General features: G+C 39.7%; 1 protein-coding gene across 4 annotated transcripts; it reads left to right on the top strand.

Moving 5' to 3' along the window:
* Positions 1-27,347: 27,347 nt before the first annotated feature.
* RHOBTB1 (Rho related BTB domain containing 1) lies at positions 27,348-64,900 on the top strand. 4 transcript variants are annotated; one of them, XM_062579891.1, is made up of 10 exons: positions 27,348-27,545; positions 38,873-39,074; positions 39,438-39,541; positions 52,737-52,922; positions 54,716-55,683; positions 56,118-56,236; positions 58,679-58,829; positions 60,529-60,617; positions 61,950-62,055; positions 62,591-64,900. In XM_062579891.1, the coding sequence occupies exons 2-10, from the start codon at positions 38,883-38,885 to the stop codon at positions 62,758-62,760; spliced, it is 2,085 nt and encodes a 694-aa protein (XP_062435875.1). In that variant the 5' UTR covers positions 27,348-27,545; positions 38,873-38,882; the 3' UTR covers positions 62,761-64,900. The 4 variants fall into 4 exon arrangements, with proteins under 4 accessions (XP_062435875.1, XP_062435876.1, XP_062435878.1 ...); XM_062579892.1 differs by lacking the exon at positions 27,348-27,545 and adding an exon at positions 28,046-28,091; XM_062579894.1 differs by lacking the exons at positions 27,348-27,545; positions 38,873-39,074 and having other exon boundaries at positions 39,457-39,541; positions 52,814-52,922.
* Positions 64,901-72,089: the final 7,189 nt, after the last annotated feature.

The following is a 72,089-nucleotide window of genomic DNA, read 5'->3' as shown; positions in this document are numbered from 1 at the left end:
TCAGAAATACAGCCTAAAATGTTAAATGTTTTCAGATGGATGTATGTACTTTATTAATTAATATTATAGATGCCAAACACAAACTATTTCTCAGTTCTCCTTCTAATTACCCCAAATTAATACCAAAATACAAATGCCCTTGCAGAATATGTTAAGACTACAGCTTTTTTAGCTCAGTGACCATCTTGAGCCTACAAAAACGAAAAAAAAAATATTTTTTCCACAAAATATAATATTTTTAAAGACCCTGGCTCTTCAGTCTGGATTTTGTTAAGTTTTGCACTGTATTTTCCAGTTTCAGGAGCCACAGCATGCAGCAAAACAAGTAATGTGATAAAAACATATTTCAGGAAAGAATGCCACATTACCTTTCAAACAGCCAAAACAGACTCAAAGGCAGAAAGGAAGGAAACTTTCTATACCTGGAAGTACTGACAATGATTTGCTACCTACCACTTACTTGCAAAATAGGCCTCTGCAAATAATTTACTACTGGTAATGTGATCTGTGACCTGCTGATCAGAACAGTCATCTCAAAATAAGACCCCACTTACAGAAGTGTTCCTTCTCTGTACTAGACAAGGAATGTGCATGTCACTGAACAGCTGCAAGTTTAAATTCCTTTTGGTGGTACAGAATAGGCTTTGCTGGCAGTAGTAGTGCCATGGGTTGCCACACAGAATAGGCTTTGCTGGCAGTAGTAGTGCCATGGGTTGCCACACCTTCATCAATGAAGCCTGGAGTCTGACTGTCTATCTGAAGATTCACTGACAGCCTGAAAACCTCTCTGGCGTATTATCTTTAAGTCCTATCTAGGGAAACTGGGAGTAACCCAGGTTTATTTAGATAACTAAAAACTTCACTTGGTAACTCTTGCTCACTGCTATCTAAATTGGCAATGCTCTTCTTCAGCTTACTTCGTGGTTTCAGAATTTGTGGACAGAGTTTAATTCTCCAATTTCTTCTGTATCTTTAAGGAATTGACTAGTAGGTATGTGCACAGTCGCAGCTGAATGGAATGGTGTGCACTTGTGTTGAAAGAAAAAGTGACAACTGATCATTATTTTGTGGTGGGGGTTCCATTAACTAATCACGGACATGTTCCAGAATACCAGTAGCCTCATAAATGTTATTCTGCATTTTCACAACATGCAAATACTTTCAAGACCTTCCCCCCTCCTTACAAGTGTCAAGAGGTTTTCAGAACTCAGGCTAGTAAGACATTAAAAAATATTTCTAAATTATGTATGTCAGTCAAATGGCAACATTTATGTTTGGAGGCTTACCAAACAAGACACGGGGAAATTAAAGGCATTGTTCTTTATAGCAAACTACAATTAAAGAGGCAAAAATATTTCAGCTAATTTATCACTAAATCTCTAGAATCTTTAAAAGCAAATCAAAATAGTTCATACTTTCTGAACTATATAGAAATATGATCTTAACATTCAAAAGTTCAGTGAATGCTCAAAACATGTTTTAAACAAGTTATGGACATAAAAGCAGTATCATAGATAGCTATAATTACAGTGGCTGAACCAAAAAGACTAAATACTCATGAAAACATGTATTAACTTTTTACAAATGTTGAAAGTGTACTTCAGTACCTGGTTTCACACCAGAAGAGTCCATAGTCAAACAAGTAACAATATCACCCAGGCCAATCAGTCTGTGCCTTTCTCGGATTTTAAAGCATCTGAATTTTCCTATTTCAAAATACCATTCTTCCATTGCACTGGTGCTTCCTAAAAGTTCTAGTAGAGAGTAATCAGTATCTAGAAATGCTGATGGAGCTTTAACAGTGACTGATCTCATTAGGGACAACAGAAAATTTTCTTGAATTTAACAATATATGCACTCAATTTGGAAAGACTGGTAACAGAATGCAGGAGGGTATCAAAATTTTCCATCTATATTAAAATAATTCATGCTTTTTCTTTTTTAATCAAGAAGTATATCATGCAATGTTTATAGAAGCTAATTAATATATTCAGAAAACAAACTCTCTGTGGCTACCAAAACTCCAGCCCTCCAGTCCAAGTGAAGCTCTTTGCAGTTCAAATACTCATTTTCCATTATTTGCTTAATTATTTCCACTAAAAATGTAAATTTAAAAATTTGAAAGTCAAACTCAGTTTTCCATTTCATTTTCTCCTTTTTTAAATTTTCTCATATTTTAAATAGGTTCATTTAAATACATCTGGCATCTTTTCAAAATCTCTCTCTTCAAAAACATACCTAGAAAATCTGAAAATTTTCTCATGCAATATACCACAATCTTCAAATCTAGGGATAATACAAAACCATAATTCTCTTTTTGGATCATCCTTTGCCCTCCAGTTCCACAACCAAACGAATACCAGTCCATCTGCAAGCATTCATCTGATCCAACATCCTGCCAAAACAAAGAGATCAGAAACGTCAGTCCAGACACAAGGACTGCCCACTGAAACAGCCATTTTAACAGACATCTCCTATTTACAGTGAAACAATTCTGGTCTCCACTGGCCACAGTTTGGTGATACAGGGTGAGCTGATTTCCCAACCCAACACAGCTCTTAAGAGTCTCCTAAGCTAAGCGCAGTGCTGAGATTTCAAATGCACATACAGTACAGGACAAGGCCTACTGAACTCTCAGACCACTTGCCTTCTAAAACAGAGATGGCTTCATGCTGTGCAGTCTTTGATTTCTGAATAGCCACAATACTCACAACCCAAGGCAGACATCAACCTGAGGTTTGTTGTTAGGTTTTTTTTAAAAAAAAAAAAAACAAGAACTTTCATTTAAAAGTTTTCCCCGAACACCTACATTTTATTTGAACTGATGAATGGAAAGCAAACAAAAACAAAAACAAAAAAAAAAAGAGAAAACAGACAGTAAAAAGATTAAATGGCATCACTGAATACCATTTACATTTCCTTTTATGGACAGTAACCTTCTATCGGGTCTGGGACAGGATGTTTATATGAGCTTCAGAGACTTGACAACTAAGTATTATTACAATAATTTATTGTATCCACTTGAGAAATACCAAGAATTGCCAATGTTGCCCTTTCAGTTAAGTGTTTATTCATTTTTACATGCGTATCTTAGTCTGAGATATCAGAAGGCACTGCTCTTCCTGTAATTATACAGACAGGCTTGTTTTGGCCAAATGCCTTTCAACTTGTGAGCTGTGTTTGTCAGGATAGAAACAATGCCATATATCATATTCTTAATTTTAAAAAGAAGGTGCTGTGTGAGGACACTTTGAGTAATGCTGGATAAACAAAAACTGTCTGTCCATAATAGAGTTAATAGAAGTTTATTCACTGTAACTATGGGGCATCAGGAATTCTGTTGTCATTTCACTCCTGACATTTATGAACCCTAAAGCAAAGGAATATTCAGGTAGGTTTGCCAAAATTAGGGATGGATTCCTTCTGCAAGACTTTGTGTATTACAGATCTGGCATTTCCACAACCTGACTGGTGATTCTGCTCAAGCTAAAAAAATCGACTACTACAATGAAGTGCCAGTGAAATTGTTTCCGTCTCGTGCAGTTTCCAAGCCAGTATCTTTACACAGCCAAACCTCTCCTAATCTTACGTAAAAGATTTTTCTATTACATTTACAGAATGACTCACAGTGGTCATTATTTCAGTGTTTAGAATACTGTGTTTATAATGGCCTATAAAGATGATATAAGCCTTGAGCAAAATGTTAGCATGCCTTAAGGTGTTTTATTCAGCTGTTGCTCAGCTCATAACTCCCACTGAACTATGTATACTCTTTTAGGTGTGGGCTTACCAAAACCTTGTAGGGAAGAACTAAAACCTCTCAGCTCTCGGGCATGATTTGTCAGATTACAGCTTAAAAACATTTTAAGGGCTTCTGAGAAAGACTTTGGAAGTCCCGAGTGGCTAAATCACTGAGATTCTGATGTCCCTTGAGACAAAGAAGCAGACAAAAGTCCAGCACAATCTTTGCCAAACAATTATGTAGAAAACAGGAGTTCTACCTGCCCTAATGTTTACAGCACCAAATGACAGGAGATAGGAATGGTAGCCAGAGCTTGGCACAGCTGGTGAGAAGCCATAGGTAGAGTTAGAGAACACTCAGTGATGCGATGCCATTGTCTGAAGCCTATTCCTGTCCTCTACTGCAATAAAGGGCCAAGAGCCATAATGCTGAGATGACATTTCTGGCAACAGAGGGTAAAATATTTAAAGTATCTCAATAAATTGCAATGTAATTAACCATCAGCTTCCAGACCTAGGTAGAAAGACCGGAGATATTTCTCCCTTCCACCTGCTCATTGTCTCTCTCTTATGAGCTCAGTTGCTGTCATCCCAGCTCAGCTAGCAGAACTGAATATATCAACACTCTCAATCCCACCACAGTGCAAATGTCTATGCTCTTTTAAATTTCACTGTGCTCCCACGCACTGCTCAAAAACAGGCGTTAGGAGTTTCAGAAAGTTCAGGAGGTCCAGCTCCAAGCTATACATGTAGTGCACACTAAAGAAGAGGACAAATGCATGAAGCATTATAGAACAGATCTTACATTACTTCTTTACAGAAGAAAAAGCTTCCTCAAATCTATTAACCTTTAAGAACTCAGATTTTAATGAAAGATATGAGTCATCTGGGGCTACTGAAGCCAGAATAATCTAACTGTAGCTCATCTACAATGGCACAGCAATGAAAAGACTCACAACCATAAGTATTTTTGTCACCACAGTATCTTCTGTGAATGGCGAGCAATGTAATCATAGTCTTAACATCATGACTGGTCTCAGTCTGCCTTGTGACTCAGTTCAAGAGATACTGTCAGCCAGCAATTATCTCTAACAGCAAATTTAATGAAAAGCTTTGGCATCTAGTCCTGAAAGCCTAGAACTTACACAGCTCCTGCTCATCTACTGCATGTCCAGAGGGTAATATTACATGTGTTTGCTTACAGCTTCAGTATTATAATTTTGTATACAAAAATGCATCTTAAAAGTAGAAATGAATTTTTGTTTGCAAAATATAAATATAATAGAGCAAATTTGGTGAAAACAGCACAAGCATTATGTAAAGACCATCAGTTTTCCATGCTATTGCTTAACAGCAGTTTAAGGCTGAAATAAGATAATCATACTTTAAAAAGCAGCTGAGTCACTAAATAGTTACTATTTCTGAATTAAACTTACATAGTCATACATATCCCAGGCATAGTTTTCATGAAAAAAAAAATATCCTAGACCGTAACTATAGGGCAGTGAAAAAATAACTTGACTGTTTGGACCTGTTTGGACAGTTTCTGATAACTTATAGAACACATTCCATTAACTAACAGACAAATAAAAATCCCCAGGCTTAAACTTCCTTTACATACTCTTTGCTTTCCTCTATTCGCTAGAAAAAAAGATCTAACAAACTTCAGGCATCTTGATATTGCTTTATAAAATAGCTTTTCCTTGTAATAAAGCAACAATTAGCCTAATATTTAAGCAGATTATGGAAAACCATCCAATTATATTTCTTCTAAAATCCACAAAAAGTCTGTGTGCCTGCAAAAACAGTACCTATTACTATTTATATTATATCTTGATCTGTCTTGTAAATATAATTTTGTAGAAATCAGTGATTAATCATTATAATGAAGCCTTTAAGTATTATTTGTAAGGACTGCTCACACTGTGCAGTTTCCTATTTCATCACTCTGATCTAAAGGTTTTCGTAGAGATGGACAGCTTATGCAGCAGCTGATGGACAGATCAAGTCATATTTTCTTTGTTGTTTTCTAAAGATAATTTACAGTGCTTTTGAAAAACTCATCAAACCCTATCTGGCCTAGCCATATGTACCCATGTTTTAAGTCTTAGTGATTTTTCTCCAGCTTGAAGTGAACTGTCAGTCACAGTCCCTAGGAAGTACCACCTTTGCTGGCATGAGCAAGTAAGTGAATAGACTGCTCTCAACCTAGCAACGTTTCGTCCATGGTAGCACAGAGAAGCTTGCTTGTGCTAGAACCAATCTGCAGCTGAACATGGGAGTTCAATTTCCACAACTGTCAATCAAGCACCTTTCACACACTCAATTCATTTTGAAGTGCTAAAGGAAATACATGGAATAGAACTAAGTCATTCAGCGTTCACAAAAAGCAGCTGATTTAAAGCAAAACATATGACCTGTTATGTGGGTTGATTTTTATCTGACAAGGAGTTCTCTTAGGAGAGCCAATGTTAGCCAATACAAAGTGTGAAGCCATCTTTTCAGCAGATGCAGATGATAAGCTTGTGAGCTCAGCTGCCTGCTCAAATTGCCTTGCTAACAATAATTTGGGACATGTTTCTAGCACACATTACAGGAATTTAAACAAAGTTTGTTTATACTAATTGAAATTGCACAACTGTACACTTCTGCATACAAATGCTGTGGAAGCACTGTGGAAGCTTCCTCAGTACGGCTCTAAACACAAGTTACAAGAGCACTGAATAAACTCTTCCCAAACAAAATAATCCTTCCATTACTGGGGAGTAACAATAACAACAATATTTCTTTTTTCCTTGATACAATACACCCAACCAAGGTGATTCTCAGGATTTATCCAAAATCTTAAAATTCAGCCAAGTCGTTAACACTTTTCTTTCCTTTAATGAGGGGCTCACAATACCAGGTTTCATTTACTTTTAAGACCCAGCTTCTGGAATCCTGTGATTATCCTCCCACATTTCTCTTATAAAGCACAGGATATGCCAGTGCTTGGCAATTCCCTAAAGCAACAATATACATGCTGAAAGGAGTATAGTGGAGACAGCAAGAAGTTCCACACAAGATCTTTTACCCTGCTACACATTTCAGGCATGTTACTATAGCAGGGAGGCAGGCACTTATGTTCCTGGTATTCATGACTCCACAGGAAAGACTGAGCCCATGAAATATAAAGGATCAAAACAGAATGTGTATTCCAGTAAACCCCATTCCTGTTCTGAATTTCATTCTTGAGGGGCTAGATTCATTTCCCCTGAAGAGAAAGATTCCTGACACGGTATAACAAAAGTTCCTCTCTGCCATGCAAACGGAAGAGCAATTTGACAGCAAGTCGAGCCTGCATCTACTTGTAATATTGCCAGCTCTTTGCTGTCTCTAGGCCCTGTATCACATTTTTAGCCTAGAAGAGCTGTGCTGTTAGTAACACTCCATCATCGACCTGAAAAGTCACTGCAAAGCATTAGCAGCTGTAGACAGGCTGAGTACATAGCTTCCATAGTCCTCCAAACTCTTCCAGATCCCACAAACAGAAAGACCCATGACTATCAAATCGAAGACACCAAAAAGGCATATAAGGTTACTTTAATACCAGGCTATTGGGCTATTTCCTGAACTTTATCTAAGCATTTCAACAATATGTTCTACAGCCCTCTTAAGTACTGTACAGAGCTAGATTGCTTATGACTTCCCGCTATTGTTCCTTCAAAGAGTGCTGTTAGTGTATTACTGACACAGAGATGTCAGATACCTTGGGGAGAGTGTAAATGGGAAGCATTTTAGAAGGCAAACAGACTTAGCATTGTTTTTTAGCTACAAAACAGCAGTAAAATTCTTTGAGGGAGAAACCGAGGTGAACAGCACAGGGAAATTTATTCAGGAGACAAGAATAGAAAAATACAGACCCTGAACCTGCAATTAGATTCAGTACTTCCTCTTTTCTCTACTTAGGTAGAGTGCAGGTTTCCTTGGTAGGCATATTCAAGAGGGACAGAGGGAATTTCCCTTTTGGTAAGTATTTAGAAGCTTCAACTGTTTTATATCAAGTGAATTGTGAAGATAAGTGTAATTTATCCTGGCTACTTTTAATAACAGAAGTCTAGGCCTTGGTCCACACTAGCCACCACAGTGTATACTGAGGTCAATTCACAGCCTGTATGACAGTGGCTAGGTGCTGACCCCAGGCCACCCACCAGTGCTATACCTGCAGCAGCAAGGCTCACAGCCAGTGCACACCTGTGCCATGCAGCCACATCTTGAGTCTACCTCTCCTTGGGGCGCTAATTCTCCAAGCACCCACACAAGCCCTCCACGTTCAAGAACACAAAAAACGGAGCACAGGCAGTGACAAGGTGCAAAGAAAGCAGGCAGCGTTGGGGCCACACTCCTGCTGCGGCCAGCTCTCACCTGGGGCAGCGCCGCCCGGGCCCTGGGGCTCCCTGCCACTGCCACTGCCACCGCCCGCTCCTCCAAAGCTGGCCCGGGGGGCCTGCTCTGCTCACGCCGCGGCCGGCCACCTCGCAGCGCAGTGCAGCGCACAAGGCTTCCTGCCTCGGAAGCGCCTCAACTCCTGGACACGACTCTTCCCGCGGGCAGGAAGCGCCGCACGCCGCCGCCCGAGGCCTGAGGGGGCGGCTGACCCCGCGGGGACCGGGCTACACCCGCGCCGGAGCCACCACCGCGCCTCACCTGGGCTGAGGAAGGCGGGAGGCACCACAGGGCAACGCCCCGCCCCCGCCCCCGCCGCGCGCCGGCAACGGCCGTAACGGCTGTAACGGCCGCAACGGCACCGCGTGCCCCGCGTGCCCCGCCGCGCCCACGTGACGCCCCGCCGCAGCCCTCCCTCCCCCGCAGGGGGCTGGCTGGGGCGCGCCGCGCCGCGCCGGGCAGAGCCGCGCCGAGCCGAGCCTGAGGCGGCGGCGGGCGCTTCCCCTGCGGGTGCCGCTCCACGCTGAGGTGAGGCGCGGGCGCCCGGTCGCGCCGCGCCGCCGCGGGGCGGGGAGGGGCGGGGAGGGCGGCAGCGACCTCGGCAGGCAGCGGGGCGCCCTGAGGCGGCGGCGGCGGCGGGAGGCCCGCGGCTGCCCGGCTCGCCCCGGTGTCCCGTCCCCGGTGAGGCTGGAAGTGCTGACACCGCCGGTGGGCGAGCAGGCGGTGCCGCCGCGAAGCTCCTGAGGCGGCAGGTATTTGTAACTCCTCCTGTTAATGCGGTTCAAAGCGACGCGTTGAGGTCTTTGACGCTAGCTGCTGATGCAGTTTTTATTTCTCTGTGAAGAGGGCGTCTTCGTGCACTATGTTCTGCATAGATGGGTTGCTCCATCTTCTTAAAAACCTGCTCTTACTTCTCTTTCTGGATATTGATCTGGCGCATTCGTCATAAAAATTAAAGTTTCCTCTTGTATACATTCTCCAGGCACTTTCTGAATGCGCTTTGTTTGAAAAGCAATTTACTGAATTAACGTAGCATGCACAAAGATAACTTGAGTTGACGCACTAGCAAAGTAGCATCTATCGCGTAAGCAAAAATGGAATTTTCCTGCCCTTGGGTTTCTTTTTTATCTTAAATTATTAATGAGTCTTTGCATTACGTGAATGAAATTTGCAATTGGTACATAATGCAAATGCATGTAGAAAACCAGATGCAAGAAGTTAGGAAGGAGGGCATATCTCCAAAAAGCCTGGCAGAAGGATGAAGACAGAACCTTTTCTATTCCTTACAGTTGCTGATGAGCTCTGAGGGAGAAGCAGTGAGATAAACCTTGCCCTTCTGCAGTTACTGGAGAGAGGAATGAGAAAAGGCAAAACTTTTCCCTGCTCTGTGAGCATAGGAAGTTAGAACTTCAGCACATAAAGTTTTTGTTAGCAGCTGTTTAACTGAGTCCTTGTGGATACTCCTGAGGTAGCGTGTTAATGGAAATCATAGTAATCCATCTTCTTTTACAACCTGGTTGTCAGCTCCTCGCCAAGCACCGTCCCTTGTACTTGCACATCACATATGATCAATTACTTTTATCTGTGTAATCAAAATGAAAGAAAAGATCCTAGATCTCTAAGGGAGACATCAGGTAAAGATACCTGCTTTGAATCTGAAGCAGGAAGGGTTAAGCACTTGTGTTTAGCACAGCACAGGTTGTGGAATATCAAGGGCTGCAGAATTTGTTCAGAGGAAGTGCTGGCTAAGGTGTCAGTGGGAAATAAAATTTCTACTGTCCGTTCAACCATGTACAGCAAGTGAGGCATGTCATAGTAATGATTATGGTAACAGAGGTGTATGGTTCTGTTCTTTGTTTTATTTCTTCCCATATTTGAACTTTTAAATACAAAGGCTTAAAGTAAGACTATATTAAACAAAAGAGAACTATCATGTCTATAAGCATTCACTTTTCTTCCACATAAGCCCTTGAAGCATGTTGAAGAGATTTTGAGCAAACATACTGAGAACAGGTAATGTTATAGAAACCTTAAACCGCATGTGGAGATGACAGGCTAGTCTGGTGTAGAAGAAAGCTCTTAAATACACCGGGACTGTAAAATTCTGCAATATATAAATTCTGCAATATATAAATTCTGCAAGTTTAGTAATAATCCTTACAAAAAAAGGAGGCAGGAGGAGAAAAATAGATTGGACCAACGCAGGCTATCAGATTATTTAAAGGTGAAGTTGGGGTAGGTTTGAGGAGAAAATCAGGCTGAGTTTTCCACAAGTTTTCTCTACTGTCATTGCATTAGAGGAATAACTTGTCCAAAGCAGAAGAGGCTCCTGTGCTAGGTCACACATCCTGAGTTATGTGTTGGTCCTGAGGAGCTGTCCAGAGAGGCCAGCGTTTCACATGGTCTCATCTGTGTTCCTTCTGGGCCTCCTTTCTATTGCAATTAAATCACCTGCCAATGCACTACAAGAGCCATCCGCCGCTCCTTCTCCCCAGTTAAAAGGAGTTCCCCCTCTGGAGAGGTAGATCCTTGCTGATCCCCTGCTGAATTACTCTTGCTGCAGCTGTCTTTAGTTTTCTAAAGCTTACTGTGGTCTACAGGCAGCACCATAGTACACATGCACAGAACAGCTGTCACAGACAAGCTATAAATCCAGCATATTTCTGAAGCCCTTGACCTGTTGTGCATGAGCATTAGTTCAAATGGCAGCCTGTTTCCTTCCTGGGTGAAGAACACGTGTCAGAGGGAAGGCATGGTGCTGCCGCTGCCGGAACTGATGCTCTCCAGGGCAGGCATGCAGGGTGAGTGCTGCATACAGCAGGCTGACTTTTCAGCTACAAGCTCCTTGACGTGGATAGGGAAGTTGCATGTCTGGTTCAGCTGCAGTGTTCTCTAGAGTACGGGTTGTCATTACAGAAATAGAAGGTTTGCCACATGGTAGGGGCAATCTTTGTAAGTTGGAGTTGTAATCGGGTAATGCAGTGCTAATTAAGATTAGAACTTGTCTTTTACAGTTCAAACTCTCTTCAGAACCAGAAAATGGAAATAAGGTGAGGGGGGACAGAATCCTTTTCTATGAAGTTGAACTTTTAGGCTTATGCTTTAGTAATGATCAAAATTGGGTTTAACTACATTTCTGTCTGTTTACACTCTTTAAACAATGGCTTTGAGTTTACAGCATAACAATTTAGAATCTCTGCAAGCAGGAGAGTCTGAATGTGGCCTTTAACAGGACAATAATGTAAATAATTAATGACTTCTGAACAAGAATCATGAATGAGCTAGTGGAAGGACTTTGCATATCTGTTTGAGAATGAGAAGGATCTTAGTGTATCCATGGGGGCCATGTCTGTGGATTTTGATGAGAAAGAACAAAGCCAAGAAAAGCTGCTTGAAATGGACGAGATCTCAATGATTTAAAAACAGAAAGTGCCGTGTTTATGGTCAGATAAATCAGATCCTTTTTTTTTTTTTTTTTAAAAAGGAATATTCTGAAAGAAGCTGCAAATGAATTCTAATCCGGCATCAGTACTGAGGAAACAAAATCCGAGTGGCATAGTATCCCATAAATAGGTATTTAAACAGCTCGAGATTCTTGTATGTGGTAAATACCACTATTTTATTCATTGATTTGGGTTTTGTTTCACTGTGGATAGTCCGTGATTTATGGGGCTCACAGAGCGATCTACCTCTGGAGGCTTTAAGGGCCTATCTTAGAGAAGGATAGGGTGAAGACAGACAAGATGATGATAAGATTCTCAACAACTGAAGTTGCATGAGACATGGTAGTTAAGGGAGAGGGATACCATCTTTGCCACCTAAATGCTTAGGGCTAAGTGACACAGCTGTTTGGTCAAGAGGGAGGTGGAATCCCTACTTCTGGAGGGATATAAGCATCATGTGTAGAAAATCAGTGAAGAGATTAAATGCAAGACAAATGTGCCCTTCGTATTTGCTGCTGTGAGTGAGAACAAGCTTTTCTTGTGTTGGGAAAGAGGTAAAAGTGTTAGCAGATTGTAATTATAATGCAAGAACTGCAGAATCACCTAGGTTGGAAGAGATAGCCAGAGGTCATCTAGTTCAGCTTCCTGCTCAAAGTAGGTCCATTTGCTCACGGCCCTGTCCACTGTCCAGATATCCAGATATCCTGTCCAGATATTCAGGATTTGAATATCTGCAAGGATGGAGTTTCTATAAAGTCTCTCTGGGCCTTGCTTCAAGAGTTTGACGATTATGCTCAAAAAAACAAGACAATTTCCTTTCTTTCCACCTTGTGCCTGTTTTTTCTTGTCCTTCTGCTGTGCATCTCTGAAAAGTATAGTTCCATCTTTTATTAATTTATTCTTTTATTGGGAAGTCCAAAACTGGAGCCCATGCTCTGATTGCATTCTCAGAAGTACCAAATAGAGGAGAACGATCACTTTTCTCAAGGTGCTGGCTATGCTCTTGCTAGTACACCCCAGTATGCAGCTGACTTCTTTGCTGCACTGCTGACTCACGCTTGTCTTTTTTTCTAAAAATCCAAGATCTTTCCCTGCAAAGCTGCTTTCTAGCCAGGTGACCCCCAGCTCTTGCATGAGGTTATTTCATCCCAGGTGCAGGACTTTGCATTTGCATTTGAAAAGCAAAGATAAGCCATTCTGTATGGCTGTCTATATAAAAGCATCTGGAGGGACAATGAAGGGTACCTCTAGCATCAATTTTAGTGGACTGCATATTCCACAAAGGTGGATTGTGGTGTTACCTCATTTTCTATGCCTCATCTTGAGGGTAAGGAGGGCTGTTTACAGCAGGCAGGGATTTCTGTGATAAACTGACTTCAGTCCTAAATTCAAATCTAAAATGATGCTGTTCAGAAAGGAGAAACGCCAGAAAAACTTAGCAGGTCATTAGTCTCTTCAATTGAAGAATCTGCCTTTCACTTCTAAATGCTGTTTGGATTATTGAGCAGCCAAGGCAGCATCAAGAGGTGAAATAACTCTGCTCGCACCTTAGGTTCTTGGAAAACCTCAGCCTTGCTCCTGGATGAGAACCAAGCCACAATAATGTAGACATTTACCAAACCAGTACAGCGCTTCAATAATTCATTTCATTTGAGGCTAAAGGTGGAAGCAACACAGAAGTCCCAATTCACATGTCAGGAGGCTGTCAGCTCATATTTTAGACAGTCTTCTTGCCTGTTAGAAGATGAGGAAAAAACCCTCCTCACAGTCTGTTAGCTAACCTATGAAGAACTAGTTCACTCTGGTATAGCAGTGTATAGTTGTGACGTGTGGTTATTTTTATATCTATATTCAGAGGAAAAGTATTCAAAAACAAGGTTTCTTTGACAGAGCAGTATCGATTTCCAGTTATACTCAGAAGCCAATTTGTGTACCCGTGACTTCTTCATTGGAGCCAAAGGTTTGTATTTTAGTTCAGATATGGGTTTACCTGTATCTTAATATGTTTGAGAGACTCTTCTGTTGACTGTTTTTGTTGCAGGCCTGTTTTACCATATAAATAGACTACGAGAGATGTCTTTCGTATTGCATGTGGTTGTGCTTTTAGACAGAAAATAGTAGGAGTTACTCTTTTTTTTTTTTCCTTTTTTCCCCCTCTCTCTCTTCTTCCTCCTTTCCAGGAGAACTGCGGTAAGGGAGGACATGGAACATCTTTAATGGAATTTGCTTTTGATCAAGCTGGTAAAATGGATACAAACATTATTTTCTCCTGTAATGTAAGTATTTTTTAGGGGGAAAGAAAAAAAAATTCAACTGATTTAACGTAAGGTTGCCTGTCGCCACTGCTATTCAGTCTAGCAGTTTTTGTTATTTTAAAGTTATAGCATCTCTGACTTGGAGTACTTTATACTGAAAAGCTTATCTGGAAAGTTCTATAATTAATCCTTTCACTTACAGGATTAGTCAGCTTTGCTCTGATATCTGATAGATAAAAACAAATATATAATGAGTCTGTGTTATTGTGAAGTTAGGGTAAGGGGTGACTTCTGCATATAGTAGCTTTTGACCGACTGTCAAGCATTTTTTCAAAGCATCAAAGAAATGGAAGCTGCTAAGTATAATTTTCAAGAGTGAATGCTTATCCAGAGTAATTGCAGATGGAGGAAACGAGCGGGTTTGTGGGGGGAAGACAGGGTTTGTACCACAAATATGCAACTTCTTTATGCAACCAGGCATCCCTCTCCATTCCTGCTTTGAGCAGTCCACATAGAAAGTGGGGCTGTTGCCAGTCTGAATCACAGGTATGTATTATTAATGCTTTTGCCAGATCTCGTACCCAGCTTTGAAATATTTATATACTGAGCCAGATTTTGGCTTGTTCATAAATTAAGAGTTAGTAAACAAAATACATCTCCTTAATTTAGGATCATAAGAAAATTCAATTTGTAAGGAACCTCAGGAGGTCATGTAGTACAGCACCCTGCTAAAATTTTACACTAGTCAATGAAATAGTCATTTTCATCTGTGGGCTTTTTCAGTCTGTTTTATGTTCAAAAAGAATAGGAAAGGTGGATTTATATCTTTCTATGTGTACTAAATGTACATATAATACTGCACATGGGAACAGACCATTCTACTAAAACTTGTCAGAAAGAAAATACTTTATTTTAGAGAAGGTTTGTAAATGAATGGTCTGTTCTACTGAAAAAAGGAAATAATAAATCTGTTACATACTGGTTTCTTGCAATTACAAACAAAACCTCCACAGGTCATCTAACAAAGTGGCATGCTGCCATTATTTTCAAGACGGGGTCCTCACAAGAATGACCCACTTCCCAGGCGTCTCTAGGGAGTCTATTTGTTTACTTTCTCATGTAAGCAAAATTGCTTTCTCATAACAAAGGAAAGGGAAGTGGCCATGTTGCTATCCTGATACGTATTACTAAAACATTTCCTCTGAAGTATAAATATTTGTTCATGGGAAAACATAGTGACAATGCGAATAAAAACAAGCATCTTGTCAGGAAGCTTAGGGAGCAATCTCTTCCTGGGCTTTCAAGATAAACACATAATCAGTGCTCCCTGCAAGTGTTGCATATGACCAGATAGAACATCTAATGAGTCCTAGGAATAACTGTTTCAGTGTTTTGGCCAGGAAGGGTAGTCCAAAGAAGGGGTTAACACTGCTAGAAGGAAGCAAGTTCAGCATTCAGAGTCTGATAGGCGGGTTGCTGAAGTGAAGAAATGCTAGGTTTGTTTTGGATCTCTGGCTATCTTAATGTGCTTTGAATTGATCCCTTAAAATTGTAATTTGATAGCTTGAATAGTTACATCTGTAATTTAATGAGCCCCCTCCAGCAATCACGGCAAGCATATACTTTAGTGAAAAAAAAAAAAGTAGTAGTCATTTTATAGGTAATGCAGTTCTTGAAAAACAGTATATAATATACATATACAAGTTGTGATGCCATGAATTATTTAATATACAATAAAAGTGATCTCAGCATCATGGAAGTACTCATTAAGGCAAATGGTATATCTAAGAACCCCAGTATCTCTCTCTACCTTCCTCCCAGTATCAAGTCTTATTGCCCAGCCTGATTTTCTGTATCTAGAGGAATTTCTGGGTAATTATGTTATGGAAGAAAGTTGTTCTCATGGAATATACTCTGTGAACTGATCGTTTGCAATTCTGTTTCTGTAGATTCTGTGACTAGGTCTCACTCTTTGAAGAGAACATATCTGCAATTCTAGTAGAAAATTTAACTTCTTTATTACAAGGTCACATACCTGAGTCAGAAAATGCTACTATCTTTGGAAGGCATCTCTTTGCAGAGGTGTTGTTATTTGCTCCTTAACATCCCGGTCACAGCTTATTTGCTTATGGGCTTCTGTGTCACTTTAGGCATTATGAGATGAGTAGTAGTAAATTTAGCTCTCTGGTTTAAGAAGCTACTGCTTTGTCAGAGCTTATTCTCCCACACAGTCAGTGGAATATAATGAATGTTTGTGTGTTAGACACTTCAGTGCAGAGTTTGGCAATTTACCTATCTCAACCAGAAGCTATGTTAGAAACCAAGCTCTAGGTTGTGCAAAACTGGCAGAGGGGGTGTGTTTGTGCACTGTGAAGACAGTAACCTCCAGTAGAATTGAATGTAGCAGAGGAAATCTAAAATCTTAAAACTACTTGAGCTATTTCTGTTGTAATTGCTTGTGACTAGAGAATAGTAAAATTGGGAGACTGCTTTGCATGTCTGTGATCAGGGTGCGGAAAGGGACGGTGTTGCCCTGTTTCTTGATTTTAATCATCTTGATTAAAATTTATGTTCTCTGGCAGTATTTATCACAGACTGTTCAAACCCTGTCCTAAGCAGATTTCTGTTTCTTCACAGGCTTTTCTGTGATTTTGATAAAGCAGAATGAATGTTTCTCACAACCTGTGTGGAGCCAGGAAACAATTCTAATATGAATTTATAGATGGAGAATCAAGACAGCAATGCTGATGTTGTGAAGTGTCCATTGATTCAGGGAGCTTAAGCAACAAGGTACCCAACAAAAGAAATCCAAGTTGTGATAGGAAAGTGCTCTCCCTCCAGTGCATCCTCTTACTACCTGAAATAGCCTTTCTTCCATACTTTTGGGAACAATAGTCTTAACACTTTCAAGATCAGGATTTGCGAGGGACGGGGGGGAGGGGGAGGGAACCAAAAAACAAAAATGTAGTAATAGAAACATAAATGCAGGCTTCCAATTACCTGGGCTTTAGTTGCTTGGTTGTTTTTGCTGCTTTATCAGAGGCAGATGGGCAAATGATTCAATAATTATTCTGAACAACAGATGCCCTTTAGACTTCAGGTGAATATATCCCCTGCTAAAGAGAATAGAGATTTTATTTATTGTTGTGGCCTTTTGGATGTCCGTAGGTTTTAATTCTTGTGATTTATGGCTTTTAATTAATACTTGGATACCATGAATTTGACTGTTCTATTTCAGATATTTGTTTTCCACTGTTATACATGCATAGAAATATTTGTGGAATTATTGGTCACTAAATAAGGGGGAATCCATAGTAACATTTCAACAAATACTTTCCAGTCTTCTAAGGAAAACTGTGATGGGCCCAGGCTTCTCTTGAAGCAATACAACTGGCTACACTGGAATTCCTCCAGGGGTGAATTTGATTCTTTTAATCCTCCTTTCTTTGTGTGTTTGCAATAGTGGTTCCCACTGGCAACACTGTAAGCAAGGAACTGTCAACATTTCTCTCAAAATAAGAGTACAGTAGCATTCTAGCTGTAGTTCTGAATTTCAGCTGGAAGCCTAATGTGAAAAATGAGTGCTATTCACATTTAAAATTTGAATGGTGAGAAGTTGTCCATCTTCTGTAACAGATATAGTTTAACAAAATTTTGACAGTTGCTTCTGTAAATAATTTGTATTTTTTCCTACAAAAACATTTTTATTTTGTAGATGAGTGGTGGAATCTGTTTAGTGTAATCAAGGCTTTTGAAATGCTATGAAGTGTAAGCATGGTATAGCACTTTTGCCAATAGATACAGAGGCAAAAAAAAAAAAAAAAAGAGTAATTCTTCCTTTCCACCATTTATCCTCCAAAAATGAACTCTTACCCTGACTTAGAGAAGACTGTAATGAGTTCTCAAAAATCAAAAACTACATGTCTTACTACCTTATTAAAAAAAAAAAAAAAAAGGCAGAGTTCGTGGTACTTTGCCAATGTGACTTCCAAGCAATGAGTACTAAAGAAATTTCAAGACACTGGAATACTTGTGATTTTGTTAAAGGGCCCTATACCAGTTTAAGTGCAAAATCATGCCAGTGGTTCTAGTTTGTTTTCAATTGCGTGAAGCTAAATTCTAACCCTGGCATATTTAAACTCTGCAGCTATCTGTTTGTATATACATGATTGGAAAGAGATGGCTTTCTCTCCCTACTCCACAAATCATACAGTGTGCATATATATATACACACACATGTATATAGTACCTTGAATCCTTCAAGCTTTCTGTAACCTGTATTTCAGACTTTTATCAATAATACTTGGATAGCCCCTGGAGGTCATAAGTTCTGCATCCTCTGTGAAAACTTCATGTATGTGGGACAAAGATACACTTTTCATGTTTGACTCCTACATAGTAGCAGATAGTGGGAATAGAAGCTCCTCTTAAAGAAGAGGAGAGTCGTTTTTGATAACTGTTCCTGATAAATGTAATTTGGAAAAGGTCCATCAAACAGCCTACAGTGAAACAAGCAAACTGTCTTCATTTCCTGCTTCTGAGGCTTCTTTCTCAAGCTACAAAGTAGGTTAGTTTTATGCATTCCTTTGCTATTTCTACAGTAACTATAATCCTTCAGCCGTATAGTTTCATTAGAATTTGTATAAACTATTTCAGGGAGAAGGAAAATATCCACTGGAACCAACCCATGTAATCTCCTCCTTTCCGCATACAGTATAAGGCCTTGACCTGTTAGGGAACAAAAAAATTTGTAACTAGATTTATTTAGATGTACTGAATAAACCATTGAAAAAGAAGAGCTGTATTTGGACAGTATAAACCTTGCACTGGTATAACCCAGCTTAACCCATTGAATTTGTCTGTGTTGGAACAATGCAGCCTTTGCATGGGAATCTGTGATAGTGTAACCAAATCATGTCATTAAACCATGTAAATGGCTAATAGATACAAGCTCTTGCATTCATGGCAAAGCCTTCTGCTTTTATAAAAGTCTGCTTCAGAAGCAGAAGATATGCCAACTGTAACAGGAGTTTCAGAATCGACTTTGAATTTGGATCTTGAATGATTAAAGCCACAGTGTTGCTACTGTGCAGAATCGTGATATACAAAATAATTGAAGAATTGTGCTGTAATGTTTGAAAAAACACATATTTCAAAGCTGTACCTTCTTTGAATAGTCTAATGAAAAAATAGTAAACTGATACATGCTTCAGTACTATTTTGTTTCAGCTACTTCAAGTTATATGCCTTTGTTTCTTTTACTCATCTTTAAGATCTGCATGTTGCAACTAATTATTTTCTAAGACTTTTTCTTCTTGAATTGTCATCTGAACTGAAGTCCGTAGAAGTCAGTGGAAGTTTTTCCACATCTCTTTCAGTAAGATTTATATATGATTTAAAAACAGTAATTTACTTTAGTGTATAGCTAACTATGGGAAGAGTTGTAGCAGAGTAAATCTTACTTCACAAGACTGTTTCTCAAAGATTAATGATGGTGAGATTAAGCTGCCCTTGATCCCGCTGTTTAATCCAGCTCTCTTGGTTTGGCACCCAGGAAAGAACAGAAGATAGCTATTGGCCACTGTTCTTGCATATCAACAGTGATTCAAACACCAATAATGCTAGTCTCAGACAACTATGAAAGAGGGGAGAAAAAACACTTTGGTTCTCTTTCCCTCCCCATCCCTACCCTCTGCCTTCCAGTTTCTACAGTTAGAGATCTTTGTTCAAGACTTGTCCTCATGATCTCCCTGTAGCACAGACACCTGCAGAGCAGCAACCACAGAATCACAGAATGATTGAGGTTGGAAGGGACCTCTGGAGATCATCTAGTCCAATGCCCCTGCTCAAGCAGGATCACGTAGAGCATGTTAGACAGGGTCGCATCCAGGCAGATTTTGAATATCTCCAGAGAAGGAGACTCCACAGCCTCTCTCTGCAACCTGTGTCAGTGCTCTGTCACTCTCACAGTAAATGGTGTGTAGATAGAGAGATCTCTGTATTATGCCTCTGGAAGGTATGTAATCTTTGAGCAATGCTTCAGCTTCTAAAAGTTTAGACTACATTTTTGTATCTCCTGCATATAAAGCTATTAGGCTCTTAATATGTTAAGTGAATTTTACAAGCCTCAAAAGGCAGGGAGAGTGTTTGTAATGAGCAAGAGCAGTTCCATTTATATGTGGCTTTTAAAGCTCAATAGCTTGGATCAAGAGTGAGGAGCAAAGACCATTTGCCACTGAAAGCCTCCTCTTACAGTATAAAGCTGCAATATAAAGAGGTTCCAAGGTATTGACGTTTCTTTAAAATTCAGTACTCAAATAGAGGTGAATTTTGACTGATCTGAATAGAGGAGGGAAAGAGGCCAACAGCCAGAAGGTCAGGTAGACAGAAAAAATCTTTCACAACTGACTATTCTTTGCTATAACTATAATTTCATTTCTGATAGAAAAGGAATGTATAAAAAAAGTTGCTTGGAATGCCATTAACATCTGATTAAATGGCAAAAAGGTTATGATAAGCTCTTAACACAGTTATGCATATATCAGCACTACTGATGGGATAAATGGATATCATAGTACAGACATGAAGTCAGCTCTTCAAGGTGAGGCTTTGCTTCTGGTATTAGCATTTCATATATGTGTGTATGTTGTCCTGTGAAAGGGCAATAAAGAATTATTCTGGGATGAAAATGTTTCTGGTATATCCCAGTCTGTGAACAGAGGCAGTGCTTAGGGACAGAATTATCAAGAAATTAGACTAATTTTTTTCATGTTAGTCAAACTTACACTATTGAGTTAGGTGTAGCATTAGCCTTAATTTTGGTTAGTGAGGTGTAGAAAATTTAGCACTCCAATAGACTGCAATATAATGCAAACCGTTCATGCTAAAATCATACCTTGGAAAATCCCTTAAATATTGGAAATAGCTCACAAAGCAGGCATGCTCTAGATAGTTGAAAAAGTCTTACGGCATTTGATGAAATCAGTTCTAGTTTCACTCCCTTGCCAAATAGCAAACTGATAAATATTCCTGAAGAAACCTTCCTACTAGCCACTTCTTCCCATTTAGCTTCTGTTTGGAACTGGTATAATAACCAGATTATGTTTTTCTTATTCATGTTGTAATCTGAGGATCTAGAATTGGAGAGTAAGTTGCTGCAAACATGTTACTATTAAAAAAAAAAAAAAAAGAAGAAGAAGAAGAAAAAAAACTCTAATGCAAAACTACACCATGCAACAAATTCTTAATACTGCCTTACCCTGTATAGGTTTTAAATGCAGTTCGCCATAACTCTTCTGCTTTTTCCATTGGGAGGCTGCTATATAACAATTCCGCTCTTTCTCTTGCTGTTCTCTGCATTCAGCCAAAAATTTATTTCGCTTAATTGCATCCTGCTACACCTAACTTTGCAAGCTGGAACCGCATAAATGAGTCCACTCCCTCTTTCGGGCCAGACTATGTGCCCTGTACAGAAGTAAATGAGACTGAAAGATTTAAGTTAGTGAAGTACATAATATTTAGGCCCCAAATAAGTGAGACTGAATGTGGTAGGGCAGCACAGAATAGTTGCGGTTGGAAATGACCTCTTGAGATCATCTGGTCCAACCCACCCACTCAAGCAGGATCAACTGAAGCAGGTTGCCCAGGGCCATGTCCAGTCGGGTTTTGAATATCTCCAAGGGATGGGGGCTCTACAATCACTCTGGACAGGCTGTTCCAGTGTTCAACCACCCTCACTCTGAAGATGTGTTTTCTTATGTTAAGATGGAATTTCCCATGTTTCATTACGTACTGTGGTCTGAATTTAGAATTCAGTGAATAACTCCTAAAAATTAACAAATCAATAAATGCAGGGTAATCCCATTTTAGAATATCCACAAAATAGAGTGGAGATAACACTGTATACATTGCATGTCTCTGAAAACTCAGACATAGTTGTATGAGATGGTGTGAAAAAGGATACAGCTGTCCTAATCTGTTTGCTTTATTTCACAATTGGTTGAGAATGGATGCTGATGTCATTAAATAGAAGAATCCTTGCATCAAATGTTAAACTCTGTTCTTATGATACCAAAGAAAAAGACTTAGATTGCCAGAGGACTGCATACAATGCACAGTCATTTTGAAAAAAAAGCTAATTGTGAATACACAAGCATTTCCAGTGGGAAAAGTACAGTTATGAATGCAAGCCCACTAATACAAAAATTGTATTGACAGGAAATGACTCAGATTTTATTTCAGTGTTTGTAAAATATGCATTTACATGGATTTTTCAAGGCATTTATTCTTTTTATATTTTTTATGGGTAAAATCTAATGGAGTATATTCTAATCCATTACAGACATAGTTAGAAATAGTTTTGGTGTGCCCACATAATTAAAGCCTCTAAGCTTAATTGTAAGGGGAAAAATGGAAGAATTACACAGTTCCTGTCACTAAAGTCTGGTATTCCAATTCACATACTGCCAGTTGGCTCAGACTACATATATTGCATACAGTGGGTGGATGATAAAGTCCATAAATGAAGTACCACATGTCTCCTTGTTTTGGTTGTACATCATTCATTCATGTCCTACTGTACTGTTGAAAGCAGGATTCATGGATTTTAGAGAGCACCTTCTGTCCCTGTGAGACTGTCAGATGCAATATAAAGCTCATACCTACATGGGATAATTTAACCTGCTTTGATTTACTTAACTTCTTTGTCTGTTTAAATTTACTTTATTTCTACTTTAAATCTTTTAATCTTAGCATGCTCTTAAAAGCTCTGCTAATGTAGAAGGTCCCTGAATTCAGGGATAGAGGAGAGGGAGAAGCTCCAATTTGTCCTATACCTTGGCTTTTCTTTCCTGGACTGTCCCAGGCTGCTTCTGCAATGTCAGTTCTGTCCTCTCTCAATGCTTACTCAAGCCCAGTGTTGTAGCTGTCTGTGCTGGCTGCCTTTCAGTGTGTGTAACATGGCTTAGGAGACTGTGTATGTGCTTGGGTGAAGAACAGAGGGGACGCAATCTTGTTTGTTCTGAATTAAAAGCTTGAGTCTTTGGAAGGAACAAAGGGCCAAGTCAGCAGATTTTTTCTTCTTCTTTTTCTTTTCTTTTTTTCTTTCTTTCTTTCTTTTCTTTTTTTTGGGGGGGAAGCAGGCCTCTGTAATAGATCCTACCTGGAACTGCAGAAAAGGGAAGACCTCCTTGCTTCCACATGGCATAGAGCCTCAATCTGGGATGCAGGCTTTTTCAGAAAGTTGGTGCACTGTAATATAAAAAATAATCCCAAATTTAGAGTACTTAGGATAACTCTTCCTGTGGATGTGGCAGACCTAGATGATCATGGGGTGGTGAGGAGCATGGACTATGCCACTTTCTCCTGTTCCTGAAGAGATTTTACAAAGAAGCTGGAGTAAAGGCTTGTAGTACCCTCTTCCTGAACCCCTTGTTACCATTCACCAATATTTCTTCAACCTGTCTGCTCCTGAGCCTTTCTCTCATGTCTCAGGAATGCACAGGTTGGAAGGGCCTGAGGCACTGAGCTTCAGCAGTTCTGAGTTGGTAGAAAGCTCTCTAAGGAGTTCTGCTGTCAGAGCACATTGGAGCAGCTTCTGAAGTTAAACTAACTCTCCAGATCCAGGAGGCCTGATATTTTTTCATCATCTGAGAACTATATTCTCAAAACCAAAAGGTTAATTTAGTCCAAAGTAACAGATAAAATGTTGGAGCATGCGGGAATATACCTTCACATTTGCACTTTCAAATGCGTTTTGTGGTTTAGGAAACAATATATCATTGTAACAAACAACAGGTTTTGCTATAGATGTGAATGCAGATTTTATTCTCCTTTTTTATATATTTAGGTAGTCTTAAAGTTGTTAAGGTATTTATTAAAAGCACATAATGGAGATGCAGCAATGGGGCACTTGGCAGCCCATAAACATGTTTTAGAGAGCTGTAGACACTTGGTAAAACCAGACTGTGGAGTTAAATGCTAGTCATGGTCCAATATCATCTCCTTGAATTGCTTGTAAAGGTGAAACTTGTTTCCTTCTTTCCTTCCTCCTATTTGTTATCCCCTTGTAAACAAACAAACAAAAAAGAAAATTCAAATACAAGCCTACTACCTGGAACATTTAAGCATCTAATTAAGTAAAGTTTTAGCACTAGTATTTTTAAAGCTTTATGTAAACTCAGTAGGAATACTTGTGGATTTTACTGTGCTTTCATGTATCATAGTCTGAAACTGTTGGTTGCTTTACAGCCTATTAGAGCTGCATTCCAGCCACGTGTAAAAGTGTGTGGCTCAAACAAATTTTTGGTCAAAACTGTGTTGTTTGTTTAAATGTGTGGAAAATTTTAATTACTGTGCAATAAGATTATATGGCAGAGGACAGAGACATTCTAACAAACATTCCTGGGTTTTTATTTTACACTCTGCTGCAAAAGCTGTAGTCTAGATTGTGTAAGTAGTTATACATTTATGATGGAAAAGGACTGAATGGTGAAAGTTCCTGTAGATTATCATTAAAACAGAAAGTACATAGTAGCATGCAGTTCCTTCATTGCTTGGGAAGCTTTCAGGTTGTAGATACCTTTGATGGAACAGAATAAAACAAGGAAACTAGAAACTATTTCTTTATCTCTAGCAAAAGCAAAGCCCTATTTCTTTCTCCCATTTTAACCACCTGACTAATCTCTGTCATTGTTGTATTCTGTTCAATTCAACTGTTGTGCATTAAAAATAACACTTTCTCCCTTCTTCCTGCCGTCTTGCTTTCCTCCTGTAGGAAGGTTTTGTAATGAGCTTGTAGGTGAATCTAAAATTAATTTCTGTTGTAATCAGAGGCTTTATGAATCAAAAATAGAGCAAGTCTGGTTGCTTTACAGCAATGGTTTCCCATATCTTGTTAACTAATCTACTGACGGAAAATTCACTGTGGTTGCAGCAGTGATAGTCTAGGTGTGTTAATTAAAAGGTGAGGTTCTAGCTCAGTGATTTGTTTTCAAAAAGAGGTTATTTGGAATGTGAAACGATGGTACTGGTAAAGAAATTAAGATTTGCCATGCTGCAACAGTCCAGTAAGATGAACACCCTCTTTACTACTTTAATAGATGGTTGAAGCCCAGTACAGATGCACAAAGCTATATAAAAATGGGAAAATTCCATTCAAGTAAGCGATGCTTAGAAACATAGACAGGTAGGCTTTGTTGCTTATATTCCAGCTTAACAACACGTTCCCCAGAGAGACAGAGGTGTCAAATCTTACTGATACTGAGTAGTGATGACCTCCATAGGTTATGTTCTGTGTCTTCTTAAAAAAGAAAAGGTAACGTACCAATATTCAGATGAGCGTAGGTAATAGATCTAAGTCTACATCTGCAGGAAAAGAAATTACTTTTACATTCACATAAATACATTTCTAATAAATTCTTAAGCCGATGGTACTTAAAAGTTGGTATCAGTTATACCTATGCCACAAGAGAATTTGATGCAACATCCTTAAATAGAAGTGGATTGTATTTCTTTCCTGCCATTGTTAACAGACTATACTAATAGTGTGATTAGTCTTCTGTATTCTTCCATGCTCGTCTCTTCAGTAGCTGTGCAAATGGAGAAAGGAGCTGAATAGTTTTGGCAGCAAAGGATTTTTTAAGAATCTTTTGTTGAATGGATCTATATGGATCTTGTGAATGGATCATAAAATGTAGTAATTACTTTCTGTTTTTTAACGAATTGAATCAACTCTTTTTAAATCCACACCTGCAAAACACTTTCTTCTTTTCACTTTATCTCACAACCCTAGAGTTGGAAGTGTTTCCTAAATTGTGCAGAATCTCATTCAGATTTACTGTGTTGGTAGATTTCAGAATGCTGAGATGTTCAACACAGACATCCACTAAACAATTTTTAATTATTAAACCAACCAGTGAACATATCAATACTTACAATCTCTTTTGCTCCTGATTCAGTATGGTCTCTGGGGGTCCTGATTTGTCCTGCCTATTCTATAGGGAGACTGTGCTGAGTATGCTGTGACCAGCCACCTAAATTGCGGGAGTCTTAGTGTTCTCCTGGAAGTTGCACATCTTAGAGACAAGTGAATACACAGGGATTTTTGTTCTTGCATAAAACAAGTTTTTAGAACTCATTTGTAGAGAAAACATTTTTCATGTAGACCTTGAAACTTAAAAAGGGGAAGTAATTATACTGTTCATTACAAACCTGTAGGTTATAGGATTTGACGCATGATTTCTTTTTTTGTGTGTGTTTTGTGTTGACTGCATTATCAGTTTGATATTTCTTCATAGGCTTGTAGGCAGATGTCTGAGTGATAGAGTTGTTTTAAATTCTGATGCATTTGTCTTATTCATCCAAATTCTTTGCAAAACTAGGGAAGTAACGCTTAATATTTGCAATGGGTTGTTCTTTTTCATATAATAGCCTCCTGTGATATGAAGTTGCAAACTGTAATTCTTGCTGACATAAATGTACTAAATGGAAAACTGTTGCAGTCTGACCTGGTTAATGTGAGTTTGGCTCCTGGGCATTTGAAAAATGTAAGTAATTGATTATAACCAAATGCAGTTGGGTAGTATTAACCTCTTCTTGGTACTGTTAACTGTTATTGGAAGCAGTCTTTTTATAACAACTTTATAGCATGTTTTCCAAAAATTGACTATCTTATTGCCAGGAGACCTCTGTGCTACACATGAGCGCAGCTTGCTGTAAGAGACTGTCTTGTCTCTGACAGTCACAACAGCATCAGAAAAGTCGCCTCTAGCCACAGCAGTTATGCTCATGCTCATCACGACAATAACGAGTCAGTTGCATATTTGTTGGTGCCAAATGGAAGCTAGAAGAGCAGGAGAGCAGCGTTCTCGGCAGGGCACCTCTTTAGGGACTGTGAGCTCCCTTCCCGGTGACAGGGCCTCCAGCCAGTTTCACCGGTAGAAAACTCCAGGTCTGGATTAAGTCAGTTTAAGAGAAGGGGGGGTGGTAGTTTAGTTTTGTATGTGTTTGTTTTACACGTAGAATACATATGTGTGTGTATTATTTTTGACCACGAGTTTCGTGTTTGACCCTTTCAGGTGGGAGGACATGGCAAAAAGCTTCCCCAGCTTATGCTTATACTGGAACGGAGAATGCGAGTGCGCCCCGGAGCCGCCCCCCTCTTGCGGCCGCACGCTTTCTGCGCTGCTCGCGGGTGCCTTCAGGCTTGCTGGGCGCGCCCGGGCCGGGGCCCCGGGCCAGGGCGGGGAGCGGCCGGGCGGCGCCGGGGCGCTGGCCGGGCCCGGCGGCGGCGGCGCGGGCGCGCCTCCAGCCGCCGCCCCTTTACGCGCGGCCCCGGTTTCATGAATGAAATCCAATCGCGGCGCTATAAATAGAACGCGGGGCTGCAGACGTCACAATGAGAGCGGCTCCCGCTGGCCCCGCCGCCCGGCCGCTAGGCGCCCGAGTCAGCGCCGCGGGCCGCGCCGCGCCGGGCCGGGCCGGGCCGGGAGCGCGCCGCGGCCGGGCGGGCAGAGCCCCGCCGGCGGCATGGGGGAGAACGCCCGCGCCGCGCCTCCCTGCCGAGTTGGGCTGGCTCCTGGCGTTGCCCCCTCGGTGTAGGAGTAGCGGGAAGGGGGCGCGGCGGCGGCGCCTGGCACCCCCGCACCCCGGCTCACGGCTGCCAGGCATCCCGCCCTCCCGGGTAGGTCCCGCGTCGCCCGGGCGCGATCGTGCTCCGACCTGCGGGCGCAGCGTCCCCGACCGCCGCGGTGCGTGTGCAGGGCTGGGCCGGTGCCCGGCTCGGCGGGGCAGCGGGCTGCCCGGGGCTCCGCGCGGCCCCTCTCCCTGCAGGTGCGCTCCCGCCTCGTCGGGAGAGCGGAGGAGGCGTCCTCCCCTCCCCTCCCCGAGGGGAGAGAGGACTGAGCCCTTGATGAACCGGATCTCTATAGGCGCCTCTCTCCCAGCGAGGCCACAAGGGGCAACGCAAAAATAGAGGGGTACGATGCGTACGGGAAGCAGAAACCTCCTGGCACTTGGCACTTCTGAGTGCTCCTTACTAAAAACCTGATGGGTTGGAAGATTTTCTCTTTCTTTCTTTCTCTCTTCCTCTCTCTCTCTTTTTTTTGTTTGTTTTTGTTCTCTTCCCCCCCCCCCCCCCCCCCGCTGTGTCTGTGGAGTCTGTTGTGGGTTGCTGTGACAACAGCAGGAGGCTGCCCTGGGGGGCTTGCAGCATGCGGATGATTATCAGGTATCTGTCCACGGGACCTGTTTGGGAGCCATAGAAAGGGGGTGCAGAGGGAAACAGCACTAGAAATTGATTTGTTAAGTCAGTCTTAAGTGGATATTGTGGCATCCAACATCTGGAGCAACAAGAAATTAGTGATTAGATGAACTGAGGTAGATGGCCAAACAGAGCTCTGAGTTGGCTTTATTGGTCAAAGCACTACTCATGCTTCTGAAAAGTGGCAATATAGTTGTTTAAAAAATAATACAAAACCCTTGAAGCTCTACATATGGTCACAGTGAGAGCAAGGAAGTGATGCTAGAATATTCTCAATGACTTTGTTCATCCTCAGTTTGTGTGCTATGTAAGGACACACAGCTGACTCAAAGCCAAATGTTCAGCTTGAGCTGTAATATAGACGCTGAGGTGGAAATTAGTTTGTTCGGAGTGCTTGAGGGGAGATCTCAAGCTAGAGCTCTTTCTAAGTAATAAATAAAGGAGGGGGAGGAGGAGAATGCCTTTGTTAGGGCCATGTCAAAAGAGTTGCCATATGACTGTTCAGTGTAAATTGCAATTGAATGAGTATATCTATACTGAGGCTGTATTTCAGGATCAGGGATCACTGTACATGGAAGCAGAACAGCTTAGTTTCTTTTAAATAATTTTCTAAAGTCAGTTCTCATTAGATTATACTTTTTTTATATGAACATTGGATTTGTATGCCTGATATTACCTGTAAGATACAGAATGTATCTGTTAGCAGAAAAAAATAACTTGGTAGGTTAAATATTTGTATTAAGATTCTTTATCTCATAGACATAAGACTTTAGGAGTATAAGACCAGATGCATAGAAGTATTTTTGTCAAAGAAGAGATGAATATCCATTTTAGCTCCAGAAAGCTTTCTAAAGCCTTTTTAAAAACACCAAACTTCACAAATATTGGAGTGCATTAGTCTGAGAAGAGGAGCTGATCACTTGCTCAGTAAATGCTAATGTTTGAGTCTTTTCTAATACCTGTTGTTCACTGGGAGAATATTTAAGTCCGGTGCCCAGATGTTCCCCTGTACTAAAAGAGATGAAAGGATAGAGAAGCCTTGAGGTAGAAGTGAAAGGACAGCAGTTACTCAACATGCTTGCTCCCCTTTATTGTGCCAGGAGAATATACAAGTGTTGTAGAACGAAGTGTGTACTTGAGACTGTCCCTCCAGCAGGGCCAATTAGAGGGGAAAAGGAAAAGCTGAGCAGCCACTGCTGCATACAGCAGCGTTTCAGGGCTCATAGCAAGAAGCTATGTGGTGATAGTTGGGCCCTTTGTTTATACTAGTGGACTCATAAAACTGAAGTGTGGATTCCCCTTGGTTACCCTCCAACATCATTCCACTTTTCTCTTTTCCCTTCCTGTCTGCCATAAAAAACACAAGATGGTAACATCTCTATCATACTTTTATATTTTTGCAAATCAATCTCTATGTGGCAGTAGACGTTACAAGTAAAACTCCATAGTCACTCACCTCCTGCACAATTTAGTTAATGTCACTGGATTTGCATTTAAGACATAAACTCAGGACTTAACCCAGGGTCTGAAAGCAGCATTTATCTAAATTCTGCCATCTTAAAATATTTCTATTCTAGTCAGTATTTAGGTCTGTGGAGGCTTTTATCCACTGTCATTCAGATGTTTTGCTCATTTTTTAAAGTTTTCTTACACCATTCAAATGTGCGAGTGAATAAAATGCAAATAGCATCTTTCCAAAATCATCACTGATTAACAAATAGGAAAAAAAATTAGAAATGTCACGTAAAGTTCAAGAAACAAGAGTCTGATTCTGTCTTTTGAAGGAAAACAAGCACAGAAGGTGAATTCTTCAACAGCTTTCTGTGCTAGAAGGTCACCAATGTCTCTAGAATACTTTTGTTGTTGTTTGTTTGTTAGTAGTTCTAGCAAACCCTGATAAGTATGTTCCCCACAGAAAAGCACAGAAGTTGGGAGAATGCCGTATTAGTTTGTTGTTGTTTTCCTCTTGTCCTGTTGGGAGTACTACTCAGAATAAGTTTCTCCCTAAACAGAAGGCACAATGTCAATACTTCTTCTTCTTCTTTTTTTTTTTTAATGGGTAAAATTAGTAATAACCAATGCTAGAGGATCAGTAATCTAGCACTATACAAGGTTCTGATGCTCCTACTGACATAAGGGTAAAATCAGGAATTTCTTGGAGTTTGTTACCACCAAAACCAGTAGGATTGAATCATGCTCCTTCAGTGATACCACTTTATTTAATCCTGATTATTTTATATTATCCCAGATATTGTAATTTGCTCATGAGCTTTGCAGTCCCTAAGGATTCAACTGCAGCTTTGCCACAACTAAATTGATCCAAATAACAAAGCAGGTGCCTGTATGTCTGACGCTGTATCTACAGTAGTGGGTCGCGCAGTGCAGTAGCAGTGGATCTGACAATGGAAGAAGTTGGTCCTGAGGGCCCAGTAGCCATATTGTACACACTGCAGGGGCAAAAGGGTATTACTTCAACTACCTTTAGTCTGGTCTTGTGCACTGAACAGCCGTTGGTGGTGGGAGAGGTATCCTTCACTTTAGAATCATCTGAAAGGAATCTAGTTCATGCACCCTGCAGCTGCTCACAATGCAAACCAAAGCACAGTAAGTGGAGATGACTGGGAAATTTGCTTCATAAGTGTGTTCGTGATCTGAACTAAAATGCTGGTTGAGATGCACCCTTGATCTGTTCCTGCAGTATAATCATTTGTTATGGAAGGAAGAATAGTTTAAGGCTCAGTGCATGATGCCAATTCATGTTTGGCCACTTTATGAAGTAACAGCTGTTTGGTGATGGTCACCACCTGGTCCAAATGAGTTTTTTCCACTCTTCAGTTACTGCGGTTCTCAGCCACTTTTATTAATGTCAGCCACAAATGACTTCAGTTTGTGATGATATGGCAGATTATGTCCTATAGAAAAGCCAGAGGTTGGTCACTGCCTGGTCCCTTACATCTGCCGTAGTCATTTCTAATAAATGGAAAGAGCAGTCAGTTGGAGCCAGATACATCCTGAATCTTCACAAAATGCCTCACCAAAGCTGAAGTCACAATCTTAAATAAATCATGCACCTTCTACAAAGTATTCCCTCTTTCTAGGGATGGCTTCAGTGTGGTGACCCTTCCTCACATCTCTTTGCACAGCAGAAGGAAGGAGCAAAAGAAGCCGTGAGGGACCACTCTTGAGGCAGACTGTGAAGAAGGGGGTGAAGGCAGGAGTGAGAGAGTTGCAGTCTCTTTCAAAATATAGAAAATGCTCATCTCACGTTCTCATACATGGAGTTCTAAAGTGGTTAAAATATCCTTCACCTGCTGTGTAGATTCTTTTCTAGAAATTCTTTTCTAGATCTTATCACAGGGTGCTGAAATGTAAGGCACAGGTCAAAATAATACATAAGCTGCTCAATGTAATCAACTTGTTGACTTCTGCCCCTCAGGTCTTCCAGAATCTGTCAGAAAACTGACATAGTTAAAGTCTAATATGAGCTTTGCATTTGGATCTGTTTTGTCTGTTAAACTGTTTATCATGACAGATCCTTGTGGACTGCACGTTTTAGGATGCTCAAGAGAGTCAATTATTCTGCCTAAGATTGGATGTTATATATATGCAGTAATGGGGCTTTGGGTCAGTCTGTGTTAAACAGTAACACAGGAAGAATTTGTATTTTGCTAACTTGACTGATTTTTGGTTAAGGAAGTGCAGCTTAATGATCAACAAGTGTTTTGTCATCCTGGAGGTGAGTCGGGTTTAATGAAGGATCCGAATAGCTAGCCTTTAGGAGCAACCAAATCCAGAATCAAACATGCTGAGAGAGAGCAGGAAACCAACAGGCTTCTGATAACACAAGCCATGCATCATTATTCGCGCTCTTCAGTTTCTACAAAAAGGTTGTGGTGATGATTTGACTAAGAAGTTTTCTAGGTAAATAGAGAATTCTGTTCTTTGAAGGGTAATCCTTTCCTTTCTGTTTGTGGCCGTGGTCAATCTTTTATTCTTGTCTTTTAAAATTCTGGGATAGAGTAGGGATTAAGCAGCTGAATAGAGGTTTCTGGGAGCTGCTTTCTTCCAGTAGGTAGTATGAAGTGAGGGTAGCATCCAGTATCAAATCTGATGCTTGTTAGCCAAAAACTGTTAGGAAAGAAGCAAGTTCAGGCAAGCCACAAGGAGTCTGCTGTGATGAGAACCTCAGTGCTTTGCTTCTACGGCCATATCAAATTTCAGCAATGTTCTGTGGGTTTACTTCTTTGTTGATACTGGCCCTGAGCTGAAACACCACGGCTGTACCAGAACAGCTGAAAAGCGGAACGTGTTCTGCCCTTGTGGAAGATCAGGGTACTCCCACATATCTGCACACTCCTTTTGTAAGTGGCAGCAGCCAGGGATGTCTTATACAGCGCACTGAAGTGACATTTGAGACAGCTACCCCTCTCCCTACACTCATGGTAGATCTTGCATTTGAGAACAGGTTAACTTTCAAACATAAGGGATTTTCTGCACTTCCAAGCATTGGCTGTATTTGTTATCTTCTGTTGACAGCCCGGGTAGTTAGGGCAAGTAGTTGACAAATTCCAAAATTAATCTTGAATTTCTTCCTCACTTGTCCATTTCTTCCTTTCAGTCTTTTCTGCAGTTTAAGAGGGATCATCCTTTTGTGTAAATTGCCAGAACTTTTAATAATGGTGACAGGGCTATGCCTGTTCATCCTAGGTGAGAATCCAGTCTGATCTGCATCATGCCTGTCTTTGTCCCCTGGTGATCAAGTCATCTGATCTCACCTTGAGTCTTATTACCCTTTGTTTCCAGTTGATTCTTTGATGCTATCATCAAGATACATTTTTTGTTTTTTAATTACCTCCCCTTTGGCCATCATGCTATTTAATAATATTCCTAACCTCAATTTATATTCTGTGAAAAACATTTTGTAATGATCTTTTAGCAGCTGGTATTGTTTATCTGGCACTTGATACCATGCTGTGATTTCTTTCACCAATTTACTGTGTGGGGTCCTATATTCGTTGATTAAACTGAGCCAGACAACAAATCAGCCTTTTGGACCCAGCCCTTTCCTAAATCAGAACTGTCTGTGATCATTATGCCCTTGTACAGCTGAACTGTAAGTTCCCCTTCTTTTTCCCTTTGCGTATATGTGTTAATCCATTTAGATTCTGAAACAACACATGGCAGGTTATGTATTCAGAATGGATATTTCACACCCTTGTTGTAGCTCATGTGCTCTTTGGTTCTTGCCAGCATGCTGATGCCTTGGAATTCGGCAGTGTAAGGTAGTAACTCTAGTGCCTGAAGAACTTGGCATTTTGTTTTGCCTTTTCCAGTTTCCATAGTTTCAAGTAGTATAATTTTGTAACTTTGGGATGGAGGTAAGAACATTCCATACTGCTGTAAATATCTCGATGTTCCTTTTGGTATGACATTATGAAATGGTTCTTTGAGGGAGTTGCTCAAAAGTATACTCAAACATATGTCTTCAAAATATATTTTTAGGTATGGTGTACCTTTAAATGCTGTTTCACATATTTTCAACAGTTTGTTTTTCAGAGATCAGTCTTGAAGATCTTGCTACCTTTCCACTAGACTGAGTTTTTCAAATAATTCCCACTTGCATCATTCACATCAAGTGGTGGGAAATTTCATTAGATTACTTTTATAATTGCGACATTGTAATTTTGATTGGTGATTTGTTTGTTTGAAAGATTTCCTGTTTTGACAAGTTTGGTCAGGTTACTTGAGAGAAGTTGGAGTTACTGATTTCTTTTCTGCAGAGTAACTTGAGGAAAAGCTTTCCTGAGTATGGAGGGTTCTTAAATGCTGTCACTCTCAGCCTTCCACTTAAGTGTTTGCTCTTAATGCAAGAACCAAATAATGTGCTTGCTTGTTTCCCTGGTAGGCAATGCTGTCTCAGCCTATTGGACACTTAGGTAAAGATCTACAAAATAAATGCTTGTAGGCTCTCTCCATAGTCCCTGATTTGTGTAGACATTTGGTAATCTGTTTGTGATGTTTTGCTGATGAGAAAAGGGCTGATAATTAGCTATTTCTCTTTGAAAAATCTTGGCTATGTTTTGTATAAGCTAATTGAAGTTTAAAATATCTAGAAATTTCAAAGTGGGCGATTAGCAGCACCAACAGTGAAATCTGTAGAGGTGTATTCCTGATCCTACATAGGATTTTATAGGAAATGTCCACCAGGAACTCACGGTTGGGTTAGAATCTTCATCCATTTTCTTTCTAGCAGGGAAAAATGCAAATACAGGTTTAAAAATACTAAATTTGCATTTTTAAAGCAACAGAAAGTTCATGGTTAGAAGTTGGTTATATTTTGTGTATAAGTATACGTACATAAGTACATACATGCAGAGAGACAGAAAATGTTTATTCTGTTTAATCTTTGTACCAGTGGACCAGATAGTCAACTGATATGCTTTGTCTACAGATTTTTTTGGGAAAAGTTCTTTGGAAAAGCAATGTATCATTATTAAGACTGACTAGCTAGGACATGTGTGCTATAGCAACTGCAGCTGATTTTTAGTGATAACAACTAGAAAAACAACATTCAACAATGAGAAAAACTGAACAAAAAATCCAGTACTCTTCAGCAAATTGAGATGTAGCAAAATAAAGAGAAGAAATTAGTGACCATAACAAGCTATGATTCAGAACTGCACAATTCTTTGGAAATAAATCAGCTTTATTTGGAATAATTCATTCCTGCTAATCAAGTGAATTAATCAAATGACTTCATTTTAGATCTGGACTTTAATCACATCTCCTGATTTTTGTCTGCCTCTGTCTCTTCATCTGCAAACGATCAGAGGTGACAATGTAAAAATAGAAACATCCTAAGAGATTTTTGAGATCCCTTGTTACTCTTTCCGGTATCTTTCTTCATTTCCATCCATCTGCTCATCCATCCATCTGCTCATCTTTCTTTAGAACTGGATTAAGCAGTTGAATCTTTCAGGGCTTTTTTTGTGAGAACAGCTGTATTTGATCTGGTCTTTCCTGTAAACTTTTAAGCGCTCTGCTTGTTTGAGGGCCCATTTCTGTGGCTTTTTTTGCCATGTTCTCCCCAAGACTGGTCACATTTCTGATAACTTTCCTTTTGCTTTATCCCATTTTATTTTCCTGATAAACTAAACTATTGCAGGTTTTAGGTTGCTTTTGGCAAGTTTTTCATTGGTCCTGGAATTTTTAGGCCTTTTTTGGTTTTTTGTTTGTTTTATATAGACTGCATTGCTCTTGTCTAATCAATCAGTTTTGTTCTGGCTCTAGTGAGTCTTCCCAGATGTTACCAACCTTTTCAGAGCTCAAATGTAGACTTATTATTTTAGTTTTGCAAATGTAGGTTTGGCATTTTTAATCAGTGTGATTATGTAATAGATTTATCTCAAGCTTAACCTAGAGGCTTCTTTAAACCACTGCTGGAGTGATATCCTCAAGATTTTATAGATATTCTAGCTTTGATCAATTCTGCAGCCAGAAGTCTTCTGGCTACATTTATAAGCATTTAATCCTTGCATTTTACTAGTTGTTGGTACTGTTATTGATTGTTATATTCTGTTTTTATTTGAGATTTCTAAAAGTCTGTCCAGGCTTCTGTCTGTCAGTCTCTTCAGGAACTGTTTCTGTTTCAATCTCTTTCTGAAAACTACAGAACAATATAAAATGCTCTGCACTTTTAATGTATAGATACTCTATATTTACTGGAGTGGATTTAAGAGCCTTGCATAGCAAGACTACAAAGCTCTAGTTTTGTTTTTATTCTCGGTTTATTTTAATCTCTGTCCTGTGCCATACTGAGACACACTAAAAATATCTTCGTTAGACTGCCATTGATCTACAACAGAGCATTCAAGCATGCTGTTTCCAAGCTCTGTGATAACTCTATTTTAATTAAGTTAGTAAGTGTATCAGAAAATTTTTTAAAAGATTGCTCTTTTAAATTTTATTTCCATATATTCTTTTTCTAGGTTTCTGAATTAATTGTATTGATTTCTCTTGTTACTTTTATTTAGATTTTCCTAGCAATTTTAAACTTGCTTTGTTATCCTCTTGAACTTTTTTTTTTTTTTTTTTTTTAATATTCCAGATTCTGTACTTAATACATCTGTTGTGACTGCGGTATATTTTTGTAGAACTATCATTTAAAAACTTAAGAAGAATTTTAAAAACAGATTGTTATGTAAAACTGCAGCTAATCTGCATAACAGCATCTTAATGGAATATCAGTTTTGAGGAAAAATTGTTTTGGCATCTCTCTGCTTGGTAGTTTAAAACCAGTCAGAACACTGGCTAACCATGCTCCTTCATTTTTTTTCTAGTCTTGTAAACATTTCCATATTCTGTCTGTCATGCCTAGTCTGTGCATAAATAAAGTATAAAGTAATTTAATAGCACATATAATGTCAGGGGATTATTCCTTATTCTCAGACTTGAAATGAAACTTTTTTAGATCCCATTGCTTCACGTGTTGAAACCCCTTAGATTTTACTGCTCATTGAGGGCCCTTCATTTGAGGCCATGGTGTGCAGATACGTGTCATTCCCTGTGCCCTGGAGAATACTGTAATGTTTCTATTTGTATCATGGCTGTATTCCTGAAAAGGTTGGAGGGGAGAGGAGGAGTCAGTTCTCATTCTGGCTCTCATCTTGTATTTGGATGTATGGAGACTGGACAGAGCCCATGGGCCATCCCAGGGGTCAGCCTTGTGGGATCTTGCAGGCAACAGGCAGCTGTGGTTTACTGGCAGGCAGGTACCTGAAAGCCTCTGCACTGCTTTCCCCCATGACCAGTAGCCTTTCAGGATGCATATTGCAACTGTGGTGAAATGGTGGAGGCAATACCTTAACAGCTTTGTTTCCTTATCAGCTAAAATGTCTGTGCTGACATGGCAGGTTGGTATCACAGGGCTGCTAGATTTTCCTTGTAGTAGGTGCTGTACATGCATTTATGAAGCCACGTTTGTCAGATTGCAAAGCTGCAGCTGTGCGACCGTGTGGTTGTGCCAGGATGAAGAGTTCCTGGGGCCACGGTGCAGTGTAGTGCAGGACGCCTCTGTAGAATGTGAGCGTAGCATAAATATGTGCCATAGCATTTCCAGAAGTGTTCAGTGTCCATCACAACATGTCAGTTTGACACAGTAGTGGCATGCCAAGTAGAAAGAGTGAGTTAATTCACTTTTGACTAACTGATAAAGTTGACCCTAGTTTGTCCTAATGGCACATAAATACAGATTGTAGCTATACCATAGCTGTTTTAGGCTATTTCTTCTTCTGCAATCAATGCTCACAATTTTAAATGTGTGGGTCACATTTAGTCCGAATGCTGACTTTTGTTTTTCTATTTATATCACTTTAAGTAATGAAAGAATATAGTTAAAAATAGTGTTTGGCTATAGTAGTTGCCAAAACATGCTTTTTCTTAAATCAGAAAATAGTTCCTCTGATACAGGGAAAAATTAACAGTAAAAGAGCTTATATTTATTATTTTAAACAACCTGACAGTTAATACATATTCTATATTTACATGCCAATGAGCTGTGAATATTAAAAGGGGAATTAAATCATTGCATGTCTTTAGCTGTCATGTTTTCTACCCACGAAAAAGGACATTCTCACTTCAGGTGATGACCTGTGTTTAGTCAATTAAACTGCCTATAGGTTTCCTTGTTGAAATAACTGTTAGACAAATACTCCTGAAAATATTTGTGCTTTACATGTTCCCTGTTTCTCCCTTCTTGATTATATTCCCCAGCAGAGACCAATTTGTTGAGCAGACTACTAGAGATTAGGAAAACAAAATCAGAAATGTTGAACTACAATCCCACATTCACCTTATATGAAAATGACAGACTTTGTAGATACCATACAAGACTTGATTTTAGTCTTTCAAAGATGCTGGTTTTCCAACTTACATCCATATCCATGCATTTGTTTAATAAATTGCCAAAGAATATGTAAGCAAATACTTTCAATAATACCTTTCCATCAGGATAGTATCTTCAAAAAACCAGTCTCTTCACTTTCTAATGTCTTACAAAAAAGAATTTATAAGTATACATAACTGTATCTGCAAGCTTCTTCTAAATTGTTTGGTTTCAGTTTAGTCTGTGGTCTGTACAAACATCTTGGAAAATAAAGAGCTTGTAATATATACAGGATATAATGGGAACTGAGTTAACATAGGGTGTGGGTTGTAGAGAACAGAGTCTCTGGAGTCATTTTGCAAGTAAGACATTATTTCCTTGGTTTTATTGTATGCATATAATTAAAACCATCTGTGTGACTTGGTTTTGGCTATGTTGTTTGGACAGTCCTAAATCAAATCTTGAATGGTCAAGATTGAAGAAGGCAGGTTTATACTAGAATCCTGCAGGTTAAACCCACTGATGTCCAGCCTCTTCTGCTTCTTAGCATAAAAATTATTAACAAGAGGTAAGTTTGTTCTAGTTGTCCTTGTTTCACCAAGATCTATCTTCTGCAAATAGGCTTGTGTTTACAGGAACCAGAGTGAAAATAACATGTGTACAGCATAAGCTTATTGCGGTCAAAATAGTCCAGCATTTCCATAACTGAGTGGTATTTAAAGGAACAGCTAGTTTCCTTTGGTACAATTTACTGCAAGCTTTGGCTTCGGACTTTGTCCTCTTCAGGCATCCCTGAAGAAGTGGAAGTAGAAGGCTGTGGTTCTAAATACAGTAGTAGAAAACAAGTGTAACTGTCTTTTTACAGTTTTTGATAAATGGACACTGACATGGACTACGAAAGACCCAACGTTGAAACTATCAAGTGCGTGGTGGTTGGAGATAATGCAGTGGGGAAGACTCGTCTAATTTGTGCAAGAGCGTGTAATACAACCTTGACTCAGTATCAGCTGCTGGCAACTCACGTTCCAACTGTCTGGGCCATTGATCAGTACCGTGTCTGCCAAGAGGTAAGGACTGCAGGTCTACAAAAGACGGAGCACAAGCTGTGAGGCTGCGCTGTTACTGGCAAGCTCGCTCTTTGTCAGAATGCAGCAGTGACCTCTGAATATTGTATACAAGGGCTCTGTTGCAGCTATTGCCTGGCATGGAAGGAAGCCAGCATCTCCCCAGGGCTCTCACTCCAAAGTAATTGTTTACCAAAAGATAGTAGAAGATGCATATTCTGCGCGGGTTTTATGAAATGCAGCACTTGCTTAAGACTACGTGTGATAAGGTCTTTTGGTGTGGTATGCTTTAGATCGTCTTAAAAAGGGTATTAGAAACGTGCTTGTTTGATGGAGGAAAAGAGAATGTAACATGTTCTGCTTTAGGTCCTTGAACGCTCACGAGATGTTGTGGATGAAGTGAGTGTTTCCCTCAGACTGTGGGATACGTTTGGAGACCACCACAAAGACAGACGCTTTGCTTATGGAAGGTAAATTGATCCAAACTACGTTTTAAATAACACCAGTAGTAAAATTTTAGAACAGAAAAAAAATCACAAGTCTTAGTTTTGAAAAACAAGGACTTAAAAACAATCAAAGATATTCATATTCCTGCCTACTGCAAAGAGGATTATCCTACTGCAAGGATTAAAAAGATATAAATATTTAAAAAGCAGCGTAGTTTTACTACACTCCATTTACTTGAACAATGTGCTAAGCTCTATCAACAAATGCTGTTTCATTTCAAATTTTAAAGAACATTTCCAAAAATCAGATGATGGTTTTACAAAACTGAAAATCAGCATTCTCTGCCTGTATAAATGATGTACGATATAATTGCCTTTTTAATGCTGATCTAACAAGCAGCAGTGTTGGGAAACATCACTCCTACCTGATGGAATACTTACTTTATTAAAATCTACAATGTTGGATGGGTAGCTAACCTCCTGAGAGCAAAGCCTATTGCATTAAAGGGGAGGAACTTATATATTTTCTTAATTAAAACTAAGGAAAGAGTTATCTTCTACAGATATCAAGGGTCTTTTAGTGAATCGATTAACACTGGAAATGGCAAAAAATAAAAACGAAGTCTAGATTTTTCTAGCACATATAATGTAACTTCAGCTTAGTTTCAGCGAGGACTGAAACCAGTGACAGTGCTTGTATTTTGTATAATGGTAATTAGATCTGGCCTTGTCTCAGTGCAGACAGCAGAGCAGCTAACAGACATTTGAATACATTTAGAATGAGAACAGACTGCCTATATTGGGTGAATATTGAGATGAAGATGGATTTTTATAGATTATTTCATAACTACCATTTGAGCAAGGTCTCAGTCCTTGCATGTTTTTTCACCTTTTGAACTTCCTTTTTCCATATCCTATCTGTCTTACCACAGATGATCATGCTTCTATAGACAGATTTATTTTTCCAGCTGGTAATGTCCTTTGCAGTGTCCTTGCTCCAGCTTTGAATTCCATGTTGCTAAAATGTACTAGTTTAATGTTTTCCTTCTTAGTGCCACCTGATGAAATGAGTAACTTCAAAGAATGCGAGCCTTTCTATTCTCTGTTCCTCAGAATCATTGGAAGGGTTCTGTTCTGTTACATTCAGCCCTGTGTTAGTCGTGTGTTTTCACAGAGAGCTAGGAATTTACTTGAACTTTCAGGTAACAGGAAAGATGCCCTGAGTGGCTAAGTGTTTTTGTAGTCAATCAAAAGGCATCCATTCAGGTGGACATTTAAGTACACATGTACATGCTCTATTGCATCAGGAACTAAAGTAGCAGCACATTTGGGCTACACAACCTGTACAGTTTGGCAATAAGCTTGATGTGTGAGGAAAGTTATTGACTTTAAGGTAATATTGACCTTAATACTCAGTACGGCTCAAGGATGTGAATAAATACTGTTTAACATTTAGCAGCATACTGCTCCTACTGTGATAAATATGGATGTAACTTAACATTTTCTCTAACTATTCCTCTTTGATGTGGCCTCACGATACTCTGCAACAGATATTGTGTCACTGAGAAGATTACTAGAGATTAGAAGAACAACATCAGGCACATTCTGTACTCTCATCCAACATTTACTGACAGGATGGAAAAGGGGAAAACAACATAACTTAGCTTCTAATCCTGCAAACATGAAGGAGGACATGAATACCTTGAGTTATTGAGCAGAACTGAACCTACATAGAATCAGGTTTGCTCAACCCTGGTCAATTTAAAGGGACTGTTCTGGAAAGCTACTCTTTTGTTTTTGGATTTTCTCTGCAAAGATTTTTTAATGCAGGAAGTAACTGAAACTGCTGTACTCTGAAGAAATTATCTTATGAATAGAATTTGAGTTGTAAAATTTCCTCATTGTAATTATTGATCAAGTATTTTATTTTTTTCTGAAAGACATTAATGTTATTTTAAAATAAACTGTTTAGCATTTTGTCTATTTTAGCAATTTTTAAGGAGGTGTCTGATATTGCAGGTGAATTTATTGAACATGCACATTTATAGGAATTGATTTCAAATCACCCCTGTACGTAGAACTACAGTCTTCTCATAGTTAAGTCAAAACTTACAGTACAGTGAAATGTAGTTTATGCCAAACGGCTCAAGGCTAAACCTGCAGGTATCCAGTGTTTTCCGTATGCCTGCCTGAAAGATCATCTAATCAGATATTCCTTCAATTACCTTCAAAATTGTTTTATGCAAAGTAGACTGCATGCGTAGGGGGAGGTTTATTTCAGTCAAATGCTTAGCCAAGACTTCTAATTTTCCTAAACGTGGCATGACAAGAAACAGCAGGTCATTAATTCACCTGCTACTCTTTAGAAAAGATTGTTCCATACAGTTTTACAAAATATTGCTTAAATAGATTATGCTGTATATGATAGGGAGAACAGTTAGTAGGACTTACTGCAAAGATAAATCCTTCTTAATTCTTTATTTTTCACAGATAGAAGCATGAAAGGAGGTGGACAAAAGAAGTGGCTTGCTGTTGTACCTTTTTGTGCAGAGTGGCGAAAAATATTGGAATTCTGTTGAGAATAGAATAGTTAATGCTTATACTGTCATTCTTTAAAATGGGAGTGTGAACGGTGAGATTCAGATTGCATTTTACTGTGTAGTGTTGAGTTTAATAATCACAGTCCTACAAGAGCTTTGGGAAACAGACCCTGACGGGTTAAGAGAGGGGGAAGGGAGGTGGTTGGACAGACCTGTGGAAATATTTGCTTGCAGAATTTTCTAGCATGACAATTTTTTTCTTAGCTAGAATGTGTATTTTAGCTTTGGGGGTATCCAGTTCAGTTCAGCTTTGGCACTATGTGAGGTCAAATATTCATCTGTTGATACTGCCCCACAGGGTTTGATTTGGTGCAAAATCACTCCAAAATGTTTTAAGATGACAATATCTGTGTTATGATTAGTATATCAGTTTCCAGCTCCTAGTCCCCTCTTCACTTAATAGCAATCTAGTCTCAGTGCTGTTGCATTCTCTAAGCCTGCAAATTAAGTGGGGACTTTTTGTTAAGCTCAGGTTGTTATTATGTACCAGTGTCCCTGGGATACAGAAAATTGCTTATGTAAAGGCATCAAAATATTTTCGTTTACTTTTCTTTCAGTGTGGCAGGATTTATTATTCTCTATCCTCCTGTCCAGTCTGGTTTTGAATGAGATTGTCATTGTGTTCAAACTAATTCCAGAAGCAAAATGGGAAAAGAATTGGCTTGCATATTTTTTCTTTTTTTTCCTCCTCTTTTTTTTTTTTAGGTAAACATGTTTGACTAAAATTTGATTAATATCCTATAGAGTTATTTGATATGTGCAGCTCTAGTGTGTGTACACATGAGCACAAATCTGCAAAGAGTTAATTCAGTCTCAATCAAATATTATTCTCAATACTATGTGGCTTGTCAGCTAATTCAGCCAGGATGATTTATTTAGTTGTAACTTAAATATGCACTGTAGACCAAACAAAATCTGTTCATACAGCATGGACAGAAAACAGCCTTTTCCTTATGACTTAAAAATGCGAATAAGTTTTGCTGTGAGACTGCTGACAGAGCCTCTTAAAATATGTTTACAGTATTGCCTCTGTCATGAATGGATTTCATAAGTCTTGTGGGTATTGCACGTATACAGAGGAACACATGCATTCCTCTTTTTCTATGTGATTACAATTCCCTTAACCAGTTACTTCAGTGTAATCAAATTTGTAGAAATATACCTTCTGAACGCTGCTCTTATGAGTCCCTGAGAGTAGGGCTTCATCACTGATATTGGAAGACTTCTGCTCATCTGTTTAGGATTGTTTTGATTTCTGATTATTTTTCTTAAAGGACAGTGGTGAAAATATTTCTTTAAAAACAAAAAAAAAATAGCTTTGATGTAAATGGTATTTACATTCAGCAAATTTAGTGAGTTTGGGGTTAGATGAGTGTCTTCACAGGGTTGCTCTGTTTGCCTTTAGTTAGATCAGTGCCCTCTCTCACTCACTGTCCCTCAACTAAGAATGACCCAGCAGCTCCTCTCCTTTTCTCAAAGCAATACTGGGGTTTCAGAAGTGCCTTGAATGAAAGCCCATACTTCTCTTTCAGACCCGTTTTTCTTTTTTTTTCTTTCTTTTTTTTTTATTATTATTATTTTTTTATTTCTGTAACTCTCCATCTTCCATACACTTTATGAGCCATTTACTAGCATGGGTTGGGGGGAGCACCAGGTATGTCTTCACAGTAGTAGCACTTAACAGATACAAGGTAGTCTTTTGCTGTGTTGAGAAAGGGTCAGCTGATGGGGAATTCAGTTTTCAGGCATGTCTCTTCACCTTGCCTGCTTCCTTTTGCCATGTTCTGCTGCCACAAGAAAATGATATGCACTCTCTTTAAATTATGTTCAAAAACAAAACTGGTGAGCCTTTCCATCTACTTTACAGTGATTTGTAGGCTATTCAGGTTCTTCATCAAGAAATCCTGGAGAACTTCTGGAAAGAACATTTTTGATAATTGATAAGAAATATTTTATCTTCTGAATTTGACTAAGGTCAGCCTCAAGAAAGACTACAGAATAAGCAGAGAGATTCACAGAAAGAGCATCCTCAATCAGAATTTTATTCTGATACGTTGTATGTATGCACATATATCTTCTTTTATTATTTACATTACCACTGGAGGCTTTTTCACTGAGTCAATGGGAAAGTATGCACTTTATGTACTTGTCTTTTCTGCATCCTGCCATAGTTCCATATCTTGCTGTAAGTAGAAAGCGGTTGCTATGGAATCATTGTGAAGAATCCTTCCTCCTTTAAAGTTATGTGCCAAATGAATGTTTGTAGGATCTGAGGCTCAACTTGACATATGTGTAGTGTATCTAGAGTAGGAAGAAACCTGCAATGCTCAAAGCCTTCCTTGACTGGAATGAAAAAGTATATATCAAAATTTATTTGCTATGTTGCATAATTTTCTGTTTTTCCTTGCTCTCCTAAGTCATTGGTGGGGAGGGGAGACCAAAATCTTTTGGAAATGCTAAACTTGGGAATTGACCTTCCATAGGAATCTTCATCATACTGAATTATTTCTTTGTGGATAGATGCTGGGTAGATTTTTCTAGCTGCTTTTTGTTCCCACAGCTCTCAGAATCTTGTCTGGATTTCCTTGTGCACATGTCAGAATAAGGGAAACCATTCTGCACAGGACAGATATAACTTTTAAAGTGAGTTCACTTACTAAAAACTTTTTGACACCAAATAACAGGTGAAATTTCTTGACAACATTTTTTTTTCTTTCTTTTTTTTTTTCTTTTTTTTTTCTTAAAGTAACAAATAGTAGGCTGGTTTTGGTGATAGCCCAAGGAAGGTCAAAGAACAAGAAAGTCCATATTTTCTCCCCAGAATGCATCTAGCTTCTATTAATGTTCTGTTTTCATGTCCTCCAGAACTGACTTCAGAAGTCATTCTCACACTAGATGCAAAGCTGACTCCATCATTCTTTTGTCTTTAGATTTTTCTCCCTCTTCATCTTATCTCTGTTTTCCTCTCTATGTACTTCAGTGGTGCTTATGAAGAATCATACTTTTACTGAATTTTAGGGCCTAACTTTGCATCTTCTTTTTTGTTTTCCATCCACACATCTGTAACCAACCTTAAGATTTTTTTTTTCTTCTAAATACTGTTTCTTCAAATGACGTTTTATGTAAATCTCTTATCTCCTTTAAACTCAATATCTTTTTATCATGGAACATTAGTTCCTGGTATTTTTTAGAGGATGAGGATGGGAGAGAAGAAAGGGATTCATTTGTTCTTTCAGTTATTATTCTCCAGTATCTTAGGTTAAAGTTGGTTGGTTCTATATAGAGAGCTAGCATACAGTTACTCTCATCTGTAAGCTGCCTACTTACTGACAGGAAACAGACTTGAAAAGCTCATTTATTCCCTGTTTGTGATTTTTTCCCATTATTTTATGAGTTTATTTCTCATTATTTTACCCTTTTCTGGAGCTGGCAGTCAGCTCATATATATCTTGTGAGCTTTGGTGTTTGCCTTAGGTTGATCAGAGATACTCCAGTTTTTCCCGTGCCTTCTCTTTCTGACTATCATTTTGTTTACATCTTTGTCCTTTGATTTGGTGTTTGGGCTTTCTGTCCTACCTTTCTACAAACATTGATTTTTTTGTATGTGATGTACGGAATATTTCACTGTCATCAGCCTCAAATAACTATCTCTAGAATTGTATTTATCATAGAATTTTTGTTCCTACATAAGAAATGCAGTAGTCAAGGTCTCTGTCTGCGGGGGAAGAATGGATGTACTAACATGACATTGTGGATATGACTATATTGTGCAAACATATTTGATTCTAAAGAGAGTTTAACTGAATCTAGACTGGCCTGGAATCATGCTGAGGTAACTCGCAGGCAGCTTATTTCTGCTGTAAAGTTCTATTTAGCAATAAAATAGTATTTTTCATATGTAAATGCTGAACCAGAGTTACGGAAAATTTTACTTCTTATAAAATGAACCAAATTCCAAGACTGTGTCCACAGTCCTTTAAGTTAAAAATAAAATTGTTTTGCCCATACTGTATGCTTTGCCATTCTTTTTAGTCCTATTGCTGGCTAGGCATTTGTACAATAAGAGCTCTTACAGGTTTCTGCAATGGAAGATGAGGTATTTTAATCATTCTTTGTGATACCAAACCATTTTTTGTCATTCTCTGTACATGCTCCCATGGGTACTTCCAAGGAAACAGAAGAGATTTTAAATTGCATACATTTAAGAATGATGTATTGTTTGTAAGGAATATATAGGAAAACTCTTTCCACTTTGAAGAACAGCCTTGAAATACATGATTTTCTTAAAGGTAGCTTTATTTTTTTTTATTGCTGTTGTTTCTTACTAACAGTGAAGTTACAAAAATTTTGGAAATAGATCTATGTGCTACTCACCACAAAATCTGAATATATTTCAGGGCATTTTGAGTTTCGCACATTACACCAGTACTTAAGAAGCTTCACTGCTGTCGGTAAAGTATAGAACTAATTGATTCTCCTGCTCACGTCCAGGGCACTGCATGGTCTTGCCCTGCCTTACCTGGTACCTTCAGTTCCTCCCATGCCAGGCACCCCCTGCATTTAAGTTTTCCTGATCACTCATCTGTTATGAGTGCGTGCACATAAGTCCTGTGTATTCAGGTCATTTTGTTATGCTCACCAGTCACTTACGAATTTCTTCTCATTTCATGTGATGGCTGCAACCACATTTACTAAAAACTGAGTCCACTTAAAACATATTATCAGCCTTGCTTATAGCTGTCTGCACAAGTTGTTGTTTTTTTGTTTTGGGTTTTTTTTCTGTTCAGCTCTGAGATGCATGCATGAAAAATGTTATATAATTGAGTGAACATCTCTTTTCAAAATGTACACAGATTGGTGTGGAGACATAGCAAGATTTTTTTTCTGTCATAATGAGATTCTGGTTTTAATTCCTAGATGGTCTTCTATTGCCTGAGCCTGCTGTGTTTAGGAACTTTGTAGAGCTGGTATATGCACTTTGGCTGCACGATTGTTCCTTTCAGATGGCTGAAGACCTATGCAGGTGAACCCTAGATACAGTTCTGGTCAAATTCTGTTTCAAATAGGATAAATTCAGCTGTGTTTCTAAGGAAGCCCACCGCAAAATTATGGGAAGTGTGTGGAAAAAAATTGAGGACAGAAAGAACAAAGGGAAAATAACTTTTTATTGATAAATACACATCTCAGAATTAGCTGTTCTGATAAAATCCAGACAGTCTAACAGTTTGTACCAAACTGTTTGCTTCTACGAAGTGCTAAGCGTCGACTATCTTACTTCAGCCCTGCTTCTTCTCAGAGAAATCGGAAATCTAGAAATAGGAAAAAAAATAAAGATTCTAATAGGAGAAATTCCCTGGGTCCCCCCTTCCTTCCCCCGTCTATTTGTTAAGTGTGATTTAAATGAACATGTGCAACAGACTTGTAGTCAACCAAACTACAGTTTGTCTACCCTTAAACTCATTCTGTAGGATTTGACTCTTGGGTGTTGTTTAAGCTCTCAGAAAATCAAATATGTGCTTTTCACTCGTCTTCCAGAAAGACGAGAAGACAGTGTGGCCATAGAGTTCGGTCTTCCTCCTTTCCCTCCCTCCCCCTCCTGCACCGATTTCCAGGTCGGAGACATCTCCTCTTTCAGTTCTGTGGTCTCACAGCCTTATTCTCTTCCCCTTTGTGAACACAGCAGCATTATTCCTTGACTGTATGGCAAGTGATACCCTGTACACATGATGAGCGATTCTTTCAAGCAGCAGTTTTTCCCAGTACCCTGTAGATCATGAGCTAGAGGGAACACTCCTTTCTAGGTAACGTGGTGCCTGCATTTCGGAGGGCGGCCCATCTCTTTAACGAGACAAGCCCACCTTAGCTGATCTGCAACTGCCACTAAAGTTTTTAACTCCTGATTCTGATCGTGAGAGAGTCAACTGGTAAGCACAGTTGCTACAGAAGATACTAGGTGTCATTTAGTATTGCTGTTCCTTTGAATGCCTGTCTAAAATGAGTATATAAGGGAAGAGGAATGTAGGTTGGAGTCATTTGCAGCTCAGATCTTTATCAGAAGAGGGATCAGCAATATGGTGTAGTGCAGCTTATTACACCAAGTCTGAAGTGTGTATAGAGTGGAAACAAATGAGTCTTAAAATCTCAGCCTCAGACCAGTGGAGGGCTCTAATAAAGCTCTAAAGTGGCTTTATTTAGAAGGTATTAATTTCCTTGTTGCTTGTGACAGCTCCCTGAGAAAGCCATGTCACAGACTTGATAATACTGCTCCTCCCCAAGAGTTTCTGATTGCAGTGATTGCAGAGTAGCTTCCAGGTGGTTACATGTAGCTTTAGTACTGGTGGAGCCGGAGTTCACATTGTCTCAGCTCTGTCTGTGCAACATTGTGTGCTCTTCTGCAGCAGCTTGGACTGTGCTGTGTATATCTGATACAGTTCGTAGCTTGCATGCTAGAGGCAATACACCGTGAGCTGATCCCTGCCAGAGATTCGGTTCTTTGGAGGGTTTCTTTTCAATTCTGAAGTCTAAAAATTGCTGGTTATTCCCATCAGAAGTTTTGCTTACCCAGGTTTGGGTATGTATCGCTGAATGCATTGAGGTAATACCTGTGTTTGTAGGTGTCTTGTATTGCGGAGCGTTCGTGACGTATTCTTTGCCTGCAGAAGCTTCCTATAGGTAGTCCATAACTGTGGTGAGTCCAAGCTGGGCTGATTTCAGACATGCATGTTTGCATTAATGCTTGCATTAAAAATTATTTCTGCAGCTCTATGGAGAGCATTTGCTCTTATGCTAGGCTTGAGTTACCTGGTGACACAGTTAAATGAATAAATAAAATCCAGTGGCTTCTTCCCATCACCTAAGAAGGGCAAGACTAGGAAATAGAGCTCAGGCTGAATAGACCCTTCTGTCCCCAAGACACTAGTACTAAGCACTGTCAGAAATCTGGGAGAAAAGATGGCTCTTTCAATTTATTGAGAGTATTTAAAACTAAGAGAACTGGGCAAAGGAAGGTTGAGGGTGAAGGACACTTCAATTTGTAGCTCAAGTGCAGGGTTCTGGTTAGCTAGGAGGTGACACACATGTAAGTGGTAGCTGTTTTCTGCCTAAAACTGAGAGAATTTATTCCTCTTTTCCATCTGCCACATCCTGCACAGCTACATTGTGTTCTGCCCTGTTTAGAGCCCCCAATGAGTAGAAAGAAACCTGTTTTTGTATATCGGTGGTGCAGAGCTTTCCACTGTGTATAGTGGTCACACACATGAGCAAGTCAGAAGTTACGAGTTTTGGTGATACTTAAGTGTGTTCAGATGTTTCCAAGTGTGGAGTAGATGATTCATCATTTCTTCTGGTAAGCCTATGGAAAGCAGAAGCAAGAATAAACACTAACACCTTTCCAGCATGTTCCAGTGAATCTACAAGACACCATGTTGAATATCCAAGCTACTGTTTATCTTTGAGTTTTTTCTAAGACTTGTCTTTGTTGCATGTGGTATTTCAATATTGAGTAACAGTATGTGTAGTAAGTGTAATCATGGGCTTTTAGTAGTATTTGACGAAGGTGTGTGTAAAGGATTTCTTGCCTGTTGCCAGCCTTAACCGAATGCTACTGTAAGGAAGACAATGCTGGAGAAGTTGTAAAGCAGTCTTCAGTATTCAAGTCTATAGAAATGTTTCTGTGAATCATTCCTGAATTTTATAGGTAAATGGTTATGAAATGTGTTTTCAAAAAAAGCAGATTTTTGCTAATATACTGCTGCAGAGGGAAAGAAGAAAGCAGAAGTAAAATTGATTCATCCTTTCTCATTGTCCAAGTAACCAAAGCACATAAAAATGACACTAAATTAGATTTTTTTTTTAATCTTCTCCTTTTATATTCCCAGGGAATGTAAAAGTAACTTTTTTAATATTTGGGAGATATTAATGCCTTATTTTAACCTGACAGGTTCTAGCTTTTAAGAACAAAAGTCAAACAAACTTTGTATTTCGGGGTTGGTAAGTTGTAAATGTGCCTTTGACATTAAAGGAAAATGTGTGTATTTATTTAAAGTTTACAAACACTGTTCTTCCCAAATGTTGACAGTCCTTTGTGGACAGTTAATCTTCCCCATGTTTTACTGTCTCCAGTTTGTATTAGCAGTGCACATCGTGCTTATGACTTGAATGAAAACTTAATTTATTATGGTAAGGTATTTTGGGAGCTGATAGACCCCGCTCTGGTGCTGGTACTGTGTGTGAACTCTGTAGCTACCCAGTGATTTCCCTGGTCCCCTAATTATGATACAGGACAATTTATTTGTCCTTGTCCAGCACAGAACTCTGTAGATCTTTATTTATAGGGCAGTCCAGGTTTTAACTTAGTAAAATAACATGCAAATTATATATATTTTTTTCCTCTTAATTCTGTTTTTCCCTTCATTTGGAAGACAGTAAGATGGAAATTTTCTGTTAGTGTAATGCCACACGTTATGAATTATAGGTAAAGAAACCAGCCTACCCACAGCTCAGTTTTATGGTCACAGTGGGAAGGTCAAGTGTGATGAGCTGCTCAAGAACCACATGCAGCTCAGTAGCACAATCTGACGTGAGATGCTTGGCAAGGGCTGCGCCTCGCACCTGGCCACAGGCCGCCCTGCAGCAGCTCAGGGTGGGCTGGCCAAGGAGACAAGGCAGCACGGCCTCGTCGCTGGAGCCCACGTTTGGGATCAGCCCGTGCTGCCAACAACAGAGCCACAGGGAAGCCGTTGTCGTCTCCTGCCGGCAAACTCCCACTGGGCTCCGATTCCTTTTGGTTTTCGGAGCGGTGTGATCTCTCCTGGCTTGTGGAGTCAGGAGGGTTGGATTCTGGAGACTGCAATTACTCCCCTGGGTTAGGTGTTAATTTCTGAAGGGCACAGGACAGTCTGTCTCTCTAAGATGCTTAGTTAGAGTTGGGGCCTGCCAGACAGCCAACATTTGCCTTTCTGGCAGTTCTGAGGATCTTGAATTAAAGAACAGTTGTCCTGATTAGAGTATATGGAACTCAGATTTTCCATCATAGCTGTGCGTTGATTTCTGCTTTCTGGGAGCTAAGCAAATTTTACTGGGGTCTAGATTTTACTCTCACAAAAGAGTAGAGTAAGTTTGATTTTGTAAAATGTCTGCCTCAGGTGTATACAAGATCAGTGCATTGACTACTTACCCTTTCCATTTAACAGGTAACATTTACTGTTTAAAAAGGCTTTGTCTCTGAATATGATGGATGTGTTGCAGTTTATATAAGCTACAAACTTGGAGCAGGAGCATTAAATTCAGGCTCACAGCAATACCTGTATTGCATGTAGCTATCTTTAGAAACAGTCTTGCTTAGATAGATCTGTGTCCTCGCTAAAGTGTAGAAAGCAGCAGTACAGAGGAGATATTTCATTATTTAAAAGGCAAATGTTAAGATTCACTGCTCTTGCTCTATCCGTTACACAAACTGCAGACACTGCAAGCATTTGGGCTAAATTAAAGAGTAATAGAAGTTAGCTGGACATGGTATTGCTGAGCTTATTCTGCTGACAATTCTGTAGGAATAGCTTGCCCCCAAAATGTCCCTTCCCCTCAAGTTTTCCTAAGTTTCAATTCAACTTTACTTTTTTCCATGAGAAAAGTATGCTGTTGAGATTGTTTTTACATGTTTAATCCTTTCAGCATTTATTGAAAGGACCCAAGAGCTTGAAAACTCCTTTGTAATATTCCATCCTACTTCATAAATAGTGAAATTGGCCCAAGTTAGGAATGCCCTGAGGCAGACTGAAGCGTTTCTCTGCCCTAGGGTGCTAGCTTTGGTAGAGTTAGGTTGGTTTGGTAGCTGTACTGCCAACTTTAATCTCAGTACTTTGGCTCTGCAAAGCAGTTTGATTTGGCAAAGTACTTTTTTTTTCCCCTAAAAGCTTTAAAAGCCTGCAAATACTGTCATACCTATTGTGATTATAACTGACTGTGTCCTATGCTATACTTCACTGCCCTTATTTTCATTATGATGTTTATTTTGACTTATATTGTAAAGTAGTCACTGCTGTGACCAAATTACAGCAATTCTGTAGTAATTTGCCATTTTAACAAGTTATTTATTACAGGCATTGGCAGCATTGCTGTGCAACGTTCCTTGCACAGGAGACTGCCTTAGTATCTGAAAGGGTACGTGAAAGGTATTTCCCCTTTACAAATTCAGAAGTGTGCTGTTCTAATTTCCAAATGCTAATGATCCTCAAATTAGAATTTAGGTGTCCAGTCAGCAGAATTATTTTGTGAACAGTAACAGCTTCCGGATAACTATGGAGCAGAAGTGGAGAATGGCAAGCCCTAACTCTTTTCCTAGTGATTTGTTTATACACATAGAGATCATCCTTCGGCATCGAGACCATCCTCCAGTGGTGCTCCCTAGGTTTGTGGCTTTGTGCTGCCATGCTTTCGTGGTGAAACATGTAGCTTCTATCAAACCTTTGCACGAATAATGTGTGTTCTGACATGTGGGTTTCAGTGCATTTTTCAAAGCATAGGGTGGAACAGTTTCAAGCTGAAGTGATGAAAGTAGGTGAAGCTGCAGAGGAAAGCATGGCTGTTGGTTTTTAATTTTTATCTTCGTGCTGCCTTTCTAGGTCTGATGTAGTTGTTCTGTGCTTTTCAATTGCTAATCCTAATTCCCTGAATCATGTGAAAACCATGTGGTATCAAGAAATCAAGCACTTCTGTCCTCGTACACCTGTCATTCTGGTGGGCTGCCAACTAGATCTCCGTTACGCTGATCTTGAAGCAGTTAACAGAGCCAGACGGCCTTTGGCAAGGTAAAGTTTAAACAAAAATAAGAATTAAGAAATCTCACTGTGTTACCCATGTATGGTACTTTTCAAAGAGAAATGATACTGCCTGGTATCCTTTTTTATAAAATAATATATAGGCGCTTTCTTCCTTTTTCATTTTGTTGTCTGTACGTGCAGTTTCTTACTGTAAATTTTGAACAATGTTTTTACACACTCGAGGTCTTAAGTTTATTGAGTGCTTGGACACAACTATAATAGTCTAAAATGGTACCTGGCAGTAGTGACATACTAAGATGTGATATACATGTTCCGATAGAGAACACACACATGCAAACATCTAGTAATTGTTATTATTTATATGCCAGATTCTGCTACGGTGTTTTGTTTTGTTTTTTAATTCTCAATTGAATCTTCTTTTATAACCATAATCCCAGATCATAACAAAAGGTCAAGTGGTTGTAAATTAAATCTTTATGGTTCTGAGATTAAAAGAAAGATGTGCCAGACTTTCCAGAAAAGTTTTTTGTTTTCCCCAGATTCAGAAGACTAACGTTCATACATTTGGGCAAAACTGTTCTCTAATTACCTGCTTACTTCTAGTTTCTTTTTTTTTTAATGTGAATTTGCACACTGAATGAGGCCAGATTCATAGGAAAAATACCAATGATCTTGTAATTAAGAACTTTACTGTAACACATATCCATAAAGGGATTGAATTAATATTTCATGGGCTCTTAGAACAGTATGCATTGCCTTGATTTCAAATTCTTTACTTTGCAATATATTTTCATAGGTGAATTTTAAAACTTACTAAACAGATTTTTTCTTTGTGTGGGTGGGGTGAGCTTTCTGGTTGATTCTTTAAAAGGAAATGGATGCTCTAAAACTCAGAATTCTTCTCCCTAAGCCTCCTTTCAGACTTCACCATTCATAACATTTGACCTCTGCATCTCTAGCACAGACTTCTGCAACCTGAAATGATTATTCACTGGCAACAAAAGAAAGCTGCTGTCTGGAGTGTGTTAAGTCTGGGCCAGATTTTGTCTGCCCAATACGGTGTGCTCACCAAACGCGCTGCTGGGAGCGTGTCTTCTGGCGAGATGGACTTTTGTCTGGAAGCTCGATCCCAGCCCAGATTTTTTGTTTTTTTTTTTTTTTTTTAAACCCCACATCCTGCGCTAGAGCTGCTCTGGAAGTTCACAAGTTTCCACATACTGCTTCTGCAGCCAGGATGGGCCCATCTCCAAGTGTGTTCAGTTACAGTTTTAGTCATAGACTGCTATTATTTTCTTTAAAAAGCATAAGCTTAAAATAGTTCTCATTTCATACTTAGCTATATTTGTGGCATTTCTCTGGCTATGAGAGTGCCCACTTGAGTTTAAAGGGTGGATACAAAGACACTGATACAGTATCTCAGTAAAAAGGAATTTTGGGAGCTGTTTTTTAATAATGAGAGTTCTTGAGCATTCTATCAATTTTGCTTACTGTCAGTTTCCCTTTAACAGGGAAAAGGTTTGCTTCATTTTCTGGAAGTGAGTTCTACCTATCTTGAGTAAGATTGTTACATTACAAAGATGCCACCAAGCTTAAACAATCGCAACTATATGCTATTGTAAAACCCTCTCGTATAGTGGCTGTAGATATTCAGAGGGCTCTGTGAGCTTGATTTTGTATTTCATATTAATATGAATTATATCAGCATTGAATATATTTGAATTATCTCAGAAATTGGTGCTGAAATGTTTTGTTGAATTCTGTGCTTTTGGAGTAACTTTGTGATGACCATTGTAAGGGGATTTGTTTTTATTCAACCCTAGGCCTATAAAAAGAGGAGACATTTTGCCACCAGAAAGAGGCAGAGAGGTTGCCAAGGAGCTTGGGATACCATATTATGAAACCAGTGTATTTGACCAGTTTGGAATTAAAGATGTTTTTGATAATGCAATTAGAGCTGCCCTGATCTCCAGAAGACACCTGCAGTTCTGGAAATCACATTTGAAGAAGGTCCAGAAACCTCTCCTTCAAGCTCCATTCCTACCTCCGAAAGCACCTCCTCCCGTTATCAAAATTCCAGAGTGTCCCATATCAAGAATGAATGAAGCTGGATATTTACTGGAGCGCCCGCTGTGTGCAGATGTTTTGTTTGTTCTCCAGGAGCAGAACTACGTTTTTGCTCACAAGATTTACCTAGCTACCTCCTCCTCCAAGTTCTATGACCTTTTTTTAATGGAATGTGAGGGAAGTCCAGACTTGGATGAAACAAAGTGTAATAAGGAAAGTACAAATAGGGATGCTCTGACATGTCATCTTGAGACAAATGATGACAGTGATGAGATATCCTTAAAATCTGCAGATGTCAAACTTCTAGCACCAGAAAGTGATGACTCTCTAAACACGCTTGAACCTGAAGCTGGTGAAACTAATTCTGCAGTAAGATCTCTTTCATCCTGGGGTAAAGGGTTTGTTAGTATGCACAAGGAAATGCAAGTGAACCCTGTCTCAAATAGGACATGTCTTGTAACTGTGGTAAGAATGGATTCATCTGTGCAGGCTGGACCTTTTAAAACTGTTTTGCAGTTTTTATACACGGGGCAACTGGATGAAAATGAAAAAGATCTCACAAGATTAGCTCAGATTGCTGAAATCTTGGAAGTATTTGACTTGCGAATGATGGTGGAGAATATTATGAATAAAGAAGCCTTCATGAATCAAGAGATTACTAAAGCATTTCATGTCAGAAAAGCTAATCGGATAAAAGAGTGCCTTTGTAAAGGGACATTTTCGGGTGAGTAAATACACACTTTTACTGGAAAAATCCTAATTATCCTTTTATTCATGTTATTATCTCTTCATGAACTTGAAAAACTATGACAGTTTACATTGTTCTGAGAGGAGAGATAAACCCAAAGTTATAGCAGTACTTGGGGCCAGTCTTTTCAAGTTAGGAGTCTAGAGTTTAATTTCTCAAAATCTATACAGAAGCTTTTAAGTAAGTCACCTAATTTTCCAAAGTGCTGAAAATCCAGCATCTCCCTTTCAAATGAGCCTTTTAAGATTGCTTTTCATTTACCAATATAAAATCCTAGAGTTATCTCTGGGTGGAAAAAAGTGAAAAAGTCCTTGCTTAAGAAAAGTGCAAGTGAAAAGTACCTTCTTGAGACACAGTTTCACTTTATACCCAGATTTGCAGCTGTGCTTGTTTCTTTGTTTCCATGGCAGATGTGACATTTAAATTGGATGATGGAACCATAAATGCCCACAAGCCTCTGCTGATCTGTAGCTGTGAATGGATGTCTGCTATGTTCGGAGGATCATTTATTGAAAGCTCAAACAGTGAGGTATTTATTCATTTTTGTCTATTTTGCTCATAACATCTTATGGATTTGGGCAGATGGAGGCCTTACTCTGTAGCTATTTGAAGGTCTGCAGTAACCTCTGGAATGGTTCTTTATTCTTCCCTTGAAGACCGGGATACTTTTCTTCTTAAGGCACTGAATTTAGGATGCCAAGAGCATACCGTATTTTCTGCAGGGCATGAGATGCCTTGCTTCTGGTGCCAGAGCAGGGTTTTGAAAATTGAAATTCTTCAAAAAATGAAATAAGGGAAAAACAGAAGTTGTGAATTTCTTTTGTTGTGTGAATATATATTGTACAAGCAGAACCATTACAATGAGAACATCTGGAGCAGAGGAAGTGCATGAAAGTATTAAAGAAGAGAGAAAAGAAAAGCTAAAGAACATGGAGAATTAAACTAGAAAATGGGGCTGGCTTTTCAGTACATGAGTAGAAAACCAAGCACAGTTGAGAGGAAACTCAAGTGCGTCAGCTTTTCCCTTTGCATAAGGCAGGTATAAGGCACGGTGTAAAGATCTCAGTGCTTTGAGTTAAGTTTGCAGCAGAAGCTTTGTATTTTCAGGTGCCTTCAGAATTTCAAATTTTAAACATTCTACTAGTATTTTTTCCTGTGTGTTACCCGTATACAGAGTTTGCTTTTTTGCTTTGATTTTTCTTGTTCCTTCTGGTAGTAATGGATCTTATTCCTATGAAGAGCTCGGCTTTTAGTATTTAATATTCTGGAAGATTGTTTTATACTTAAGTTTTTCTTGTTTCTTCTAGTACAGTTGTAAACATAATTCCTTCCCCAGAGGCATGCTTAGCAAGTGGTTCATTAAAAATAGATAGTTTGACTGTATTGAGCAACACTTGGCAATGAAGAATATACATTCATTTTCTGCCAGCCTCTTTTTTTTTTTTTTTTTTAATGATAAACTTAACAGTCTTAGCTCATCTTTGCAATTTAAAGTACTTGGCTTCCATTTTCTAGAGTTTAAAACATTCAATAATGAATTTGGAAATTTAGAAATAAAAGTAGAGTTTAATGCGTTTCCTTTTGACCGACCATTAACTCTTTACTTACTACTATTTCTTTCTGGGATACAACATTTTATTAACTTATTTACCGCATACTTACTGTTCCCTGCATTAAAAAATATAATAATTAATGAATTTTACAACTAGCCCCCTTTCCTTGGAGAAATAAGTGGTTTCCCACAGTGTCTGATATGCATTAGAGGTTTGTGCGTTAGCACTATGAGGTCTGAGTTTGAATTGCAACTATCCAGGCAGAGCTAAAAGAAAAATTCACAAGCTCCCAAAGTTAACTACCAACTACATAAGAACAAGGATTAGCCCTCTTCTAGTTGGAAATATATGCTGACTGCTCCCAGGCAGTCAGATTAATTGCATGTACATACAATTTCTCTTCACAATTTTGAGTGGGGCTTTGGGGGTGTTTTTTGTTGTTTTTTGTGCCAATTTCCTTACTACAAATTCTTCCAAATACCACAGTGCAATTCTTCAGTGCCAGCAACTCTCAGGTTATAGGGGCGTATGTTATAAACCGCTGAGTGTGAGCGGCTAGCTTGGGTACTTGAAGCGAACTTTCCTGCCGCAAACTAGAGCGCCACAAGAACCGATTTTACCCAGTTCCTTGGAGGAGAGTGTGATCATCTATGCAAACGGTAGCTGAGATACTGTGGTGATAGGCTAGAATTAGTTGTTTAATTCTCCTTCTTTTTCTTCTAGCCTTCCCTGCAGTGAAACAGAGTTAGGTTTGTGCTGGTGAGAAATAAGATAGCCTTCGTCCCAAAGTTTTGGTAGTTTCATTACACAGTGCTTGTAGTAATTACATGTGTGTGGCAGGAAAGGTGAGGTGTGAGGTTTACATTTTCTTTACATCATTTCTTCAGTTCTCAGTCCCATCCTAACCATCTACCTTGGGTAACTTTTTTTTATTATTTTTAAATAGAGGGAGGTTGGGTTTTGGTTATCCTTTGGTTTCTGTTATATTAAAATCTCCAGAGTGTCCCTCAACAGGAGCAGATAGCTTGCATTCCTCAACAATTCTGCTGAGGGTTGGATTCAGACCAAGGATAGTTTGGCATGGGAAGTACTCAGTGGCTGTTACATGTCCCACAAAGCTATCCATTTTCCATTTGCAGGCTAGAAAGTGTTGAACAGATTCACTACTGGATGGAAGTCCATTTCCATTAACTTGGCAGAGTTGCCTGTTTCAGCAAAGGATCTGACTCTGGAAGTATGCTTTCCTATTGGCAGCTTCTTGATTTTTTTTTTTTTTTTTTTTTTTTGAGGAACTTTTTCATTTCTAAAATAACTTGGTGAGAAAAACAAAGTCCAGCAAAGTGACAGATGTGAAATGTGACCTCTGTATGGGAAGGGCTCAATTACTACAGACTATTTCTTTTTAATATCTTTTCCAGGTAGTTCTTCCCAACATAAACACGACTTCCATGCAAGCAGTTTTGGATTACCTGTATACCAAACAACTCTCCTGCAGTCAGGAACTGGACACACTTGAGTTAATTGCATTGGCAAACAGGTTTTGCCTTCCTCACCTGGTCGCACTAGCAGGTAAGGATTTGTGGCCTTGTCCAATGCATGTCTTCTGCAGTGGCTGGAACATGTCTTAATAATCTTGGAACACAGGAATTTTTCCATATGTCAAGGAAAATAAATGTTTTCCTTCTACAAGGCAAATTGTAATACAAGTTGATATTTTCACTTGAAAAATGTATTCGTTTTTCTCTTGCCTTTCTTAGTCTTGGGCTAAAGCAGAATAAATTTTCTTTTCAGCATTGTCTGTACTTTGTAATGTCCATTCTGTTTTTACTAATTTACTAAGCTCCCAGGCTTTCCTTTACATAGAGTGAGGTGATCCGTTACACATTTCTATTCAAAGAGAGTAACTGAGCCAGTTCAAAATTGATCTGATTTTGTGTTTGTAGAAATGTTTCATGGATTTCTTTTTCACCACCCACCCAGACAAGAGTTGGTGTGTATATATATATATATATGGGGATTTAATCCTCAACTCAGAAAGAAAACCTTTTTTTTACCACTTATTTAGACAAAAATGACTGATAGGGTACTGCTCAGTTTGAAAATTAAATCAGTGCACACCGCAAAACTGTGGGTGGTGGTGCTGGGTGGGGGGGTGTCTTTTTCTATCTGTTTAGGTAGCTTGGCATTGTTTTGAGGAGATTGCCAAGGCCAAAACAGAGTTGAAACGGAGAGAGACAGACAAAACAAAGTTGCATATAGTTGTGGGACAAAATTCAGGCAAATTTTAATCATGTAGCAAATCCTAACTCTCCTTTAGTTGCGTGTCAGGACTGTGTAGCTTATCTTCACTGGTTCTGGCAGACCAAGTCTTTTACTGCCTGATTTTATAACAATGTTTTATTGGGAGCCTTATATGATTATTCTTTTCAGTAGTTGCAGCATAAACATACACTTACTATTAAGAGTATTTCATTTCATTTATTTTTGATGAAATATTTTGAATCCAAAGGCTACTGCCAACAGGTGGACCCAGCAGGATCAAATCAGCCGGCAGTTTTACTCAGCAACCACTCCAACCCCTAAGATGTTTATGCTTGTAGGAAAGGGTTAAGGAAACTCTTGAACATTCAGCAAGTGACTTTTGTGAGGAGCTGATTGCAGTCTTCATTAGGAACTCCTAGGAACAACTGATCTAAAATGCCTGAAGTGAACTTTTCTATTTCAGTGTCATATGTGCACTCACGAATAAATCCCCAACACAGTGGCAAGTGCACTATTGCCTAAAGACTTGTCTGTTGATTTTGTAACATCCAAATGAGACAAGTGGTCCGTACTTGTAATTTGTAGCGAATATCGCAGCCAACCATTCTGTCAGAAAGAGACTGGTGGTTGCCAGACTTTGTCCTTCTGTTAGTGGTTATTAATTGCAGGCTTGCTTTCTCTAAGCAGAAATAGGAATTGTGTGCAAATTGTCTGGAATGAGGCAAAGGAGCAGAGCCTCATCTCAGCAGTTCCAGCCCCACTGGAGTAAGACAGTTGTGCCAGTGATGGAGAATCTCTAACCATAACCATAAAAGCCAGATTTTTGACTTCGTCTGCTTTCCCTCAGTCTGAAGTTGCTTGGACTATTCCGGGTGAATCTGCACTAGAGGGAGGGAAAACATAGCTCCTTTGGTGCCTTGTTCACTGAATGCATATTTCTGGTAGGTAGTATGACCTTGACATGTGACTGTTTCCCATGTGAATGATTAGTTTTCTCATCTAACAGAACAGCACGCAGTACAAGAGCTGACAAAAGCCTCCATGAGTGGCATTGCAATAGATGGAGAAGTACTATCGTATTTGGAATTGGCCCAGGTCAGTGTGGACTGTCTTTTTTAAAAGATATTCTGGCCATCTGCATTATTTTTCAGTACCTTAATGGTTTTGAGTATTACATCTAAGTAAGTGGCTCAAAGTCTTTCATTTTGACAGTAAAATGAAACAATAAAACTTTTGACAATAAGACTTAGTTTTATCTTCTTTTGTAAAGGAGATTTACCTTGTCTACATTAGTTGAAAGATAAAAAACTCTGTCTAAAGAAGCTAGGGGAGAGGGGTTGTCTTTCAACTGCATATTTTAATTTTTCTTGATTGTGGTGCTTCCAAGCTGTAAGTTCTCATAGCTGTGTTTTAAAATGAAATATAATGTAAGAAACCTTTTCAGCTTTGTAATATAACTGATCCTTGGGTTCCTCTCCGTTTAAATTCTTGTAGATATTCTTAGACCTATATTGCATGGGCAAAATTCTTTATATTCTTAGACTTAGAGCCAGTCCTCTGATAGTTGGATTGAGAGCACATCCTACTACTATATGGTCAAACACAGTCTCAAACATCTGCTTGAGTCCCAGAAACTACGAAAAGACGGAGCTCACAGCTCAGTTAAACTGCATATCTCTTTCCCCCTCCCCCCCCAAAGGAATGCTACAGTAATCTCCCAAGTACAGTAGTACAAGCTAAAATATTTTATACATTGAATTATTCTTGATTTCACACTAACGAAGAGTCTGGCTCTGGCTTGTCTTGAAGCCCAGAGTTTAAGCAGTGCTGAAAAACAGCACAAGTTGGCCCCTATGCAAGATTTCCTTCAGCTGCTTTCAAGTGCCTCTCTGTGCAATACTTACAATGCTGTTATAAAACCAGGACTTAACCTGTTCCAAGAAAAGACAGTTTGTTTTACTTAATTTGGAATTTATAAGGGTTTTTTTCTTTGGTTGGAGACAGAAGTAACATGTTTAAATTCAGTTAGGATATCCTCTGTGCTCTGTACCTACTACAGGATGATGTGTTTATAACCTGAGAAGATCATAGCAGACAATCAGAAAGCCAAAACAGATACACGTGCTCTGAAAATCTGACTTGCATTATAGCTGTGTTTCCTTACAACCATCAGAAATTTGCAGAAGGTTTTGTATTGAGCTTTCAGCAATACTTTAATTCTTTCAGTGAACAGTCTTTCAGAGAGGTACTTCAGAGTAGGGTTTTTAGTGATGGAGAGGGTGTATAACCGCTCTCAGAAGCTCCCTTGTGTGCTTGGGAGAACACTGCTGGATACAACCCCTTAGGGACTGCTCTGGTGGTTAATTGGGACTGCAAAATGAACGATAACTTCAGGAAACGGTACAAGCTGCTTGTTTTTCTTTGCAGTTTCACAATGCTAACCAGCTGGCAGCTTGGTGCTTGCACTACATCTGTACCAATTACAACAGCGTTTGCTCCAAATTCCGCAAGGAAATCAAAGCAAAATCTTCAGGTATGGGCAACTGTTCCCCAGTTCTCCTAAGATTTCCCCTTCTTTCTGCCCACTCAGTACATTAAGCCCGAAGACACCAAGGTGAGCTCAGGTAGCTGTGCGACTGAGCCTCTGCTCTTCCTCTCCTGATTCTTACAATCTGATTTACAGATTCTTCCAATCTGTAAAGAAAAGCCCATGTCATTAGCCTGATTCCTGGGCAAGCATTATGTTCTCCACCTGTTTCAGGGATGATAAAAGCAATGGAGCTGTTTGCAGGCTCCGTCCTGAAAAACCCACTCTGCTTTTTTTTTTGCTTTTGTATCCTTCTGTGGTGGACTGAGGCTTCTTGGGTACTGCTGCTTTCAAAGTCTTTCCACTGCTTGAGACAGGCAGAGCAGGAAACTGGAGGAGTCTCAGAGGAGTGAACTGACACAGGGCCTGGATAAACGATTCACTAGTAGAGATCTTGCACAGCTTTCTGTAGATAATCAAGATGCAATTTGTGTATCTTACTAGTTTGTTTGGGGGCTTTTGCTTGTTTCTTTTTACTCAGATAATCAAGAATACTTTGAGAGGCATCGCTGGCCACCTGTGTGGTACTTAAAGGAAGAAGATCACTACCAGCGAGTTAAAAAAGAAAGAGAAAAAGAAGATGTTGCACTGAATAAACACCATTCAAAGCGGAAGTGGTGCTTCTGGAATTCCTCTGCTGTAGTTGCCTGAGCAAAGCAAACAGGTGGAAATCTGTAGCCAGCCTCAGAAATTAGTCTTATCATTAGAAATAAGATGTAGTTCAGGTTTTCAGGCACCAACTTTGTTCCACATGTGTGCATTTATTATTGCTATGGTCAAAAGCACAAGCTCACTCAAAGTGAGCCTGGAACAGCTCCTTGAAGTCATATGTATATTTTTGGCTAGTAAGCAGATAAATGTCTACCATTATTACATTTCTTTTTATACAAAAAAACCCAACATTAATGTTTCAAACTCCAATTGGGAAATATTTTTATACTATCTGGTATATTTTGTTTAAATAAAATTCTGGATTTGATTTTATTTTACAGATCACAAAATAACCATGTAGCAGCTTTGTAATTAGATTTTAACTATTTTTCCTATGTGAGTACAGTGAAATAGAGAGAATCCTCAGTCATGAGGGACCACCTTCAGAATATCCCATAAAAAGATCATCTTAGGAAAAAATCTAGATGGCTAGTATAAGGGTTTTCTTAAACCAAGTACTGTGCATTTGTAATATAATCATGTGGTTATTTCTCCTCTCTAAAGTAAAGGGTTATAATAAGATCCAATAACTGCAAGATATAGAGTGCTTGATCTTTGTTCACCTGAATAGTAGTCAGGATAATTACCTGTTCAACTAGAGGCAAATGTATTTCTTAATATTTGCCATGTAAGTGCAAATAATTACAACTATGTGGGCCATGTGAAATCTAGTGATTTTAAGTATTCAGAGGTTTTAAGTGTCTAGATTAAAGAGGATAATTCTAAAATCATTTAGAAGGGCTTATTAATTTATATCCTTATACAGGTACGGACCTGAATATAAAAAGCAGTTACACTGCCTGTGTTTGAATTACTGTGTGGCAGTTACCTTGTTCCATTGGGATCCTAACCATGCAGCCATTCCTCATGCAGAATTCCATTTTGCTTCAGTGGAAGCAAATGAAAGGGCTGCAAAAACAAGTAGGAGCTATTTAGTGTTGTAGCTTTTTGTAAATGGAGAGGGATCTTCACATACCAGATCACTTCGGTTTGATCCAAATTGTTTGGTACCTTCTCCCAGATAGAATTCAGACATGTTAGATTATGTTTAAGTAGATTGTGTATTCCCTCTGGAGATAGATATTCCCAGGTAGGGGCAAACAGGGTGGAGGAGTGGGGGGAAGAATTCTGCAGAAGTGGTGCAAGAAAAACAAAGCCTCCAGTGTTTTTTCAGTATCCTGTGTGTTTATGATTTTTTAAATCAACCATTACGCTTATGTTGCAGTGTTACACTATAATACATAAGGATGAGAGAGTATTTAAAAGACCAAAAAGGAAATAAATATACTGTAGAACATATACATGCAATCCTGTACAGTGTCTCAGGCACAATTCTTTAACAGAAGGTAGTGTTTTGTATTAGGTTTGTTAATGTTGTTCTGTGCTGGCAGCTCAGCATACCAATGTGAAAAGCAGTTTGTATTGTTTCCTCTTTTCTGTATTCAAAGGCAAGGCAGTACAGTCAAACCCCAGTACTGTAGGTGAGGCACAGGTCACTAAGGCTTTGGACTGAAAGCCATATAAACCTCTACGTATCTGAGTTCTGAACAGAGCTAGTTCACAGCAGATACTACCAGAGTGGTAGAAGTTGCCCAGCATGGGAAGAAAAATGCTGCTCTACAGGCTTCTATAAGGAAAGCTAGTGACAGGTTCCTTCCTCTATAAGATTCATCACCGTATGGTGATAAAGAAGGGCTATAAACAATGGTTGCAAATACAGTCTCCTTAATCCTTGGTCAGTGGTAATGTAAATTGTGGAAGGAAGGAAAGAATGAGAGAGAGCATGTCAAGACTAAGATGGAATTACTGTCATAAAATGTTGAACAGGCACATTTTAAATAAGTGTTGCTACTAGGTTTTACACAACCAAAGCTACTGTATGATTGTAATCTTGCCAAACTGTAAAGGATATATAAATGAAACTGAGGTATATGCAATAATATCCAGTTGTACTAGTTATCAGCTACTATAACCAAGTGGCTGGTTCATTTGGTTAATGCTGTCTATGGCCTTTAATCTTGGTGGTTATTTTGTGTTTTTTATTTTGGAAAAAAAGTCAATAAAATTGTTTAGTTACAAAGCGTCTCCCAGTTCTTTGAAGAACTTCCAAGTTCTGCATTAGTTACCTCTATTTCTAGTGTTATTTTTCCAGCAGTTGTGGTATCAGCCGTTGAATATACTGAACTCAGGTGCCTGGCTCAGTAGGATTTGTGCTTGGGAACGTCACAAGAAGATCCTATAATGTTTGTATAGGATTGGGATGGGAAAAGGTGGGTGCTTGTAACTTACCATTGAACTGCATAGCAAAAAAAAAAAAAAAAAAAAAAAAAAAAAAAAAAAAAAAGTTATATATAATCTTGACACTTTTCCCCATGGTTTCTAATATTTAATTACCATGATATTACCCACAGGACATGAAACTAATTAATCATGACAGACATAGGGAGGAAAAATGCAAGTAAACAGCATGAATTCTGCTAGTTTTTCAGTATGCTCTGAACTTTCTGCAGAAAATGTTTTTCCTGCTTTCCCACTGCCATAGTTGTCAATCATTTTACAGACTTCCTATTTACCTATTAGTGGATTTGCAACTACTACCTCCCTGCATATAGGTTGTTAAACTGGCAAAGGTAGAAAGTTAGTGCTCCTCTAGAGGACTTGCAAGACAGAGTGGCAAGAATGCCTTGTTTGTGTTTTTTTTTTTTTTTTCTTTTTTCTTACAGCTCTTGGGCAATGCCAAGGACATTGAAAGTGAGATGTTCAGCACACAATGTACTTTTTTTCTAAAGTGCTAATTTATGAGCATGTTACATATCTCACTGATTTATTTTTGGAAGCAAGATTTTATTCCTTTGCATTTGCAATTAGAAGTGAAGTAATGGGCTCAAATCAAGAAGCAGAGACAAAAAATGTCTTGCCATCTGATTGTGATGGAAACAGCAGTGTACAAGCAACAAAACAGAAGTTTTGCTCTTTGGGGAACTTTTCTTTAAGTATTACAGGCATTTGTTGCTTGTCCTTTGTTTTCTTTTTCTGGGGAGTCTAACTCAGCTTATTTCTTAGAAACAGGATTTGCCTAATTGTTCTTTAAGGTGGAGAGGTACATCTGAGAGCAAGTAAGTCCATCTCAGAAGAACCGCATCACACAAACCACTATTTCCCTCCCCCCCAAACAGCATGCCAAAGCCACTAAAAATCACTGGCAGCTGTGCTGTTCTCTCAGTGGTAGCAGAAATAGAAGCATTTGTGAGCAAGGCAAAGGATCACCCTGACTTCAGCCACAGCTCACTAGCTGCATTCACTGGAGGCCCGCTCGTTGTCTTGTAGTCACCTCGTGCCTCAAGGTACGTAAAGTAAAGCTAGACAGTGTTAAATACGGGGTATATTAAGAAGGGTTACTAATAGAAGAGCTGATTATTCTGGACATCCCTTCTGAGCACTGAAAACATGATTGTACCAGAGAAGGTAGAAGAAGGTGATAAAGTACAGTATTCTCCTTGATTCTTCAGCAACTCACCCGCAGATATCCCTCAAGCACAGAACTGTTACTCCTAGAAGTTTTTGACTTGTGAAATGCAGGGTTTTACCGTGTTTCAGTTACAGGCACCGGAAAACTAGCAGAAGGCATCTTGGAAATCCCACTCTGAGAATCAAATCTTCCTTCTCCTATAACAAAGGTTATAGGAGAAGAGCTAATATGCTAACTTAGATTTATTTTGGTGCCTAAGCTCAAGGTTGATGGTTATTTCAGTTTTTATTGGGCTGCAATTTTTAATGGACCAGAAGTGATTTGCTGACCTTGTCAGATGAACCACAGCTTTTGTCCTTACTCTCCCCTTTTCTAGATCAGTCCTCATACTTCTGTTACTGGATATGTTGGCATTTATTTCCTCTCGGTCAGAGTCTAAGGTAGGTTCTGTTCAGTGAAGTGTATTTAAAGTGGCTGCTTGCCACATCTCAATCCTTAGATTTTTGTCCATTAAAGTGAGTTAACAGCACTTGCATGAGTCCATTTGTCCTGAAGGCAAAATTCCTGTTAAAGTCGATGAGACACCCCCACACACACACCCCGCTACCACTATGGCCTTTGGGCTCTGAGGTGCCAGCTAATGAACTGAAGCGTTACCACTTGCCTGTGTTCCAGATCTGCTCGCAGAGGTTTGCCATGTGTACTGCATGCAGGGTAAGACTTAGCAGCATAACCTCCGTCCTGCAGGCGCTACAATAGGATAATTCATTGTCATCTAACCTGTGCCTTTGCTTGCAGCTAAGAGCATGTAACTCATGTCTCAGGATCACTTGGCACTAGGAGGCACAACAGTGATACTATTGTACATTTATATATGCAAGCTATATACCTCACTGCTGCTTATGCAGAATTATGTTTAATTTCTGGTAGAAGTCTGAAAAGCTTTTGGATCAAGGTTGCAGGAGGCCAAGAAGAAAATTTGAACTTCAGAAGATACAAGAGTGATTGTGCTGATGTATCCAACTCCAGAAGAAGTCAGAGAAAATTAAGCTGTGACTCAGAGGGAGAGGTTAGCACAGAAGTGTTCCTCTTAACTGTTCAGCCTTACTGTTTCATTTGTAAGAAGGCCATACAGCTAGAACACCCCCCTGTGCAGTGCTGCAGCAGGTGCCTAGGAGCAGCAGATGTGCCCAGGTGCAGGTCCTGCCTGCCCTCAGCCACTAGGAACAGCGCGAACATGATATTGTGTTGCTGATTCATTTAATATCCTTTCCCAAAGGACATCGGCACTCCTAGATTCTATCCTCCTGCCTGCAGAGGAGTCCAGTACCGCTGAAGGTAGGATATCTAATTTTGTCCCATGTTGAAGGGTATTCCAGAGCAGCAAGGACCTTACCTGACAAAGGATCTTGTACCAGTCTCCTTTGCTGGGACGGCACAAAGCGGAAGACTGAGCCTCCAACAGACAGCTGCGAGCCTGCGGGAAAACAGTTAACAGCGTTCAGAAAGCAGCCAGGAAGGCTGAGACCCAGCTGCAGAACATGCAGGTCAGCACTGTCTGCATGACAGCATGGATGCAGCATTTCAGGTACCATCTAAAAATGCAAAAGGGGAGGGGAGAGGGAAACTTCCCTGTCGACATCAGGGAACCCTCTGTTTTACAGCTTTAAAAAAAAAAAAAAGCAGCCCTCACCCCTACATAAAATCAGCAATCTGGGCCCATTGCTGTCTCCCACTGGTCAGAGGAAACAATCCTCCAGTCTGGCTACTCCCTCCCTCCTCAATGCATTCCTTTCTGGCTGGTATGAAGTTTTAGATAAGAAATTTCTGGTTGTGAAGTGTCATAAGTTGGTTGTTAAAAAAGTTTCTTGCCTGTAACATTTAAAATTTAAAAAAAGGGTATCCTTTATTCCCTGTGGGTTTTTTTTTTTTTTAAAGTTATGGCTGTAGAATAAAAATTAGATGGCATTGCAGGTATTATTGCTGAATAGCCACATTATCATCATACATTAAAAAAATCTTATGGTAGTTTAAAGGTCTGTGATTAAGTTTGCATCTTAGACATAAGCTAGCCATTCTGCTTGGCTATTCAGGTGTGATCCCCTCGCCATCACTGGTACAGCCAGCTGTTGTGCTATATGCATTACAAAGATTGTTCCTTAGATTTCTCTCCTGGGTCTTCAGTTAGGCTTATGGCCAGCTTGCAAAGTAGTGTTGATCCCTGCGCTGATTACTGTCTACATGTTCATGTATCTACATGCCTGGAGTTAGCTTAAGATAATTAACAGATCTCATTGTGTCATAGAACAGTACTAGATGACAGCTCCTTCTCTCACAGGCAGTGCAAAGAAAGGGAGTTTCTAAGGAATCCACAGGGACGCTTTGGGGACTAGAGCGCTCTGCAAATCCTCCCTGATCTTACAGGGAAAGCAGAGCGAGAGGAAAGAGCTGGGTTATCTTGCAGGGGGTGTGATCTAGTGACACATCTAGTGTCGCTGGTCCATAAGCCTTCATACAGTGCTCTGTCAAACAATTTCTATTGCTGTTCATCTTTGGAGAGAAAGACTTGCCTCTGTCTTGCAGCTGCCAGGCACTGCCAGTGGCACCCAGAGCTTCCCCCAGCTCTCTCCGGCTTGTCCTTTGGGTTGCTGAGGCAGGTCCGCACAGCTTTGGTCCCCATCGTTTCAGCCGGCCAAAGGCAGTGAAGTTGGACTGTGCTGAAGCAATTTCTGGCCTGCTGCAGAGTGCCTCTCCCTGGCAGCTGGTGCGATCAGTGGAGGACTGCAGTTCCCACAGCCACATTGCCTGTTCTGTCTCAGGTTACTAATGAACAGCAGCAATGAGCTGCCAAGACTGACACCTGTGCTGACCACCACCTTTATTTGCTCCAGGTTTTGTTCTTGCAAGGTTTTGATTGCTTAACTCGCAGCAAGTTTTGTTTGGTGGACGCTAATCTGTTAAGAAAATAGGAGGAGTAAGAAATAAGAAGAGTGCATCAATTAGATAATTACCAAAAGCTAATTGGGTAATTAAGTTAAAGACCTGCTTTCCTTCCTTTGTAGGTCTCTTACACCTGAATGTTAGGAGGGGACTGAAGGTCAGTTCAGGAGGTGCTGGGCACTCTTTCCAAACTGCTGGTAGGACTGATTGCTCTCTTTTGCTGGTCTTTACCTGAGCATGGTGTAGGACTCCAGGAAAGCTTCGGTGTCCTCCAGGAAGCAGTGGCACACTGAGCAGATGCACCAGGCATCTAGAGGAAGCAGGCCCTTGCTGTATGACTAGCTGTAGCTACAGGAGCAGCATTCAATGAAGTTTGAATTTTTTTTCCTAGCTCCATAGCTTTTTCTTTGCTTAGGAGCAAATAGTAAGAAGGGGAGATTCCTCAACCTCCCAGCCCATTAACACAGGGTTAGACTGGGGCCAAGGAGGTAGCTTTCAATTTAAAACTACATACTAGCTTCAGGCTTCAAAAGCTTGGCTTTTTTTAAAAAAAAAAATAAAATAAAATAAACATATCAGTACACAGACACCCAGCAGTCCTGCCTATTGCACTTGCACTCATTCTCAGTCAGGCTGCCTGTGCAGAGCAGTCGGGCTGCAGAACTCCTTGCCATGGGATACTGGGGGCACAGGAAATCTGGAAAGGTTCATGGATGAGAAGTTTACAGGGAGTTAATAACTACATAAAAACTGTGCCCAACCAAGCAACTTCCTAAGTTGAACAGATAGGTGAAGGCTGGGAGTTTTCAGAGGAGGCAGTGCTATCTGTTCACCCTATTCTCTGTCTTTAGACACCAGGTTTTGGCCACTGCCAGTGGCAGGTTAATGGGACAGGTGGGTTTTTGGTCTGACCTAGCACTGCTGTTTCTTCACTCCATAATGATTTGTGAGGAAGAATTTAAGGCAGAGTGGCTTTTCCCACCTATCTACATGCTCCTTTGCAATGAGTTATCCAAAATAGGTCTTTTCCTGCCATTTCAGAAACACCTTCCTTCATGGGGCTAGCTAGATCTCATGATGCTCTACTGTTTACAGCAGTTCTTATAACAGTAAATGTTAATAAATAAGCCAGGTGGCACTGGTGGCAACAGGCATAGATCATTCACCTTTGCTTTTTGGAGGATAACATGGAGCATCTGAGAGAAACTTTACTGCACCAGCTGCACTTAATGAGACTAGTGCCCATTCACTAAGCCCTGTCTCGGCAGGCTGTGCACAATCAAGCCCTCTGTGCACAAGTGTCTAACTGTTTTATCACATTTTTCATCTTTTGGATGTCTATCCAAGAGCTATACCATACTGGCTCAGGACTGTTATCTTTGTTTCACGGAAGAGTTGAAGCTCAGAGAGAAAAGGTTTTGCCAGGGTCATGCAACTGATCAATACCTGCCCCTAATCTCTTTGCTTTGGGTGTACAGCTAATCATAATCAATTCTTGAATGGACTGTCAGGTGTAAGCAGCAGGTTCAGCTACTTTGCTCCCTCTCACTGCTTCATCTACTACTATTTTCTTTCAGGAATCCATCAGTGTAAGACCAAAAAGGAATTCAGAGTGAAAAGATCTGTCTTAATTGCAATACCTGGGGAGTAAAATGCAGCCACCACATATTTCCCCTGTCCCCTCAGCAGTCAGCTACACTGTCATCTTCTGATTTGACAGCATTTGAGTGAAGCACTAATCAAGTCCAAATCATTTGATGTGGGCACTTGACATTTCATGAGCATCCTCATTCTCTGAGGCAGGCTGTAATTGGGTGTAGGGAGGGCAGACTGGCACAATTGCTATTTTTATGCTGAGCTGTCTGCACATTTAGGGGGAGTGGTACATTCTAGGAAGCCACAAGGCTCTTCAGGAACAGTTCGAGCTTTTTGCCTGCTAGAAGTCAGTTGTCTATTAGACTGAGGGCTGTGTTCAGCTTGGGAGAGCAAAGAAAGACAGGAGAAGCCTACAAACTCATGAAAGGCGATCAGGGAATAACGGGGTGCTGCTTTCATACTGTAAGAGTTGGATGACATCAAATGAAAAGGCAGATTCAAAAACAGAAGCATCTCTCTCCACCAATGCTAGTTGAGCTACAGAGTTTCTTACTAACGAACACTGACAAAGTTCACGCAACTTCCAAAACCTCAAGGAAAACAGTTGATTAAATACAATATTATCACCTCTGGTTAAGTGACTTATGCCTAGGGCACCAAAGTCTGGGGGAGCATCTTACAAATTTCATGTTTATCTTTTCCTTATGTTCCCCAAAGCATCTGCTGTTGGCCACCGTAAGAAGCAGGACTTGGGGCTGGCCAGGCCTTCGCTGTGATCTGCGGTGCTACGACACAAGGCACCCTGAAGTAACACATTAGATTAACTCTGTGCAGTGATCCCGCTACCCGCGCCGCGCTGCGCGTTGGGGAGCCCCTTCCCCGGTGGGAGCGGACCAGTCCCGGAGCTGTTCAGTAGTACATTCCAGATCACTCGGGTGTGAGAGCTGTCGTACTGAGAGCACAGCCTTCAGCCTGTTGCTGACTGCAGAGAACCAAGGTAGTGGGGCACAGTGGTACTCACCTCTGTCTCCCCTCCATCTTACAGTTCTTATTTACTTTGCTTATTGTTTTCACATACAAGGCTGAGAAAGCACCATCACTTAGTGTGATACACATTTCTTCTATTCTATGGGGAATAGTGTTTCATTATTATAAGCTTTTTTAGTTTTCTTAAGGCTTTTTACCACTTTGTCAGTATAGCATAATTTATTTTGAGTGGTTTGCACACATTGAAGTGTGTGATGTGTTATTTATGCGCCTCTGA

The sequence above is a fragment of the Rhea pennata genome, chromosome 7 (assembly GCF_028389875.1).
Source record: "Rhea pennata isolate bPtePen1 chromosome 7, bPtePen1.pri, whole genome shotgun sequence".
NCBI classification, from domain to species: domain Eukaryota; kingdom Metazoa; phylum Chordata; class Aves; order Rheiformes; family Rheidae; genus Rhea; species Rhea pennata.
This window is presented reverse-complemented; position numbering and strand designations above follow the sequence as displayed.

What these genes read in the sequence shown, in the direction of transcription:
- RHOBTB1 (XM_062579891.1), top strand. Translation starts at nt 38,883, where the DNA reads ATGGACACTGACATGGACTACGAAAGACCCAACGTTGAAACTATCAAG. An exon ending in TTGAAAGCTCAAACAGTGAG is followed by an intron (nt 56,237 to 58,678) that starts GTATTTATTCAT and finishes TATCTTTTCCAG; the next exon opens with GTAGTTCTTCCCAACATAAA. An exon ending in CGTATTTGGAATTGGCCCAG is followed by an intron (nt 60,618 to 61,949) that starts GTCAGTGTGGAC and finishes TTTTCTTTGCAG; the next exon opens with TTTCACAATGCTAACCAGCT.